The sequence below is a fragment of the Vombatus ursinus genome, unplaced genomic scaffold, assembly GCF_900497805.2.
Source record: "Vombatus ursinus unplaced genomic scaffold, bare-nosed wombat genome assembly UNPS02014959.1, whole genome shotgun sequence".
Classification (NCBI taxonomy): domain Eukaryota; kingdom Metazoa; phylum Chordata; class Mammalia; order Diprotodontia; family Vombatidae; genus Vombatus; species Vombatus ursinus.
The window spans coordinates 8,497,963-8,570,051 of NW_020954737.1; the positions used below are offsets into that span (position 1 = coordinate 8,497,963).

The 72,089-nt window shown below is 38.4% G+C and overlaps 2 protein-coding genes across 2 annotated transcripts in view; both read right to left on the bottom strand.

The window, feature by feature from the left end:
* Positions 1–30,695: 30,695 nt before the first annotated feature.
* On the bottom strand, positions 30,696–58,261 carry RNF168 (ring finger protein 168). Its single transcript, XM_027845315.1, has 7 exons — positions 58,177–58,261; positions 57,141–57,477; positions 48,862–48,938; positions 40,782–40,958; positions 37,343–37,464; positions 34,921–35,008; positions 30,696–34,204 (listed from the first exon to the last, which is right to left on the bottom strand). Exons 2-7 carry the CDS (start codon positions 57,439–57,441, stop codon positions 33,266–33,268), a joined length of 1,704 nt encoding a protein of 567 aa, XP_027701116.1. The 5' UTR covers positions 57,442–57,477; positions 58,177–58,261; the 3' UTR covers positions 30,696–33,265.
* A 6,059-nt stretch (positions 58,262–64,320) lies between these two features.
* The window catches only part of SMCO1 (single-pass membrane protein with coiled-coil domains 1), an 8,784-nt gene continuing 1,015 nt past the window's right edge, over positions 64,321–72,089 (bottom strand). The window contains exons 2-3 of the mRNA XM_027845147.1: positions 65,047–65,196; positions 64,321–64,714 (exon numbers count right to left, since the gene is read on the bottom strand). Of these exons, the coding sequence (XP_027700948.1) occupies positions 64,321–64,714; positions 65,047–65,196 (544 nt within the window). The remainder of the gene's footprint in view (positions 64,715–65,046; positions 65,197–72,089) is intronic.

Sequence of the window (72,089 nt, forward strand, 5' to 3'; positions counted from 1 at the left end):
ATAGTTTGCATTTCTTCTTTTGAAAACTGTTTGATCATCTGCTTTGACCACTCATCTACTGGGAAATATTTCTTGTTCTATGTAAGTATGTAAATTCCCCATATATCTTGGATATCAGACTGTATTCAAAGATATTTGATACAATGATTTTTTTCCTAATCAAATTTCTCTTCTTATTGTTTACATTGCTTTTGTTTATTCAATGTTTTAAAATTTTTATATATTCAGTGTCTGTTGGGTTCTCCTCTATCCCTCATCTGGTTACAAATTTTCCGTAGAATCATAGATCTAAAAAATTTAGGTTTTCTTAATAATGTGACTTTATTTTTGAAGGTCATTTACCTGTTTGAAACTTATTTTGGAACATGATGTAAGATGTTTATCTAAACTTAATTTCTGCTAAACTGCTTTTCAGCATTCTCAGCATTTCTTGTCAACTAGAGAGCCATTGCCCAGGTTTGTTTGTATTCTTGGGTGTATGAAACACTGGGCTACTAATGTCTCTATCTTCTAGGTCTTATTTGGCTAGTTTGTTCCCAATGCTCTTTCTTCTATATCATACTGATAGGATTTAAAATAGAATAGAAAGGAAGGTTGCACATATTTTTCTCTCTTGGAGAGATAACAGAGGTTTCAACTAAGATAATGACAATATAAATAGAAAGAAAGGGGTGAAAGAATCATTGTCTCAGAATAAAGATGGTGACATCAACAAAAATATGGAAGCTAGGAGAAAGGGTAATTTTTGAGAGGAGGTGAGGACTTTAATTCTGATGAAATTGAGTTTTTAGTTCTACAAGGCATCTAGGTAGAAATGTCCAAAAGGCAGTTGAAAATTTAGGATTTGGAGCTGAAGAGAGAGGGTCAGGGTTTGGAATAGAGAATTGGGAGCCATCCGTACAGAAGTGCTCATTAAAGCCAAAATAGCAGATGAATACGCAGTAATAATACATTTGCATGGTGCTTTAAGGTAGACAAAACACTTTCCTTACTACAGCCCAATGAACTAGGTGTGCAAATACTATTTTCTCCTTTTTACAGTTGAAGAAATCGATCCTCTGAGAGGTTGACTCAAACAATTAATAAGTGACAGAGAACCAAGGTCTCGACTCTAGGTCCAACAGGCTTTCCACTACAACATATATAAATGCTTCTCATAGAAAATTAAAAATATGAATGTGTGGTCATTTTTACTTTTTGTATTCTGGCAGCAAACCTGGAGCAGCTAAGTGCCAGGTCCACATTAGGAGCAGAAATCCACAGCTCTACAAAGAATCTGCGAAATTAGGTTCCCAAAGTAGGTGATATTGTGCCCTGGGGGGTACTGGAATGATTCAGGAGTGGGGGGGTAGTAGCCTTGGGTGCAATTGTTGGGCATTAAATAAAAATAAAGGGGGGTAAAAGCATGAGGAAAGGAGAAGAGAATTTCGAAAAATTGTTCATACCTGTTTCATCTGTTGTGTAACAGTTAAAGTTGTAGTGATTACATTATTTTCCAAATAAACACACAAAATGTAAGTTATAACCGATCAGTGGTCAAGTCTGCCAAAAAGGTCTTAACAAGCAAGTGTTGGCAGGGAAGCATGTCACACATCGTCAGGAAATCCAGCATGCATCAACAAGAATATGTGCATCTGATGACTTGTTTACAATATGATACTATATGGTTACATGACGCAATATCGCATCATCAAAATTTCAGTGTAGGAAAAACCTACAAATTTATAATAAATTATTAAATTTAAGATGTATTATTTAAAACTATTTGTAATATTTTTTTGAAATGATACAAATTTCTAAAAAAAAAAAATTAAAGGGTTAAAAAAAGTAGATTTCCAAAGGGGCTGAGTAATTTTTTTTTGAAAAGGGGGTGGTAGACTAAATCAATTTAGGAATCTCTGAGCTATACTATAATAACAACTAGCATTTACATAGTTTTAAAGTTTACAAAACACTTTATGAATGGTAAACCATTTAATCCACAATTTCTTGAGCACCCCACAATGAGGATAAAAAGACTTCTAGCAACCAAGAGCTCTGTTACCCTTTGTCACAAATGCTCTCCAAGCTTGAGCCCACTTTCCCCTGGATTCAGTATGTATAAGGAGAATTTGCTACAGACTTTTTGGGGGAAATGTTTTGTACCAATTTTTTTACTGTACCACCTGAATAAACATTCCTTTCAAAAGGCTACTTAATTATGGCTAATAAGTAATTCTCAACTGAAATACATGGCAGAAATGGGAACTTGAGCTAATATGACTGGAAATTACATTTCTAAACCCCTTGGGGTTACCATAGAACTCTGAGGGAACCTAAGAAATGACTCTGAGGACTTAACTCATCAGCCACAGAAATAAATGTCTCAGAGCATATGTTATATCTATAAAAACCTTTCTTGAACTTTGCTCTTTGGGGAGAGACAGTCCGAATTCCAGTCTTGGATCTCTTTCATTTGCAATATTTCACTAAATAATTTTCTTGATACAAATTAAATATTATGGAATTATATCCTTAGCAGTTTTTGAATGGAAATTTATCTTTACCCATTTAAAAAATTCTTTAGGTGGTTATAACTGCTCTGAGTTATTGGAAAAAATATGTAAATAGCTCCATTTATGTCAGTGATAATAATTTACATTTATATAATTCTTTACAATCTATAAAATACTTTCTCATGCATTATTTCACTTGATTCTCATGACAATCTTGTGAAGCAGATAGATTAGATATGATTATACTCATTTTACAACTGATGAAACTGAGCTTAAGTGACTTGTCCAAATTAAATTCAATTTAACAAATGTTAAGCATCTACCATGTGGAAACCAGTGCGTGCTAGGTGCTAGGAATCCAGACAAATATAACCTCTAGGAGCTTGCAAAGTAACCCATCTGGTAACTGGTGGAACTAAAACTCAAACCCAATGATATGTATTTCTTTTTTGTCAACAAGTGTTATTTTGGCTTCCAAGTAAAACAAAAACCCCTCAGTTCAGTGTAGGAAAGTAGTCTATACAGAGTGTCCCAAAAGTCTTGGTGCAGCCTGAAATTTTAATACCTTCCAAGACTATTGGGATGTTCTCTGTAGCGATCAGAAAGAACTTCCATTTCTATTATACATTTTAATTGATTCTTTTTGTTTTCATATTGTATTTATGGCAAATATAACCCTTTCTACCACCCAGTGAGCTTTCCCTTGTAAGAAGATTTTTTGATAGTTAATTATTTTTTCCAATTACATGTAAAGACAAATGTTAACATTCACTTTAAAACGATTTTGAGTTCCAATTTTCTCCCTCTTCCCTCAACCCTCCCTCTCCCTAAGACAGTAAGCAATTTGGTATTGATTATATATGTGCAATCATGTAAAACATATTTGCATATTAGTTATGTTGTGAAAGAAGAAACAGACCAAAAGGAAAAAAACACAGAGTAATAAAGAAAGTGAAAATAGTATGCTACAATCTGCATTTGGATTCCATCAGTTCTTTCTCTGGAGGCAAATAGCATTTTTCCTCATGGATTCTTTGACATTGTCTTGGATCATTGTATTGCTGAGAAGAACTAAGTCATTCATAATTGACCATTGCACAGTGTTGCTGTTACTGTGTACGATGTTCTCCTGGTTCTGCTCACTTCACTTTGCATCACTTCATATAAGTCTTTCCAGGTTTTTCTGAAATTAGCCCGCTCATCATTTCTTATAGCACAATAGTATCCCATTACATTCATAAACCACAATTTGTTCATCCATTTCCCCCATTGATGGGCATCCCCTCAATTTATACTACCACAAAAGGACCTGCTATGTAACAAGATTTTTAAAAGAGAAAAAAATAAACAGTTCAACAACATATCAACCACTTCTCACCATATGTTAAATATTCCATACCATAATCAACCACCCTATAGTGAACCAAAGGAGGTTTTTCTCACTCTGCTTTGGATGTTTGCTTGGCCAGCACAATCTCAGAGTTTTCAGTTTCATTTTATTGTTCTTTCAGTTTACAGCATTATAGACATGCATATTATTTTCCTAGCTCTACTTACTTCATTTGACCATAAGTAATATTTCTTCCTATGTTACTATAAATTCTTCATCTTTATCTATTCTTGTGGCATGGAAATATTCCATTACATTGATGTACCATAATTGTTTAGCTTTTCCCAATCAACAATGGGCACCTATTTTGTTTCTTTATCATTGCTATCACAAAAAGTACTGCAATTAATTATTTTTTTTATTTTTATTTTTATCTTCCATTCCAAATTCTCACCCTCTCTCCAACCCCTCCCACATTCATTGAGAAGGCAAGCAATATAATACTTATGTTACATATGAAGTTATGCAAAAAAAGTTTCCACACTGGACATGTTAAAGCTTGTAGCCACATTAAAAAGAAAAAGAAAGTGAAAAAAAAATTCCTTCATTATGCACTCAGAATTCATCTATTCTCTCTCTGGAGGTGGATAGCATTTTTCACCATAAATCCTTTAGAATTTTTGTGGATCATTGAAATCATCAGAGTAGTTAAGTCTTCCACAGTTGATTGTCATTATAATACTGCTGTTACTATGTACAATGTTCTCTTAATTCAGCTCACTTCACTTTGCACCAGTTCATATAGGTCCCAGGTTTTTCTAAAAGCACTTTCTTTGTCATTTCTTATAGCATAATTGTATTCCATCACAATCATATACCCCAACTTGTTCAGCCATTCCCCAATTGATGAGCATCCCCTCAATTTCCAATTCTTTGCCATCACAAAAAGAGCTGCTATAAATATTTTTGTACAAATAGGTCCTTTTTCCCTTTTCTTTGATCTCTTTAGACCTACTAGTGGTATTCCTGAGTCAAAGGGTAAGCACAGTTTTATAGTATTTTGGGCATAGTTCCAAACTGTTCTCCAGAAAGGTTGGAACAGTTCATAGCTTTACTAACAGTGCATTAGTGTACTTATTTTTTTCACATCCCTTCTAACATTTATCATTTTCATTTTCTATTATTCTAACCAATCTGATAGGTGTGAGGTAGTACCTCAAAGCTGTTTTAATTTGCATTTCTCTAATTCTTAATGACTTAGAGCATTTTTTGTATGACTATTGATAACTTTGATTTCTTCTTCTGAAACTGCCTGTTCATATCCTCTGACTATATATCAATTGGGAAATGGGTCTTATTTTTATAAATTTGGTTCAGTTCCCTATATGTTTGAGAAATGAGACCTTTATCAGAGAAACTTGCTATAAAATTTCCCCCAGTTTCCTGCTTTCCTTCTAATTTTGGCTGCTTGGTTTTGTTTGTGTAAAAACTTTTAAATTTAATGTAATTAACATTATCCATTTTATCTCCTGTCATCTTCTCTATCTCTTGTTTGATCATGAATTCTTCCCTTAGCCATAGATTTGACAGGCAATTTGTTTCATGCTCCCCTAATTTGCTCATGATAATAACCTTTTATGTCTAAATCATGTACCCATTAAAAGTATTACAATTAATAGTTTTGTATATATGAGATTTGCATTAATCTCCTTACGATACATACCTTGGAGTAGAATCTCTGTATAAAAGGCTATCAATATTTTGGTAATTTTTTGGAAGCACAATTTCAAATTGATGTCCAAAATATTTGGATCAAATCACAGCTCTACCAATGGTGTATTACTATGCCAGTCAACTCACAACCCTTCTAACACAGAGTATTTCCATCTCTAGTGGGGGTAGCCTGCAGTATAATGATGGGTCTGGGTCTTTCTTGTGGGAGCTTGTGCTCTAGTCCCTTGCAAAACAACATGCATGATACAAAAACTCCTAATCTCCCTGGGTCCTTCCTAACAGGCATTACGTCAAAGATGACTAGCCACAGAGTCAGAGGGAAACTCCCCCCTCAGAAGATTATTAGGAAAGCCTACAGAAAGGAACTACCCTTGAGTGAGCATGTCATTTGGGGACTCTTTCAACTCTCCTTCAAATTTCCAGAAAGGGGAGAAAAGGATTTCCTTCGCTTCCCCATCCTCTCAGCAATGGCAGTCTGAGGCTCAATCTCTCAGCTGTTAGTATTTTCCTAAGTAAGGCTGAAGCTATGTTCTTTTGCTCTTGTGTTTCTTCTCAGAAGAAACTTCTGAGCTAGGAACCAGTGATTCTGAGATAGGGATATTTTCAGTCTTGGTAACCATCCCATGATTTCAAGAGTTCCTGAGTCAGTATAGCTGATACATCAGAGTGCTTCCTACAACTACAGGAGTTCTTGCAGAAGAAAATGACCACTTACAAGATAATCCTGACCTTAAAAGGATGAAAGAACAAGTTCTAACCATACAGAAGAGCTAGACCTTGGGAGTTGCCTAGATAGTGCCTAGACAGTGTTCTGAGGTGAAAGTGGAATATCTGTTCAATAGTTCTACAAATTTCAATTACCTCCCAGGAAAGTATAATTGGTGTGATGGGTTATTGGTCTTTTTAAAGAAAAATTTGTTCATGTTTACTTATGAGTCATTTGTGTTTTAAGCATTTCTTTGGTAGTGGAGAAAATAAATAGCTATCCTATAACTGATAATTATTTTGTACATTATGTACTTTTTCCATGAAGGGATCTTGTTAATCTCTTTTGGAAAGACCCTAGGATATAAAGAGAGACTGGTGAATTTGCATAGCCCACCCTTACTTAAATCCAATTCACTTGCAATTAATTCATGGGCATCAGCTTTCTGAGGTCATGGTCCTCTTCAAGAACAAAGGATAACAAGAGAGCTTTGATTAAGAGCTTTCCCCTGGAACCATGTTCTAGGGTAGAGATATAATGAGCCATAGAGAGCAAAAAAGGCATGATCCCTTCTAGGGTCAAGCTGCCCCCAGGATAAATCTAGATCAGATGAGAGAGAGATAGATAGAGAGAGAGAGAGAGAGAGAGAGTGCATTTATTAAGTGCTTACTGTTTGTCAGGCCATTGTACTAAGTGTTGGGGATACAAATGAAAGCCAAAAAAAACCCAAAAAACAATAAAGAAACAGAGAGTCAATACCTCAAGGAGCTTACACTCTAATGGGGGAAGACACAAAAGGAAGCTAGTGGAAAGCTGTAGGTGGAGTGGAGGGAAGACTGCAGGGGAGGAGGTAAAAAGAGAAGAATGAAGAGCAGAGTTGGGAATGTATCAAGCATGACCTGGACATCTCATGAAACGGTGGTCCAGGCAGGGACTCACCAGTTAGAAGGCTCTTTGTGAGTCCAGAGCAGTAGCCCCTTGTGGGAAGGGGTTCCTCAGCCACAAATAACATATCTTTTATTATCTTTGTCAATTTGCTGGGTGTGAAGGAAAACTTGAGTTGTTTTGTTTTACATTTGTCTTGTTATTTCTTTAAGCTTAGGACAACTTTGCTGAGCTTCTGTTCTTTGCCTTTCACTGAATCAAGACTAGAACCTATGGAATCTAGTTCTGATGTTCTGTTGACATATTTTACTAGCCTAGAGTACTCTATTTTCTCATGGCTTATCGTGACGGGAAGGCACCGGTTTACTATACGGAAGGGGAGTACAAATGGTTGTTGGTCCCTTTCTTCATTCTAGGTCCCCAGAGTCTTATGCCTTTAAGGGTTAACAAATATCTGATGCAAAAGGCCATTTGTTCTCTCATATTGCCCAGCTTTTCTATCTTCTATATTTTTGTCATGTTTTGTCTCCTCCACTGTCAGGGACTGCTGCTTGCTACCCATCCCCCCAACTACTTGTTTCCTTTAATCATTGGCACCACTTCTGCTCACTTGCTTCCCCTTTTTTTTTAACTTTTTCTCCTTTTTTGTTTTTGCTATCCTATCTTGCAGGGCAATTAGGTGGTGAAGTGGATAGAGTGCCAGTCCTGGAGGTTGCTGGGAGAAATATCAACAACTTCAGATATGCAGACTATACCACTCTGATGGCTGAAAATGAGAAAGAATTAAGCTTCTTAATGATGGTGAAAGAGGAAAGTGTAAAAGCTGGCTTGAAGCTTAACGTCAAAGAAATAAGATCTTGGCAACTGATCCCATCACTTCCTGGAAAGTAGAGGGAGAAGAAATAGAAGCAGTGTCAGATTTTATATTCTTGGGCTCAAAGATTTTTGCAGATGGTGACTACAGCCATGAAATCAAAAGATGCTTGCTCCTTGGAAGGAAAGCTATGGCAAATCTGGATAGCATACTAAAAAGCAGAGACATCACCTTGCCAACAAGGTCTGTATAGTCAAAACTATGGTTTTTCCAGTAGCAGTGTATGGTTGTGAGAGTTGGGCTATAAGGAGAGCTGAATGCCACAGAATCTAGGCTTTCAAATTGTGGTGCTGGAGAAGACTTTTGAGAGTCCCTTGGACAGCAAAGAAATCAAATCAGCCAATACCTAAAGAAATTAATTCAGATTATTCACTGTAAGGTCAAATACTAAAGCTGAAACTTAAATACCTTGGCCATATATCGAGAAGGCAGGACTCGGAAAAGACCCTGATTTGGGGAAAGATAGAAGGCAAAAGGAAAAAGGGATGGCAGAGGATGAGATGGATAGATGGTATCATAGAAACAATGAATATGAACTTGGACAAACTTCAAGGGAGAGTGGGTCCTGGAGTGCTGGTGCAAGAGTAATGAAGAGTTGGACACAACTGAACAACAGAACCACAACAAACAACAAAAGCTTCTCCCGTATATTCACACAAAATGGCAGACCTTGAATTATAGATGTTACCACACAGCTAGAGTATTACTTTCCTGTCATACAATAACCCAATCAATGATGTATATTGAGTGTGTCATTGGCTCTTTTACATTATTTGTTGTTGGGTATTTAGGGGCTGCATCTCTGGAGACAGGGCAGTGTCTTTTTGTTTCTGACTACTTCTAGGGCCAGAGATTTCCAGAACTCCCAGACTCCCAGAAGACTGAGGGTTCTGGAAGCCTAGTTTCTAGATATCTAAGGTTTTAATGTATCATTATTCATCTTTTAAAATTTTGTCTTGAGGTCCAACTAGACCATAACATCTTCAAGGGCAGAATACTTATACCTTTGTATGGCAAGCAGTTGTCAGTTTATTGATTATGTCTACAAAAATAAATGAGCAGCTAGATAGTACAGTGGATAGAGCACTAGGCCTGGAGTCAGGAAGACCTGAGTTCAAATGTGACCTCAGACACTTATTAGCTATGCACTCCTGGGCAAGTCACTTAATCCTATTTGCTTCAGTTTCCTCATCCATAAAATGAGCTGGAAAAGGAAATGGCAAACCACTCCAGCATCTTTGCCAAGAAAACCCCAAATGGGGTCACGAAGAGTTGGACACTACTGAAGTGACTTAATAACAATAACAACAAAATGTCTAGCACTCCCTTGGGTGCTCACTCCTCCAATTTGCACATGCCCACTTTTAGGTTAGGATCTCCAGAGAGTTGCTGAGTATTATACTCTCTTGAGGTTTTAGAGCTACCCTGAGGGGCTGGATTCTTTTTATAACTATCATTCACAAGCCCCTCCTGCTGTGTTCCACATTAAGAGTTAGTCAGCTAGAAGTCATTATGTTTTAGAAAAGGGATTTAATGAGAAGGTATATAGTAAGAACAGATGGTATAAAACATTTCCTCAAATCTGGGCCATGCTCTCACCTTATATGCACAGGATCCCTGGAGAGTTTAAACTACCTTTAAACTTAAGTTTAAGCTTAAAGTAGAATGATAGTGAGGCACATGTGCTAAGAATGCAAATGTGGCAAAGGATTACAGGTCTTTTGCTTCCTCCATGGAATCCTCATGAGCTTTCCCTTAGGTGTAGTCTCTGTTGACCTCCAAGGCCTCATAGTTGGCTTTCTTCATTGGTGAAAAGAATCATCCTTCTGGAAGCTGTCTCTACCCTTAAGATGCCTTTTTCCATCAAGCTGCAGATATTTCCACCACCTTCAGCCTCCATTATTCCAGTGGTCACTGCTATTGCATTCAACTCCAACCACTAATGTGACCTTTAATCAGACCTCTGGATCTCCCAAAGTCATAAGGTCTCCTAACATTTCTTTCTTGGAATATTCATTTACCTGAGATCAGCAATGAATAAACAGAGACAGGGCTGCATCCTCTCCTTCACTAGACCCTCAGTACTAGCTCAAAGTGGTGCTGCATCATTCAAAGACACAAAGGAAACAATAAAGGGGCAGATCATCTCTTTTTGTATACCCACTCAGTTCCAGATCAGCAATCTCTGGCCCATCTGTTCTTCCGGTTCCACAGCAAATTAGAAGACTCTTTTTCATTGCACAATGTCAGCCCCCTCATCCGTACATAGCTAGAAACAGACTACAAGTTTCCGTTTGGTTGTTTAAACTCTAACTAGGAAGGAAATATCTGCCCATGCTCTAATGATTGCTCCCTCCCCTAGGCCAGCCTATGTCATTACATAAGTTATCTTAATTATTTCTAGGATGTTTTTATTTTTTCTTTGACCCTGACAAATGATTGCTCTTTAGGAGTTGTGGTCATGCTTTGTTAGAATTTGTCTCAAGGTAATGTTGTTGTTGTCCAGTCATTTCAGTTGTGTCTGACTCTTTGTGACCCCATTTTGGATTTTCTTTTTTTTTTTTTTTAAACATGTGTTTTTAAAACTTTGGGTTCCAAATTTTCTCCCTTCCTCCCTCCCCACCCACCCTCATTGAAAAGGCAAGCAACTCAACATAGGTTATACATGTGCAGTTGTGCAAAACACATAGTAGGCATGCTGTGAAAAACTAACTCTATTTCCCTTAATCCTATCCTGCCCTCCCCTATTTATTCTATTCTTTCTTTTGACCCTGTCCCTCCTCAGAAGTATTTGCTTCTGATTAGCCCCTTTCCCAATCTGCCCTCCTCTCTATCATCTCCTTACTCTTGTCCCCTTCCCCCCCTATTTTCCTGTAGGGTAAGACAGATTTCCACACCCAACTGAGTGTGTATGTTATTCCCTCCTTAAGGCAAATCCTATGAGAATAAGATTCACTCATTCCCTCTCACCTTCCCCCATTTCTCCTCCACTGTAAGAGCCTTTTCTTTTCTGTTTTTTTGTGAGATAATTTACTCTGTTCTACCTTTCCCTTTCTCCTTCTTCTAGTATAATCCTCTCTCATCCCTTAATTTTATTCTCCAGATATGACCCCTTCATCTTCAACTCACCCTGTGCCCTCTATCTTTCTATCTATCTATCTATCTATATCTATATATATGTACATATAATTTTTTCCCTCCAACTACCCTAATACTGACAAAGGTCTCATGAGTTACAAATATCATCTTTCCATGCAGGAATGTAAACAGTTCAACCTTAATAAGTCTCTTATGATTTTCTCTTTCCTGTTTACTTCTTCATGTTCCACTCGAGTCTTGTATTTGAAAATCAAATTTTCTATTCAACTCTGGTCTTTTCATCAAGAATGCTTGAAAGTCCTCTATTTCACTGAATGACCATTTTTTCCCCTGAAGGATTATACTCAGTTTTGCTGGGTAGGTGATTCTTGGTTTCAATCCTACCTCCTTTGCCCTCTAGAATATTATATTCCATGCCCTGCGGTCCCTTAATGTAGAAGCAGCTAAATCTTGTGTTATCCTGATTGTGTTTCCACAATATTTGAATTGTTTCTTTCTAGCTGCTTGCAATATTTTCTCCTTGACCTGGGAACTCTGGAATTTGGCTACATTATTCCTAGGAGTTTTCCTTTGGGCATCTCTTTCAGGAGTAAATTGGTGGATTCTTTCCATTTCTATTTTGCCCTCTGGTTCTAAAATATCAGGGCAGTTTTTCTTGATAATTTCTTGAAAGATGATGTCTGGGCTTTTTTTTGATCATGGCTTTCAGACAGTCCAATAATTTTTAAATTCTCTCTCCTGGATCTATTTTCCAGGTCAGTTGTTTTTCCAATGAGATATTTCACATTGTTTTCTAATTTTTCATTCTTTTGGATTTGTTGTACAGTGTCTTGATTTCTCATAAAGTCACTAGCTTCCAATTGCTCTATTCTAATTTTTAAGGAAGTATTTTCTTCAGTAATCTTTTGGACTTCCTTTTCCATTTGGCCAATTTTACTTTTTAGGGCATTCTTCTCCTCATTGGCTTTTTGGACCTCTTTAGCCATTTGGGTTAGGCTATTTTTAAAGGTGTTATTGTCTTCAGTATTTTTTTGGGTCTCCTTTAGCAAGCTGTTGACTTGTTTTTCATGATTTTCTTGCATCACTATCATTTCTTTTCCCAGTTTTTCCTCTACTTCTCTTACTTGCTTCTCAAAATCCCTTTTGAGTTCTTCCAAGGCCTGGGACTGATTTGTATTTTTCTTGGAGGCTTTGGATGTAGGAGCTTTAACTTTGTTGTCTTCTTCTGGTTGTATGTTTTGATTTTCTTTATCACAAAAGTAAGATAATATAGTCTGACTCTTTTTGCACTGCTTACTCATGATCCTGACCAATTACTTGGGTTTTAAACTCTTTGTTGAGGTAAGAGTCTGCTTCCAATGTGGAGAATGTACTGTCCCAAGCTTCAGGGGTTTGTACAGCTATTTTCAGAGATAGTTCTAGGGACTTGTAAATTTTCAGTTCTTCCAAGGTGGTATGATAAGGTGTGAGGTGTTTCCTCTCCACCACCACAATAAGCTCCACCACACCAGCACTCCTTCTCACCCCAGGACCGCCTCTCAGAACTGTGATCCAGATCCAAGCACGGGCAGAGCAAGAGATTCCTGCCTCAGCACTGACAAAAAGATCCCTGCAATCCCCCTGTGATCAGCCACTCAATTCCCCCTCAATCTGTGGGCCAGTAGCTCAGGAGGCAGCTGCTGCCCCAGAGGCCTAGCTAGGGACTTGTGGCTGAGACCTAACTCCTTCTCTCACCGCAGTCACAGACTTTTCCCACTGACCTTCTAAGTTGTTTTGGCATTCATTGGTTGAGAAGTCTGCAAGCCGCCACAGCTGCCTGAAATTCAGTCCTCTGAGGCCTGCTCCAGGGTCACTGCAGCTTGCACACCCACACCACACTGCGTTCCTCTCCCCGCCCGGCACGATATACCTTTCTGATCAACCATCCAGGTTGTCTTGGGTTGGAAATTTGTTTCACTCTGTCTTTTTGGGGGTTCTGCTGCTTTAGAATTTGTTTAGAGACATTTTTTTACAGGTATTTGGAGGGGTTTGGGGAAGAGCTCAAGCAAGTCACTGCTTTCACTCCACCATCTTGGCTCTGCCCCCCATTTTGGAGTTTTCTTAGCAAAGAAAGCGGTTTGCCATTTACTTCTCCAGCTCAGTTTATAGATGAAGATGAGGAAACTGAGGCAAATAGGGTAAAGAGAGCCCAAGGTCATAAAGCTAGCGAGTGTCTGAGGCCAGATTTGTCTGAGGCCAGATTTGAACTCATGAATTTCTGATTCCAAGCCTAGCACTCTATCCACCTGGCCACCTAGCTGTCCCCTTAGTGTAATATCTAGGTACAAAAAACAGAACACTTGTATCCCTTCATAATATTGGTATATTAATTTCATGTTATTTATGTAGACCTACAGACTCTCTTCTCTATTTTCAGACAAGTTAGAATTTTATTAGTGTTATTCTTAAACTTCCCTTTTCCCTGCCTTGCTCTTCTTTACTCCCTGTCATCCATGAATTCCTCCTGATGTTAACTCTAGAATTGTACCATAGTAATGAGCTCCCTAACGGGTCTATATTTCTATGAGTCTGTGTTAAGGGAGACACAGGTGTAAGGAAAGGATAATCATAAATCACTCCAGCAGGACTGTGTTAGGGGAGAACAAGTGCAAGGAAAGGATAAGGACAATCATAAATCACCATAGCAAGAGCTAGTTTGGGTAAAGTTGACATTGGTTTTTCTCTGAATAGCAAAGGGAGTGTCTAGGCAATAGTTTCAATGGAGGACTAAATTGTTGAGTACTCCTTGGCTAGTCCATATTTACCTGCTTTTCACTTTAAACAAATATGCATCTGAAAAGGAATGTGCATCAAATTTTTGCTATTCCAATAATTTCCCCACAGAATTCAGAAATGTATCATTTTTGATTGATAGGCAATTAGCAGTGTCTCCTAATATTTTCTCAAGGCTCTTCATCTGTAACTTAATGTTAGTGTAGTTCAGTATTCTTCATAAAATAATCTTTTGATAATGATACAATCATACCTAAGTTAAATTCATTTTTATACATTTAGTTGTTTCTCCATTAAGTTCTTCCCCTCCCCCATTAATAGTATTTTTTTTCAATTACATGTAAAGATAGTTTTCAATATTCATTTTTGTAAAATTTTGAGTTCCAAATTTCTCTCTTCCCTTCTTCCCCTTTCCTTTTCCCAAGACAGCAAGTAATCTGATACAGGCTATATATGTACAATCAGGTTGAACATATTTTCACATTAGTCATATTGCGAAAGAAGAATCAGAACAAAAGGGAAAAACCATGAGAATGAAAAAACAAAGAACAAAAAAGGTGAAAATAGTATGCTTTGATATGCATTCAGACTCCATAATTCTTTCTTTGGATGTGGATAGCATTTTCTGTCATGAGTCTTTTGCAATTGACTTTGATGTATTGCTGAGAAGAGCTAAGTCTGTGAAAGTTGATCATAGCACAATATTGCTGTTACTGTATACAATGTTCTCCTAACTTCACTCAGCATCAGTTCATGTAAGTCTTTCCAGGTTTTTCTGAAATCCACCTGATCATCATTTCTTACAGCACAATGGTATTCCATTATATTCATATACCATAACTTGTTCAGCCATTTCCCAATTGATGAGTGTCCCCTCCGTTTCCAATTCTTTGCCACCACAAAAAGAACTGCCATAAATATTTTTGTCCATGTGGGTCCTTTTTTCCTTTTTTATGATGTCTTTGGGATACATAGCAGTGTATTGCTAGGTCAAAGGGTATGCATGGTTTTATAGTTCCAAATTGTTTTCCAGATTGGTTGGATCAGTTCACAACTCCACCAACAGTGCATTAGTGTCCCAATTTTCCCATATCTTCTCCAACATTTATCATTTTCCTTTTCTGTCATATTAGCCAGTCTGATAGGTATGAGGTGGTATCTCAGAGTTGTTTTAATTTGCATTTCTCTAATGATTTAGAACATTTTTTTATATGACTATAGATAGCATTGATTTCTTCATCTGAAAACTGCCTGTTCATACCCTTTGACCATTTATCAATTGGGAATCCTTTAAGTTCTTAAAGTGAGTTGCTTTCATGTATCTAGCTATTGGGGCAGTGCATCATAGAAACAGCGGTGTCTTTTTCTAGCTTCAGAGAATCTAGGTTAAAATCCCATCTCTTATCTGTACTACCTGTGTGACCTTGGCAAGTCACTGGGTCTCAGTTTCCTCATATGTAAAATCAGAGGTTAGACTAAATGGCATCTGAGGTCCCTAGAGCTAAAGCTCTTGGTCTATGATCCTAATTGTAAATAAATTATCTTCCTCCCCTTCTACTCTACACCAAAATATATCATTTTAATACCTTTGTATCCTGTCCCATGGGAAGCTTCACATTTGCTAATAAATTATCTACTAATGAGGAAAGTTGAAAGAATTGCTGGTATTTGGTAGTATGATTTCCCTTAATTATCATGAAGGTACTAATTCATGTAAATCCAATACTGTGCTAGTTCCATGGAAAGGTAAAGTTCAATCATTCTAATTATCTAATTTAGACAGATATTCAGAAACTGTACCACAGGGATGGGAAACTCCATCCAGGCCACAGGGCAAAAACCATAAATCCAACTTTACCATTTTGATGCTTCTTGCCCTTCTCTCTATCTAATTTTAGTCTGTGTGTGTGTGTGTGTGTGTGTGTGTGTGTGTGTGTGTGTGTATGTGGGTGTACATGTCTTCTAGCTTTATCTGGCTTGTCTGTCTCTTTCATCTTTCTTTCCATCTTTTAAGTGGATAAAATATTTTTTGAATAAGGATGGATATATGGATTTGAGAGTCATCTGCATAGAGATAATGATTAAATTCATTGGAACAGATCAGATTACAAAGGGAGAGAAGGAAGAGAGTGAGAAGAGAAAATGACTTCACCCATCCTTAGGAGCTGAGATATGGATGATGTTCTAACAAAGAAAACTGAGAACAAGTGGAAAGACAGTTAGGTGAAGAAGCCAGAGAAAGCAACATTGTAGAAAACAAGAGAGGTGAATTTATCAAAGAAGAGAGCATGACCAGCTGTGTCAAAACTTGCGAAAGGGTCAAAGGAAGTAAGGACTGAGAAGAGATCTTTGGGAAAAAAAACAAAGCTTAAAACAAATTGTGGTAAATTAATATGATGGCATGTTATTATACTGTAAGAAATGACAAATATAAAGAATTCAAAAACACTTGGAAAGAATTGTAGGAAGTGATGCAGAATGAAATAAGCAGAATCAGTTTAATAATAGCAATACTTTATATAGTACTTACTATGCTTTATGATTATTATCTAGTTTGATCCTCACAACAGCCCTGGGAAGAAGGTAGTATTATCCTCATTTTACAAATGAGGAAACTGAGGCATGCAGGAGTTAAGTGACTTGCCCAGGCTCACACAGTTAGTAAGTGTCTAAGGCCAAATTTGAACTCAGGTCTTTCTGACTCTGGGCCTAGTGTTCTATCCATTGCACCACCCATAGTCCCTAGGCCTGATGATTCTAATAATGTAAATGTAAGGAATGGAGTTCCATCCCCACCTTAATTAAAAAGGTGTTTTATGCCCTTTATCAGAAGAGAATGGCTTTGATTGAGCTAAGGGAATCAATGGATATATGTAAACAAGATTGTCTACATTATGAGATGAGAACCTCTGATTGAATCAAGAAGGGGAAAATCATGATTACTAAGCAAATAAGCTAACTATTCCTCTGGGAGCTTTAGATAGCAGAGGAAATTTCAGAAGTTGCCAAAGTCCAGAAGGGTCTAAATCTTCTCAATAAAAGGATTTGTTCTGTAACACTTAGACTCAGTCAAAAGGCCTCACCCAAGGACCTAGAAGGCCTTCAGGGTGGCAGGTTCCCCACCCCTGGTCTAACCTAACAATGGAAGATTTCAGTTCAGAAGCTGAGGATTCTGGTTTGGGCCAAACCTCAAAAAAATCTTTTTTCTTGAGAAAGAAGATAGTTTTTCTTCCCTTGCCCGCAACTGACCACATTATTAAAGAAATTGTAGAGTGCTATACGGCATCCAACTGGAAGCAGATAATGATGCTCAGAGGATAAAGACAGTTACAGAAAGATGCAGGATATACACCTGAAGGAGGAAGCAGCTTCTTTTGATTTTATTTATTTATTTTTAACATTTTTTTCTCCCAATTTTGAGTTCCAGGAGAAGCAGCTTCAGGGAGTGTAGCCCCTCATGGTAGAGAGAATGCCAGCTATGGACTCTAGAAAGGCACTGATCCTTAGAGCCCAACAGAGTTACACCAAGGGGGAACTTCATGAAGACTTCACAAGGAAGAAAAGGACTTCTGGTGCTCTCATGCCTTCCTTTATAGAGGACAAAAATTGGATTTTGGCTCATTCCATTCTGCATCTGGTGCTCTGCCTAGTTTTAACTACATGAAACAAGATACCTTGCTGCAGGTACTCCCAAATCCACCCTCCTCCCCTTTCCCACTTCTTTTTGTATGTCTCCCCCATTAGATTGTAAGCCCCTTAAAGGCAGGGACTGTATTTTTATTATATCCCCAGCACTTGGCATAGTGCCTGGCACATCGTAGGTGCTTAATAAATGTTGATTGGATTGGATTGGATAATGCCAGGATTTGTGAGGTACCCATTTGCCGTACGTGTTTATTGTATGTTTGCCTTACTATCTTTGAACTTGAAATTTGATCTCATCCTGCCTAGGAATCTTGTACGTGCGGGGTGAAAATGTGTCTCTAGTTTGGAGGGAATGTTTTATGCCAACTGTTCTTACTATTCCATCTTAATAAATACTTTTGCTAAAGGTTAATTGAGGCTACTGGCTGATAACCAATGGGAAGCACACCTGTGGGGGTTTATTAATCACAGTACTGAAAATATGAGCCCTTCAGGCTTACCTCTAAAATCCTAAAAGTCATCAACTGAACTTCTAGAGGACCCAACTATTGAGCAGGATTGAGAGTGGAGAAAGAAGTCTCAGAGGGAAAAACAATGTCGCAAGACTTCAGAATACTGATCAATATAGTAACCAATTGAGACTTCAGAGGGAACTAACAGTGAAACATGCTTCTTGCCTCTTTGGCAGAGAGGTAATAAATGCTAGATATGGAATGAGGCATACATTTTCGGATATAATCAGTATGTTAATTTGTTTTGTTTGACCATACTTATTTGTTATGGGGGAGGAGATTTCTATGGGGAAGGTGAAAATCATTGGGAAGCAAGAGTGATTTGAAAAAAAATACATTAATAAAACTTTAAAAAATAGGGGAAAGAAAACAAAGTTGAACACCACCTAATTATAATTACCAATCTTGGTCCCTGAAAAAGTATGAGGAAAGGCACCTTCCTCCTTTCAATGGAGTCAGTGGTGACTTTGGGTGTGGAACTCTGCACACACTAGCTTTTTGGTCCTCTTCTTATAAGGAAAGAGTCACTGAGAGGAAGGGGGTGATATAAAAACAAAAAGCCTCAAAAACTTAAAAGAAGTCTTTGAAATAGCTGAACAAGTTATGATATGTGAATGTTAAGGAGATGGTTTCAGAGAAACCTGAGAACACTTGTATGAACTAATAATGTAGAGTGAAGTGAGCAAAATCAGGAGAAAAAAATATACTATAACAACATTGTAAAAAAAATTTTTTTCAAAGACTTAAGAATTTTTTTTTTTTTGGCAAAGCAATTGGGGTTAAGTGACTTGCCCAGGGTCACACAGCTAGTAAGTGTCAAGTGTCCAGTATGAGACCGGTATTTTAACTCAGGTCTTCCTGACTCCAGGGCCGGTGCTCCTTCCACTGTGCCATCTAATTGCCCCAAGAAGTCTTACAAATGCAATGATCAACCATGATTCCAGAAAAGCAATGATGAAGAATGCTACCCACCTCTCTGACAGAGAAGTGATGGCCTAATATGCAGAATTAGAAACCTATCTTTGAACATAGCCAGTATGGGAATTTGTTTTAACTATGGATATTTGTTATAGGGTTTTGTTTTTTCTTTTTCTAGTGAGGGGACAGAGAAGGTGGGAAGGAAGGAAAAATGAATGCTTGATAAGTGAGGAAAATAAAGTTTTATTTAAAAGTTATTGATAAAGCAGATTCAGCAAAATTAAGAGACTGAGAAGTGAAGGATGATAAGAAAATAGGGGCAGTGAATATGGATGAATCTTTCTAGGAGTTTGGCATTAAAAAACAGAAGTGATTAAGACATCTCCAAAAGTCTCACGATGGAAAATGCTATCCACATCCAGAGAAAGAACTATGGAGTTTGAATGCAGATTGAAGCATACTGTTTGCCCTTTTTTTTCTTTTGTTTTGTTTCTTCTTTCTTATGCGTCCTCTTATTGGTTCTAATTCTTCTTTACAAGATGACTAATGTGAAAATATGTTAAATAGGAATGTATATGTAGAACTATATCAGATTGCACACCATCTTGGGGAGGAAGGGGTAGAAAATTTAAAACTCAAAAGTTTATGGAAGTGATTGTTGAAAGCTAAAAATTAATTAATTAATATTAATAATAAAAGGAAAACAGAAGAGATATAGAGTGAAACCTGAAGGGATGCTTGAGAGGAAATAGAGGTTTTTAATAATGAAGTCCAGGATGTTTGTAGATATAGCAAAAGTAGCTGGTAGACAGGGAGAATTCAAAGATTTGAGAAGCACTGGGATAGGAGGAATAGTGTTAACCTATAAGACAATCTCAAGAAGGAGACAAAATCAAAGGGTCAATTAGAGAAATTAAGTTTGGTCAGGAACCTCTTCCTCTGTAAACCATTATAAAAAAGAGAAAAGATAAACGTAGGGAGGTTTTGAAGTTCAGCATAGAAGAAGTAATAGACCTCACCACAGATGGCCTTGATGTTCTCAGTAAAGTAGGAGACAAGCTTGTCTGCTCAGAGAATGCGTTGGGACCTTGAGGAGAGAAGTTTGGAACAGTCACTTGGGGGAAATAACGAGTCAATAAGGAAAAAGTAAACTAATCACTATATAGCAGCAATTTAGATCAGATAACATGAATTTGTGTGGACCCCATTAGCATAATTGTTTAATTTCCATCTGTATCAAGCAACTTGGGAGCAAAAGCAAAGAAGATACATAGTGGTAATGATCCAAGGCTAACCGTGCACAGGGGGCGAACAGTGTTAGGACAAGGGGTAAGGGACTTGAGAGTGAAGGACGATGTGTAGTTGAACTGGTTAGCTCCAAGATAAAGATGGCAAGTGAGGAAAGTGAGGGTATATGGAGATTAGAATTGTCTAACCTACAATAAAAGGCACTGAGGTAGAGTTCTGAGACAGTGGCACTTTATTAAAAGGTCCAGGTTCCCCTGTAATGAAGCGGACCTCAGATCTTCCTCATGATCTGAGATGCCCCCTCTTTCCAGGGCTCTATTTTTATAGGGCTAGATATCTAGACATTCAAGAATGGCTATATCAAACACAGAATAATTCCATTGGTTGACACATGATGCATAGGCTAAAATAAGTAATACAATATATCAGCAGGGTAATGGGTTGGGCAAAACATGGGGCATCTCCACTGAATAAATGGTCATAAGGTGGTCACCTGCTTATGTTGGACAAGAGAGAATGATCTGGAGGTACAAAAATAAATTGGAAGACTTTCCATATAATTGAGTCACCTCCACCACACTGGGCTTGGTCACCATGACAAGGAAAAACAAGGGTAGAGGGCCTCTGGTGAACTTCCTATGATTACGTAAGTGATCTTACAATCTGCAGCTCACAGCTCTGGGACCAGTCACATAGAACTTATAATCACTACCCCTATGAAATCATATAAAATTGATTGTTACTGATTGAAATAGAGTAGGGGTCCTCAATGGATCAACTTTCTCAGGTAGAATAGGGGTGTTGGAATCAGTACACAAAAGGGTTATAGAATTTCAATTTTGGGGGGGGGAGGGGAAGCAATTAGGGTTAAGCGACTTACCCAGAGTCAGACAGCTAGTAAGTATCTAAGGCTGGATTTGAACTCAAGTCCTCTCTACCAGGGCCAGTGCTCTATCAACTTCACCTCCTAGCTACCCTGGGCTATATAGTTTCTTCTTGAAGGCCTCCAAGGAGGGGCAAGCCACCTCCTCTTAAGGCAGCACATTCTACTTTTGGACACCTCTAATGGTTAGGGAGTTTTCCTGACATCAAGGCTAAATCTGCCTCTGTAACTTCCACACAGCAGCATCATTATTCCTGGTCCTGTCTTCTGTGGCCAAGCAGAACAAGGATCAGTCTTTCCTCCAAATAACAGCCCCTTCAAATGCTTTAACATACATCTCTCACATCCTCCCCACTGAGTCTTCTCTCCTCTAGGATCAATATCCCCGGTTTCTTTAACCCATCTTCATATGACATGATCTCAAAGCCCTTTACTGCCCTGGTTGTCCTCCTCTGTAAACACTCTGGTAAGGAGTGTGAGGGAGTGGGGAGTGGTGTTCCATTTGTAGGAATGGCATGGATGGCAAGGGAGCTTGTTGTCATGTGGTTTAAAGGGAGGCTGAATAGACATTTCTTGCTTCTTCTTCTTGCACCATTCTCTAAGGGAGATTTTCATTTCTTCCAGGAATGGAAATAAGAGGTTGAGGCCAGAGGCCACCACTTTGCTCTCCTCAGAGAGAAGTACCAATCTAGCAGTATATCCATCCACTCCCTTAAATATTATTAGTCTAGGGGATATGATTGGTAATTTCTGATCACTTTGTCATTTTGGGAGGAAGTAGACTCCAAATTCTATATTCAATGCGTGACACCTTTCCCACCAAATACCAGTTCCACAATGAATACACATAGCAAGTAGCAAAGAAACCCAATTTTTATCCAAATGTATATTTTTTTTATCCAAAAATAGCAAAACAAATCAGAGAAAATATATATAGGAGAATATATACCAGTCAATACAGAGTGAAGGAGCTCTCCCATTGGGAGCAAGGTAACTCAGCTGAGAGAGAGAGAGAGAGAGAGAGAGAGAGAGAGCAAGAGAGAATGTGTCCTGGATTTCACCCAAGGAGAAACTCCCCAAAGTCTCTAGTGTAGCAAGCTGGGAATAGAGACATGATGGAGATTGCCAACTCTTCTCATGTCTTCCCAGGGTCTTTTTCTCCACCAATTAGAAGTGAGGCTGGCCTCTTCAATCTTCTCTCTTGAAGCTGGAAGCCAAGAGCACCTGAAGTAATTAGACACAGGAACAGTCTTGAAAGTGACTGGCACTCCAAGAGTCCCAAAGAGGACCAGCCCTCAGGAGACCTGAAGGGGGACTCCCACTTGAAGAGCCCCCAAAGGAGGACTCAAAGGAAACTTGTTCTTGGAGCAATCTAAAAAGGGATTGATGAAATCTGGGACTTTCTCTCTTCTTGCCAAATCTGCCCCATCCTTCATGCAGAGCAAGGCCTTCATCTCCACCAATGAGGAGTGAGTCCCACACCAATGAGCTTGGGGACAGGGGTTACACTCCAATGTATCGATGTTGTTCATAGGCTGTGGACTCAAAACTGAACAAAAGACTCCAGAAAAAAAATCTGACAAGGACAGAGTACAGTGGCATTATCCCCTCTCTCTTCCTCAATGCAGTGCAACTCCTAATGATTAGGGAGTTTTCCTGAAATCAAGGATAAATTTGCCTCTTTGTAACTTCCCACCCATTTTCATTCCTGGTCCTGCTCTCTGGCCCTGCAGCTCAAACTCACACTAGCTTTTTTGGAGGTCACATCATATTAGTGTAGACTCACTAACATTGCAGTTCATAAAAATCTCCACATCTTTTTCAGGACAACTGCTGTATGCTTCCCTCATACTTTCCCTATCTTACATATGTAGTTGATTTTTTTTTTGTACCCAAGAGCAAGACTTTATCTTCACTCTTATTGAATTTCATCTTACTTGACTCAGCTCAATAGTGTCTAGTCCATCAAGGTGTCTTTGGATCCTGACTCTATCCCTCTCAGCTTTGTATCATCTTCAAATTTGATAAGCATATCATTTATGCCTTTATTCAAGTCACTGAAAAAAGAGTTAAATAGCAACGGATAAAGCACAGATCCCTGGGGACCTCCTTTCTCATTGGTATTGAGGGAGCCAAGATGCCAGAAGGGTGGGAAGAAATACAAAAACCTCTGGACCTCACTCCCCACTTATCTAAATAGATCTATAAAAACCAGACAGAATTCTGATAGGGAAATCCAAGAAAAAAAATCACAGTGAGTCTTTTTCCAGCCTAGGTCAACATAGGAATCTGCCAGACAGTGGGGACTGGATACGGCCAAGAGCACACCACATGAAGCATTCCAGTACAGGGAGAGTCTGTGTGACAGGGTAAGAAGAGGTACAAAATCCAGCATAGAGGGGACTAAACTTGTGTAGGATAAGGAAAATGTGCCAACTGACAGCTCTGTTATTCACTACTCAGTTTTGGGTCATAGATCCAGGCTGGACTGAGGAAGGGACCTAAGCCTCTAGAGCAGGGGTGGGGAAACTGATTTGTTCTGTGAAGTTTGGATTCAGTCCACAGGCCACACTTGAGGACCTAGAGTGCTAAATGTGGCCTCGAAGCTGTAGGTTCCCCACCCTTGCTCTAGCGTCATGGCTGGTCATTGAATCAAGAAGTTCTTTCAAAGCTGTTTTTCTGTACATGATTGTAGTCCACATAAGTTTTTTCATCCCTTTTTATCATTTCTTCTAAGCACAATAATATTCCACTGTACTCATATCTCATAATTTGTTCAGCCATTCCTCAAATTATGGGCACACATTTATTTTCATCTCTGTTATAATATAAAGTGCTGCCATAAATATTCTTGTACATAAAGATCCTTCTCCTTTTTGATCTTTTTGGGGTATGACTAGTAGTGGTATTGCTAGATCAAAGGATATGCAGAGTTTGGTGATAATGTGGGTATCAGTTCAAATTGTTTTCCAGAGTAATTAGATCATTTCAAAGCTTAATCAATAGCATATTAGTGTCCCTGATAGCCATAGCTACAACCATTCCAGAAATTGTTGTTTTTCTTTTTTGTCATCTTTGCTAATCTGATGGGTGTGAGGTTGAACCTCAGAATTGTTTTAATTCACATTTCTCTTGTTATTAGTGATTTGGAGCCCTCTTTCATATGATTGTTGCTATTTTCCATTTCTTCTTTGAAAACTGCCTGTTCATACCCTTTGAAACCCCTCTTTCCCACACCTCACTTTGCCCCCAAGTTGTTTTCTTCAGCAACTCACTTATGACACACTTACATTTCTCTTTCTGAGACTGAGTTTAAACTCTTTTTGTTTTGTTAGTTTTGGTATTTTGTATTGTTGCAGATATTCAACGTCCTTTGTTGTTGTTTTTAAAAATGTTTTTATTTGCTTTGTTAGATATTTCCCAATTACATTAACTTTTTTTAAAACATTCATTAAAAAAAATTTTGAGTTTCAAATTCTCTCCCTCTCTCCTGCTCCTCCTCCATCCCTTGAGAAGGTAAGCAATATATTGATTGTACATGTGAAGTCATATCCCATATTAGCCATGTGGCAAAAGAAAACACACACAAAAAATCCCAAGAAAAGCAAAATGAAAAATGTATGCTTCAATCTGCACTCAGAGTTCATCAGTTCTCTCTGTGGCGGTGGATAGCACTTTTCATCACGGGTCCTTTGGAATTATCTTGGATTGTTGTCTTGATCAGAATAGCTAAATCCAATATCCTTTGAATTTTTGGTTTTGCTGGCATATAACTTCTGACAATTATTTTTTGGCTAGTTTTGTTAGTAAGATAACATTTCCTGTTTTAAAGTGAGACCCTTTCTTTCATTTTTGAATCATGTTGCTATGTTTGTATATCACCTTCATTTCCCAAACCATACCTCTTCTTCTTGCAGAAAGCCTTCCCTTATAATAATTAAAAAAGCACAAGAAAAAAATTAACAGTTCATTCAAACTAATCAGCACATTAGTAAAGTCTGATATAATATGCAATGTTCCACATTAATAAATCAGCCCAGATAATCTTTGCGAAAAGGAGAAAAATGCATTTTTCATTCTTCTCTGCGTTTTAAGCTGGATAATTTTATTTACACAACATTCAACTTTTGACATGTGTATGTTTCCTTCTGCTTACTTTACTCTGTATCAGTCTGCACAAGAATATCCATGCTTTTCTGAATCCTTCATATTTAGTTTTTCTTATGACATAGTAACAGTGGAAAAAGTATGAAGTCTAGAGGTAGGAGAACTACTGGTTTGAACCTGTGTTGAAATCCCAGCTCTTCCATTTACTACCTTGTGATCTTCCTTAGGAAAGTCACAACACCTTTGGCCTCAGCTCCTCATTTGTAAAATGAAAGGTTTGGACTAGGTGACTTTAAAGGTGCTTTCCAACTCTAAATCCATGATTTTATGTACCACTTTTTATTTAGCTGTTCTCCAGTTAATGGGAATCTATTTTGTTTCAGTTCTTTGCTATCACAAAAAAAAATTCCTATTGACATGTAGGACTGTTCAACTTTTGACTTCCTTTGGGTATATTCCTAGCAGTGGGATCTCTGAATCAAAGGATATGGACATTTTAGTCACTTTTTAGCATGATTCCAAATCGTTTTCCAAGTATTTTGGAATACTTTCTGAGGCTCTTTGGATAATTCCTGCTACCTGTTCTCTGTTGAGAATTACCCTTTATCATTTTTTTTACTTTGTTACCTTGAACTTACTCTTTTTCTTAATCTGGTTGGATAATGGTTTATAGACTTTGCTAGTGTTTTTTTTTTTTTTTAACAGATCTTAATTTTATCAACTCTATAATCTTTTAATCTTCAAGTTTCTTTATTTCTCTAGTTTAAGATTTTTCTTTTCAGGGAGGACCCAAGATGACCGAGTAAAAGCAGTGACTTGCTTGAGCTTTCCCCCAAACCCATCCAAATACTTGTAAAAATGACTCTAAACAAATTCTAGAGCAGCAGAACCCACAAAAAGACAGAGTGAAACAAACTTCCAGTCCAAGACAACCTGGATTGTCCATGGGAAAGGTCTGTTGTGCCAAGCTGAGAGAGGAGCACAGTTCAGCACGGGCAGGGCAGGCAAAGACCAGGCCTCAATGATCCTGGAGCAGGCCTTAGGGGACTGAATCTGGGGCAGCTGTGATGGTCTCCAGACTTTTCAACCCACACAAGATCGAGCAGCTTGTACATTAAGGGACCAGAAGGCTTGAAATATGATTTTCCGAAGGGCAAAGGAGATAGGATTACAACCAAGAATTACTTACCCAGCAGAACACTATAATCCTTCAGGGGAAAAAAATAGATATTCAGTGAAATAGAGGACTTTCAAGCACTCTTTCATTATTTTTGCAGGTATCCTTGATATACATAGTGTTAGGGTCTGATCCCTGTTGTGGCTGCCCATACCGACTTTCAGAGCCTCTAGTCTGCAAACCATAGTCATAGCTCCTTGGACTGTGTTTCCAACTCATCTCCAGTCTTTCCAAAGGCTTGGTGAAAAAATGAAGTCAGACCTTCAGAGATGGCGCGTTTCTTTACTCTTTAGCCCTGAGCAGTAACTCCTCCCTTCTCTTACCTTTTAATTTATCCTCTCCCCATCACAGAAGCAAATCTCTACATTATCCAGTCAACACTGACTGATTCATTAATGGGGGAAGAGGAGAGAAGACAATGCCTCTCCCCAGTTATTCGTTACTTTCCAAGTATACTTAAATTCTTTACCATGTTGGTACTCTGCCTTCTTGCTGCCAATATGTGTTTGTAAAGAAAACAAAACAAAATACTCCCCACATCTTGAATTCATGTCCTTATCTAGCCTTGACCATATCTGAAAGTACTTCACTTTCTGCTTCCGGTTTGTAAACTGATCACTTTGCTCACATTCTGGCTGATTTTGAATGAATGATTCAAATTTTTTCTCTTTACTCAACATCCAGTTATTTTCTTTGAGATTTAAGTTTTTCAGTTTTTCAGGATGTTAATTTTTAGGTACCAGCTAACCTCCTTATCTTTGTAATACCATATTCCAATTTTTACATTTGACTTCTTGTAACTGCAGAATCGTACCATTCTGAGGCACCTTGAAATTGGAAAGTTTTTTTCTTTACTACTTCTAAGACTTGTTCTGAAATTTGATTTCTCAGTGATTTAAACCTAGAGTTTCTTCCTGTTGGTGGTTTATAGGTTCTTTCAATATAGACTTCAAGAAAAAAAAAAGTAAAAAAAAATCTAGACTTCAACATCCACTTTCAATATTTCTGGTGTGAAACTGAAAATTAACTCCATTTTGTTCAGTTCTTTTTACACTGTGGTTATCTTCCATTTTGTGAGCTAGGCCTCGCTTTGCTATATATCAAATGATCATGGGGAAAAATTAAGATGTTGAGACAATTCTGAGAAATCAGGGTGATAGGGGGCTGTTCACAAAATTTTCCATGCATCTTGACAAACATCCTGGAAATTCTGTGGTTATTACGAGAATGTTCTGGATAATTTGTAATGACTGCAAAATATACCAGGATATTCTGGAAATAACCACAAAATTTGCAAAACTGGCCAAACAGAAGAGAGAATGCCTAAGATTGTGTAAATCGATTGGTTCCTCATTACTGCCCGTAAGAATGGTGTTAATTCCCAAATAGTATCCATGTACTTACTGAGGTTTTTAGATCCAATTTGTTATGCAACTGCTAGTCTTGCTAATAAATCGATGTTTGGATTTTATTGCCTCAGTCCTAACCAATTTCATTTACAACAATGGTCATTTTTTTTTTCTTTTTTGGTGAGGGGTGGGGGAAAGTAAGGTATTCCAGTTTTCCATACCTATAATCATTACGTTTTCTTTTCAAATCTAAATCTCAATTACAGTATGCTTATTTTGTAGTGGTATAGGAATACCCAGAACAATGTCTTAATGAGTTGGTCTACATTTATTTTAATTAGCTTGTGCTATGTTATTTTACTTTTCTTCCGGCCATAGGTTAACTTTTCTAAATTTCAGGGATTTTAGTTTGTATTATTTGACACGTCAAAGGAAGTCACTCATAAGAAACCTGTGACTCCACCATCTTCCCCAAGGTGGTACAGATTTAAGAAAGTGTTAAGGTGTGACCACCCCTGTGGATACTTGGGGTAGTAGAGAGAGAGGTTATTAGAGATGAAGATTGATGTATGGGGACCTAGGCTAGAGTACGAGGGAATATCAGTGTGAATGCCATAGCTGCCTGTTGGAAATCAGCATGCAAACAAGGATCTGGACAGAGAGACAATGATAGTACAGAGTGAATCTCAAAGGAGACTGATGGCAACAGAGGGAGATTTTCTAGGCTGCAGGAAGAAACAAAGAGTATGCCTATTCCACCTAGGCCACCATATTAGGGAGGTTTAAATTTTTTTTTTCCTAATTTTTTTTCAGTGAACAAATTTTTATTCTCTCTACCCTTGAGGGCAGGGATTATCTTTCACCTCTTTTTATAGCACAGTGCCTGAAACATAGGCGGGGTCTTAATAAGTGTTTATTGAATGTCCCTCAAATATAAGTGAATCCCTCCCCTAACATAATGAATACGCAGTCAAGTAAAACAAATTCTCACATTGGCCAGCTTCAAAAAAAGTCTCATTTTCCATCTTGAGTACATGACTTGTCAGGTGGGCAACCTGCTTCTCAATGGTCATCTAGAACTGTGGTTTAATCATGGCATCAATCAGAGTTCTTATCTTTCCAATGCTGTTATTGTATAAATTGTGATTCTGTTCACTTGACTCTGCATCAGTTCGTTAACTATCTCCCCTGGTTTCTCTGCAACTATCCCTTTCATTATTTCTTGCAGTGCAATAGTATTCTATTTATATGCCATAATATATTCAGCCATTCTCCAATTGATAGACACCCCCTCAGTTTCCAGTTCTTTGCCACTACAAAAAGCTGCTGTTTTTGTACCTATACATCCTCCTCCTTTCTTTGATTTCTTTAGATAGTATCACTGGGTCAAAGGGTATGCATTTTAATTACTTTTTGGGTAGAGTTCCAAAATGCTTTACAGACTAGTGGGACCAATTCACAGCTCCACCAAAAGTACATTAATATAATTATCTTTCTAGTGTACTCCCATTTGTCATTTCCCTTTTCTGTAATCTTTACCGTTCTGATGCGAGATGGAACTTCAGAGATGCTTTAATTTGCATTTTCATACTAGTGACTCAGAGCATTTTTTCAAATGGTGAAGCAGCTAGGCAGCCAGCTGATGGAGTAAGGAAGATTCATCTTTGCGAGTTCAAATCTGGCCTTAGATACTTACTAGCTATGTGATCCTGGGCCAGTCACTTAACTTTATTTGCCTCAGTTTCCTCACCTGTAAAATGAGTTGGAGAAGGAAATAGCAAACCACCGTAGTCTCTTTGCCAAGAAAATCCCAAATGAGGTCACTAAGAGTAGGACTAGAGTAACACGACTGAACAAATGATTGATTGGACTTCTTCCTTTGAAAGCTGCCTATTCCTATATTAGGAAGGTTTAAAAGAAGTCATCTGTTTCGGAGAGAGTAGAAACAGATAAGGTATCCTCCAAAGAAAACAAGGTTTCTGAAAGCACCAAAAGATGGCAAGCACACACAAAAGTATCTAAATAAAAGGAGCTAGTTAACAGTGTGTCATGGAAGCAGAAAGCAGAATACAGGGATATGGTAGTTTAGTTGAGAACCATTTCAACAGCTAACAGTGTTGATTTATTTTGCTTAATTTTGTTGTTTACAGTTTGGGAGTAGCTGAAGAGGGGGCATATCATGACATTAAAAAAAAAAGTTTTGAGTAGTATCTCTAAGGTCCTATCTAGTCATAAGACTCCACTATACCCCCCTCCCCACCTCTAGATTGATGGTACTCACTAGACATTTTCCCATTTTGTTTTATTTGACACAATAATGGAATGTACTTCTATCAGTCTCCATAGCAATAATCAGTCAACTGAGGTCTCAGGATGTTTGCAAATTCTTTACATTTTTGTAACGTTTAGAAATTCTTCATTATTGAATGCCCTTGCAGGCTAGAGAATTTTCTCATGTAGCAATGCAGAGGACCAAAGAAGAAGGTGTGAAAGTACCCCAGTGAATGTATATTGTTGGTATCTAGCTCACTATTGTACTGTCTAAATTCTGACAATATCTCAAAATGTTTTTGCTCCTAACTCTGGTTGCTAATAAACAACTAGAGGAGATTTAAGTAAGTCACCCACTTTCAACAAATAGGAAGATGATCAAAAGTCTGGCTCTGCCCACTTTAGTATCTTGCCTTTAGGCAAATTATAGCCTTGCCTGGCCTGTTTCCCTCTCCTCCCATTATTTTTAAAAAAGGGGGATGGTACGGATTTGAATATATGACCTTTAAGGTCACTTCTAAACTCATAGTGTCATCAAATGAGAAAATTTATACAAAAGTGCTTTACAAATAGTAATGTGCTATATAAATATAAACTGCAGACACTGGTTGAAGAGTCAATCACAACTGAATGACTAAACAATACTTTGAACCTGACATTGTGTATAAGAAATTGAAATCAATCTAGACATTTAAGTATAAAGTTGATCTTTAATGACTTATCCATTCCAAACAGACTGTTCATTTGGCAGTAGGAGTAGGGAACTTATGAGATGAATTTGGTTATTTCTGAAATTTCACATAACATTACCAAAAAGCATGGAATAACACAGATACTCCTTGACTTAAACACATACACTGCTCTCTACTCCTGAGACCCCTTTCTGGCACAACGAAAAATCTCCACACTTTCTAGAAAAACACCAGATTAAGAAACTGAAGGGAAGATCCTTGGGAAAGCAGTATTAAATAAATTATTTTGGGAGCAGAATCCAAAGCAAGGTGGCCTACTTAAATGGCGATACCAATGTTCCTAGTCAAATAAGTTTCAGTGACTCTTCCAAATAAATTAGACACATTTCGAATACAAGATTCCATATAACAATAAAAACATTTTGGGGAAGGTTGACTCAATTAGCCACCTGTACACTGTATTCACAATATTTAGAATTTTCCTTATGACATATAGTTAATAGGACACCTTCATTGGTCTAACAAGGTGTTTCAACTGGAGATAAAGGAATTGTATTTACTTTGGAGAAGAGAGCTAGGTTTTGTTGGCATCCTACTGTACAGACAGAGTAATGGAAGAGGGTTACTAGAAATTAAGAGAAGAAGGTAGAAATAAGGGGAAAGTATCAAACAAACAGTATTTCAAGATTTTACCTGGGTCAGTCTTCTGCTAAGAAAAGGAGATCAAAACTTTCTTGCTATACCCCACCTCTCTCCTGCATCCTATGTCCCACTATACCAGGAGTTAAAAAATAAATACACTTTTTGTGGGATAGCCGGAGAACCTAATCACAATTCATAATATTGTTTTCATAGGCAAATGTTTCAAGTTTTAAATAATCAATTTCCAAAATTAATTCCAATGCTATATAATCAAAACGTAAACTACTTCCTAAACATGTTCGAAATATGCAAAAGGAGTAGTAGTCCTGTACTGTAGACTGATTTGATCATTACTTAATGCTGGTGACTAAACCACATTAACTACCTTAAGGCAAATAAAATAAATTTGTATCAGGGTTAATAGGCTTTAATTTGGCTTGCCTTAAAAAAATTTAATAGTTTGACCTAGTTTTCCAATCAACATAAATTCCATCAAGTACAAACACCAACTGGACAAAAATTTCAATTATGAAATTTGTCAAGTTCCCCCAACAACAAAAAAAAAATCAACTTTAGGACATTCAACTGTCATTTTAAACTTCTGTTGTGTTAACAATAATAACTAGTATCAGAGAAACTAAGTGAAGCCACTTAAAATATGGTCTTAACAGGTAGAAAATAAGTATCATACTTTTCCCAACTTTTTAATCTTTCACGTAAAAATCCACAACATTCAATTAGCTCAGTAACAAGTAGGAAATGGACTACCTGGTTTTTCTTGGTCAAAGCTGTCCTAACACTCAAGTCCCTGATTTTAACACAACAGATTCTAGGACATTGTTGCCTAATCAGTAAAAAAAAATAAAAATGCAAAAAACAAAAACAAAAAACAAACAAAAAACCAAATGCACTGACTCCAAAAAAACCCCAACCCACCTTTTCAGAATAGCAATTTAAACAGAAATGGGAGCTTCCAAAACCAAACTACCTGGTTTAAAAAAAAATGTAAAAAAAGTCACTTAATTTCAAAACTATCAGAAACCCAGGTGTTGAAATGACTCACAGGGAAAAACAATGACCAATGCAAAGCAAAGGATATCTTGTTGACCTGTCAATTGCCAGTATGTCCGGATTCCATTTGCTCAGCCTCACATTTCCCTCCCTGTCAAACTTTATCTTGCCTCACTTTCACTTCTGGACTTTTTTGCTTCAAAGTTGCAGCTACTTCCTTGTCAGAATCCCATTTTCAGTTTTCCAAAAATTAGTTTTTCTTTCCCTGGATAACATTGATTCTGATCAATTCTACAAAAAACAAAATTTACTATAGTATTTAAAACCTAATTAGGAGGATGAGTTGTAATTTATATTATTTAGTGATAAGAAACCATGACTTATTAAGTGCTTTTTTAAACATATTTAGGGAGGTAGCAAGGAGATAGGGAAGATCAATACCTTCATCCTCCTTTCAATATCAAAGTCTATCTTCATTCTTTAAATGCCTGAGAACAGAAAAGTTTTTGCTTTATTTTTGTTGAGATAGAATTGAATAAACAGGGGAGTATCAACCACAATGGGTAGGGTTTTTTTTTTTTTAAAGTTTCAGCATTTATGATGTTTGAAGATTTCATGAAGATGGTCTAAAACATCTTCCAGACAGTCGCAACCCCCATCTCAAAGTACTTTGGTTACTGCCAACACAGAAAATCAATTTCTTTGTTGATTGCTGGAAGTTTGTCTGAACAGAAGTTTTACAGCAGCACCTTCTCTTAACTTTTCTTGTAATCAGATTTCTGAGAGAGAAACTACATAACAGGTACATCAGCAAAACAAAACTGCACTAAAAAGCATTTACCCATAGGAGTACTGTTGAACATGCAAACATTACAATTGTTTCTTACTCCTTTACTCCTCACTCTTCCCCATTCATTATTTTGCAGCTTGCTGAAACATCTGAAAAATACTTTTCTGAGTATTACTAGGCCGTAGAGAACGTGCGTTTTTGGAAGAGATGGGTGTCTTTCCTCCCTTATTAGCTGACGTTTTCTTTTGGATCATAGGAGAAGGCTGCCAGTTTTCATCTTTTGAGCTTCTTCGAGATTTTGAAAGCTCTGTTTCAGGTTGTTTTTTGCAGTTCTTTTCCTTGGAATAACTTTTCCATTCATTTGGAGATTCGTCTGCATGCAAGGAGACTTTAGTGCGCAAGAGATAAGCATCTGGGGACCCCTTCTGCCGATTCAGTTTCATCTGCTCTTTATCCACCTCTCTCTGAAGCTCTAAGGCCAACAGCCTGTCTTGCTCTTCTTGCTTGTGCCTCTCAAAGAGCAGGTGTTCCAAGTCTATCAGTTTCTGTGCAATGTTACTGTCTGTCTCTTCTTGTTCTGAAGAAGTATCCATACAGAGTTTCCTTCTCTTTGCAGAACTACTTGAATCACTAACTATTCCAGAAGGAAATTCCTGATCTTTTCTTTTGGGTATTTCTTTATCAATCAGCATACTCTTTTCTTTATTTTCTGTACCAATAATGCTGTTTTTGGTTATTTCTACTGGATTAGTGTATTCATTCTCTGGCTTGCCAGGAGACGTGGCTACAGCCTCAGCAGAACAGAGAAATCTGGTTTGTACTTCATGATTTGTACAAAAATGTCCCTCTGTAGCTTTATTTGGATTACTCATCTGTGATTTAGTTTCTTTCTCAAGACATTCTTCTTCCACACTAAAGGCACTTAAATGAGGCATAGGTGCATCTGTAATTGAACCCTTTGCAACTCTGCTCTGACTCTCAAGGAATACTTGTGGAGATAATGTTGGCATATCCTCATCATCTTCTTCTTGCCATACAGGGCTCCCTACATTACTGCTAACACCCTGCAGGTAAAAAAAAAAAAGATAAAGTAACATTCAGCAACAGCAGCAAAAAGTCGGCTATTGCCAAATGCTAAGTGGAAAGTTATACTTGTCCCTGAGAAAGAAAAGTGATTTTTAGTATTTCCATCTGAGTGGGACATCACTACTTCACTTGTGTTGCTACTAAAACTAACGTTGAAGATTCAGTTTTCAATCACCAAATTATTACTTACATTCAACATACTTCATAGTGTCAGGACTTTACCTTGTGTTTTTTTTTTTTTGTCCATATACTTGTCTATCTCTCCCTGTCCATTTCTGGAGCCTACAGGTTGAAGCAAACAGAGCTAAAACACTGAGAGACCACAACTTACTTTAGTAAGAAACTTTTGGCTTCTAGCAGAACTTACTTCACAATCAATACCTAGGTGCTGCCACCCTGATTTTATTCTTTCTGCCTTTTTTGAGACCCTGTGGGTTTCCTGGTTTGGTCTAACCTATTGCATTTATATATTCCCTGACTCCAGGGTGCTCACCTAGACCCTAAGAAGACACCTTCTAATTTTATGCCTCCCAGGTCTATTGCAGATGTCCTCAATGATTGACAAACTGGGGAAAAAATGTTAACAGTTTTAAGAAAAACATTTATATATTTTTATTCATATACTGCTCAAAATCTTCTAAAGAAGCTAGACAATTAATAAACTGTTATAAGAATTTCTTTGTCCCCAAAATACCTTAGATATAGAACGCGTGTTATCTTCTGCTGCAAATTCAGGTTGAGATGTTTGTACTGAGGCAAACTGGGACTTTGGTGACAAATACCTTTAAAAAGAAAATATATATTAAAGTTAAACTGTTTTGAGAAAAAGACCCCACCCACTTCCTCCAAAGAGATCTAGAAAACATACTAGGCCAAGTCTTGATAGGAAAATCCAAGAAAATTCACAGTGAGTAATATTTTTGTCCAAGGAAACAGACAAAGAGGGCTGGCAGACAATAAGGACATGATTTAGGAGTTATTATTCTGAAGGTACAGAGTTTGGAATATTATATTCCAGAATGCAAAGAATATAGTTTTACAACCAAGATTAACTTAACCAGCAAAACTGAGTATAATCAAACAAGGGGATAAAGAATGAACCTTAAATGAAACGAAGGACTTCCAAGCACTCCTGATGAAAAGAATAATTCGAGTTGCATAGAAATTTCAAAGTTCAAATACAAGAGTAAAGAGAAACATAGAAGTTAAATACAAATGAATAGTCTTACGGGACCAAACATGGATAAAATGCTTACACTCCATTATGGGAACATGACACATGTCCCTTGGAGCCCTATCATCAGGGGTCTTTTATAAAGGGAGTCTAGACAGAAGGCCTGGGAATGATTCTATTTGGTTTAGATAATATTAGAAGAAGAATGGAGAGAAAGAAGAGGAATAGAGTGTGGGGTGTGATGAGGGGGAAAGCAAAGTTAGGTCTATACAAACAAGAGGTAGGGAATGAGCAGCTGAAATGTGAACCACATTCTTATCTGAATCAGTTAAAGATAAGAACATTAAACCACAGAGTTAGAGAAATGTATTTCACTCAAAAGAGAAAAGAAGGGGAATTAGAGGGAGGACAGATTAAAGAAGCAATTAGGCCTAACCAAAATAAACTCTTAACTAAGAGTATACAAAAATATTAGTTCTTTTTAAGATAATGAAGAATGGGAATCTGAGGGGTGCCCATCAAATAGGGAATGGCCAAACAGGTGGTGGTACATGAATATGATGGACCATTATTGTGCTGTAAGAAATGATGAAAAGGATGGATTCAAAGAGACTGGAAAGATTTATATGAACTGATGGAGAGTGAAGTGTATAAAACCAGGAGAACAATTTATACACTTCCAACAATAAAAACAAACTTGGAAGATGTAGAGACCCTGATCAGTGTAATTACCAACGATGATTTCAGAGGACTAATGGTAAAGCATCCTACCCACCTTCTGACAGAGGTGTAGATAAATATATGTATGTGTATGTATAGATCTGTATCTACCTTATACCTATATCTAACTAGATATCCATAGCTCTATATTTTTAAAAAATATCTTTATTTTCCTTTCAATATGGTCAATTTAGAAATTTGTTTTGCTTGACTATACATATTTGTAATAGAGGTTTGTTTTTCTTTCAATTCTCAATAGGTGTGGGGTGGGGGTGGAGAAGAGGAATTTTTGCGAATTATACTAAGCAAAAAAAAAAAAGATAACCAGTTCACCATTAGAAGCCTCAAACTAGATAGTATTAACTTCCACAATCTTGTCATCATGACTGATACCTTTACTGGTTACTTCCTTTTTACTTTAGCCATGGGATCTAAGGCCTGGATTCTATTTCCACTTTGACTTGCCCAGTGTCACATAGTTAGTAAGCATCTGAGGTTGGGTTTGAAAACAGGAAGGTGAATCTTCCTGATTCCAGGCTTGGCACTCTAGCCTCTGTACCACTAGCTGTTCATGTGCATGTGGGCTGCATACTGACAAATTAGCATTATATATCTTGTATTATAGGAGTTTTGCAGGCCACAAGTCTGATATTTAATTCAGAACACTAACCTTAACATAGGCTCCTGGCTAATAAAATCATCAGTCAAAAAGTGCCAATAGAAGATATAGGATATCATAAAACAATAACAATAAACACATATATATATGAACACCATTTATAAAAATAAGGTGAAAAAATATATATATGAAAGAAGTTAAATATTTTAAACACTGGAATCTGTTCTTTTCATTATAAATCAATCCCGAACACCCGGAGAATTATAATAGAGTCCTTGCATCAAATTTTGTCTAGCACTGATACTGACCAGGAGTTCTTAGTCTTTTTTCTATCATGGACTCTTCTGAAATCTGCTGACGCCTATGGACCTCATAGGTTGGTCCCTATGGACTCAGAATGTTTTTAAACATATTAAGTAAAATACATGGGATTACAAAGAAAAACAATTATACTGAAACACAGTAAACAAAAGATTTTAAAAAGGCCATAGACCCCAGCTGAGGAAATTTTGGTAGAAGTTAAAAAAAAAAAACACATTATACAACAATAGGAATATAGCAGTTCCTTAAATACTTATTAATGTAACAGCCATAGTGACTTACTTTTGAATACTTCCAATGACACTTAACTTGTTCTTAATCTTCTTTTGTGACTTGCTGGTAGGTGGCGAAGACTGCTTAGCATTGGAAGGAGAGCCAAAGACACTTCTCTCATTTAGTTTGTTCTTGAACAAAAGAAAACATTCAGAAAACATCAGAGACTTTTATATATAAAACTCTATTTTTACAATTAAGAATTTATGAGAAAATTATAATAGGAGCTGGGCTTCAGTTTACTCTCCATAGTAGATGGAGACCAGTCTTTGGACTAAGAAAGAGTTGAGGTCAAGTCCTGCCTCTCAGTGGCCCAGGCACCTCAGTATGACTTAAGTTCCAAAGAAGGTATCAATCTGCATTGCCAGTCAGTTCCCAGAAGGCCCAGACATTAAATCACAGGTCTAATAAAAAACAATATAAATACTATTTCAGAGAGACTACTTAAATTATGAAGATACACTTTTAAACACCAGAAGTACCCATTTACTTTAAAATGACATACAAGTGACAATTTATAAATCATTAATTAAAATATCTTCCCTGTCTCAGGACTCTTCAGTGGGGCAACTGACCTTCAGGAAATGCTCAGATAGGTATTCAATAGCATGGGTTTAATTATTGTAGGAACTTGAAATTACGTTTTTCCAAGTGCAATCCAAGAGATAACAGATCCAAAAGACGATTTACACATACAATCATGTAAATAAAACACATTACCCTGTATAGAGAACAATGCTTCTTTCTTTTACCAAAAAGTAAGTGGATGACTGCATAAAGTCAGTCACAAGACCTATTTTGTGGAACTTTAATAGGTTTTTTTGAAAGTATACTCTGAGCTCAAATTCTTAAAATCTAGCCACAGCTCAGATTTCCTTAAGAGTCTGCCCAATATGATGGATGTTCTAATAAACTTTGTCTTTGGCTGAAAGAAGGCTTGGGTCAAATTCTTTTAGGAAGGACCCGCATGTTGTGATTTTGGGGTCCCAGCACTCCTAAACCTCAACATTTTGGTGGCCTGTATGGGGAAAACTGCCTAACCCCAAGTTCTTCTCTAGCCAAGACTGGAAGGTATGTAAGCCTCCCCCGACTTCTTTCTTGCCCTGCAGTGGGGGTCGCTCTCCAAACACATAGGAAGGCTTAGAGGTGCTTTTCGAGCAGACAGTCACAAGGCTGTCTCACACTAGGCCTGATGTTCTCCAGTTCTCAGGTTCTTGGTCCACTGGTTTGGTTCAAGTCCATGGACCTGGGTACACCTTCCGCAGCACAGAGGACAAGGACGGACACCCTATCTGGAAGCATATGCCCAATTCTGTCAATTCTCTTGGTGTTAGAGAATTGTCAAAACTGTAGGTGCTTTTTGGTTCCCTGAGGCTTACTTACTCCCTTCCCTCTAAATCCCTGGATCCTCCTTCATGGAGGTTACAGGGAAAAGTTAGAAAATCAAAAAACATTTTAGCAGATTCTGGAGGTTTTGTGATCAAATATGAAGGAATTTTGAAATGCCTTCTTTCTTTTTTTTTAGGCAATTGGGGTTAAGTGACTTGCCCAGGGTCACACAGCTAGTAAGGGTCAAGTGTTTGGTCTGAGGCCGTATTTGAACTCAGGTCCTCCTGACTTCAGGGCTGGTGCTCTATCCACTGTGCCACCTAGCTGCCCCCTTGAAATGCCTTCTTACAGCACTAGTTAGTCCCTTCTCCCATTCCCTTCCCTTGAGTCTGGAAGGTATCTGTTAATCCCTCCCATAGGAGAATAGAGTTTCACCACCACCCTCCCCCACCTCTGAATCCACCCCCTACAGCGTGGCCCCACTGGTAATGGCCAAACTTGGACTACCTGCCATTCACCTACAGTTGGTAGCAAACAACAGGTACCAGCCAATGTCCCCCCATCATTCCCTGGAAGAAGCCCAGTCAACCTCCTCTTTGGGATCCCCTCCAGGCAGGGACAGCTCTATGTCCCTTGTCAGCAGGAAGCAGTTTCAGAAGCTAAGACCTTATCTTACCCCAAAAGAATCTGGGTCTCATTTGTTTGAATGGGGAATGACGGGATTGGGATCTGGACCCCGGAAAGGAAAAACCCTAGACTTTCCCACATGGCCAAACCTCTGGCTTTTGCCTGAGGCTACAACCCCATCAACTGGCCTTTCATTGTGGCTAAGCCCAATCTCCCAATTCTGCTAGCCTTGCCCTCCACGGTCTTATCTCTCTATGCCCCCCTCCCCCCTCCCCTACTTCCCACCCTTAATGGAGGCTCCATTCACCCCTGATCAGGTGGTCGAGGTCCCTGGTGTTCTATTACCTCAGTCAACCACAAACTACTTGGCCACTCCCAGAGCCCTCCCATAGTCTTTCTATATATAAGGTCCATCTTGTCCCTATTAAGGTGCTCAGATTCTTAAAATCTAGCCAAATGGGCAGATCCCTTAAGAGTCTGCCCAATATGATGAATGTTCTAATAAACTTTGTCTTTGGCTGGGGGAAAAAAAAGTATACTTTGAGGTTGGGTCTTTATTAGCCATGTTAAGACAAAATTTATAAAAAAAAAAAAAAGTAATCTGTAAATTCCAACTTTTTTTTTTTTTTTTTTTTAAATGTGAGGCAATCAGGATTAAGTGACTTGCCCAGAGTCACACAGCTACTGGGTGTTATACATCCGAGGCCGGATTTGAACTCAGGTCCTCCTGACTTCAGGGCCAGTGCTCTATCTACTGCACCACCTAGGTGCCCCTAAATTCCAACTTTTCATGCATTCAATGCAAAATTGATCTTTAAAGGTCAACTTAACTAAGTGCATTTCAATCCCCTACAAGTTCTTCAGAACAAAGTGAGAAAAACCCATCCACTAGCAACTCCGTTTCTGTAATGGAGAACTGTCTTCCCAAATAAAATATCAATATGGCAAGTACTTTAACCTAAGTGAAAAGACAATAAAGGTCAGAGTAATGGTATCTGAAGAGACAGGAAAATATGATAAAACATGTCCCAAACGGACTTTTCTTCACTTCTTCTAGACTGTGCTTGGCAACTACACTAAAAATATACTAAAACATGATTTCAGCTTACCAATCAAAGTTCTAAGGACACAGTGTAGTGAAAACAGTAGTGATTTAGAATTCAGAAGATCTGGAATCTCTAATCCTAATTCCAACTATAATACATTGTGTAACCTTGGGCAAAGTACTTAACCTCAATATTCTCAGCTGTAAAAATTGAAGGGGTTTGACTGGATATACATCTCACCTTCTTCGATGCTTCACTGAAGTCTAGCTATCTTCAAAGTGTCTAGTTCATTTTACAAATTTTAATTTACATTACATGGAATAAAAGATAAACCTATTTTAACCATGAGGCAAATAAAATCTGAATTCTGGAGTTGTTACAAATTTAAACTGCTTCCCTTCATCAAGCAGTATCAGGATAGAGCAGGTGTGACTTAGTGGCCTTACAAGATTGATGCTGATTTCTCTGGCCAGGTCTTCATCTCTCCTCAGCTGTTCCTCCATTTCTCGCTGCCTCTCTTCTGCTCGCCTTTGTTCTTCTTCCTCCTCTGCCAATAATTTCTGAATGTATTCTTCACTTGCTTTGCTTTCTTCTTCCTCATAGGCCCTTCTTTCTGCCTCCACCTAAAAATTATTAAAAAAAAAAAAATCAAGTTTGGAAACCAACACATTAAGACCCAACTTTAATGTATTACCCTGTGGTATTCTCCATAAGTAAATAAAGATCCAAAAGCACATTTTCTGGATATACATACAGAATTGAAAACGAATAAATACTGTGGGAGAATCAGTAGTAAAGAAATGAGAAAGGAGGAGAAAAAGAATTAAGTAGAAAAAAATTTAAATTATCTATTACTTCATATTTACCCTCACCATTTACACAGATAAACACTCAAGACTAGGGGTTTTAAATACATAGCTGGGTGCTCATATATTGGTTGAATTTTTTAAAATTTAGGGGCAGCTAGGTGGGGCAGTGGTTAGAGCACTGGCCTTGGAGTCAGGAGGACCTGAGTTCAAATCCAGTCTCAGACACATAATACTCACTAGCTGTGTGACTCTGGGCAAGTCACTTAACCCCAACTGCCTTGTCAAAAATAAATAAATAAAAATAAAAATTTACAAAATTGCACTTTTCACAGGTAACCAGCAGCTTTCATGGTTTCAACAGTCAACTCATCTTTTAGGACATCTTATAACTGTTGATATTTCGCTCTATACAAACCCTTTACCTGACTGAATTTTCAAATGTTACGTGCTGGTAAAAGAAAGTAAAATCTTAAAACATCCTAAAATGGGTTTATTGCTTTAAAAGCAGTGGTGTTTACTCGAAATAGATTCCTGCAGGCTTAGGACTTAAGAAACCATAAATTAATATCTATGCTGTATTGTATTTTTATTTGTTTTGTTAAACATTTCTCAATTACATTTTAACCTGGTTTTGTCTCACTGAGTTTTTCAGGCTGCTGACAACTCTGCTTTAAAGCCTAAGCCTTCGAAGAAATACTTTTATAAATCAATTTCTCATATGTGAGGTTATATTACAACTGAAATACAAATCTGGCATGCCAAACCAAAACAATTAAAATATTTCCATCTTGGTTCAATTCCACTAATAAGATATAATGACATTTTGTCACACATCTGAAGTATGATCTGGAGACACAGATTGCTTCTGCTATTCAAGAACCATCTAGCTAAAAACTATGGAGAAGCTCATTATCTAAAGGTAGAGACATACCTGCTTCTCCTGCTAGCTGTATGACCTCTCAGTTTCCTTTGCTAGCAACACACACTGAGTGTTCTGTTCCCTAAGGCTCTGTTCTCTCCCTTCTCTTCCACTTGGCAATCTCATCAGCTTCCCTACACGGAGGATTCCCAGACCTACAGATCCCAGTCCTAACCTCTTGTAAGCTTTAGTCTCATTACTAACTGCCTTTTGGACACAAACTGGATATCCAGCAGACATCACAAACTCTACTTATTCAAAAGAGAATTCACTATCTTTCCCCTAAAACCCACTCTTCTTCCAAACTTCTCTACTGCTGTTGAGGGCACCATCATTTTCCCAGTAACGGAGGCTCAGAACTTTGATGTCATCCCCGGCTCCTCACTCACCCCTCACATCAAATCTGTTGCCAAGTCCTGCTTTTACCATTACAACTTCTGTACTATACATCCCCTTCTCTGCTCATAGTCACCACCTCCAACCTGGACCATTCCAATAATCTCCTGGTTGATACCCTCGCCTCAACCTAAGTGGTCCAACAGAGAGTGAGAGCTGGGCGTGAGTTAAGAAAATATGAGTTCAAATCTGGTCTCAGACCAAACACTTGACACTTACTAGCTGCGTGACCCTGGGCAACTCACTTAGCCCCAACTGCCTAAAAACAAAATCAAAAACAAAAACAAAAACAAACAACAACAACAACAACAAAAAAGAGAGTAAAGGGTTGAACACAAATCCAAGGAAGCAAATCTGGGTGACTGGTAGAATGGCGAAGTCCTTGACAACAGCAAAGTTTGGAAAAGGGGTAATTTTGGGGGGGGAAGTGATTTTGAGGTGTCAGTGGATCATTTAGTTGAGCATGTGCAACAGGCATTTGATGAGGAAGATCAAGAGATCAGGACTAAGTAGGGCTGATTATAAAGATCTGGGCAACATCTGCACAGAGATGAAAATTAAACTCGTGGGAACTGTTGAGGCCATAAAAACTTTAAGTGTAATATATAAATATATATTAAGTATAACTTTATTTATTCAATGCCATCCCAATTAAATTACCCCCCAAATTTTTTTTTACTGAATTAGAAAAAATAATGAAATTCATTTGAAAGAATAAAAAGTCAATGCCATCCCAATTGGAAGAACAGAAAGTCAAGAATATCAAAGGAAATAATGAAAAAAATGTAGAGGAAGGAGGTTTAGCAGTACCATATCTTAAACTATATTATAAGGCAATAATTATCAACAATATCTGGTACTGCCTAAGAAAAAGAAAAGTAGATCAACAGAACAAAGTAGATATATAATTTACAGCAGCAGATAAATATAATAACCTTATACATAACAACTGTAGACTTTTGGGATAAGAATTCATCATTTGGTAAAAAAAAAAAAAAATGTTAGGAAAAGCAGAAAGCAGTATGACAGAAACTGGGCATAGACTAATATCTTCTACCATTTGCCAAGATGAGATCAAAATGGATAAATGACCTAGATATAAAGAGAGATATTGCAAGAAAATCTGAAGAACACGAGCCATATTACTTATCAGACTTGTGGAAAGGTGAACAATGAGCAAAGTTAGGCATAAAATGGATAACTTCTATTACATTAAATTAAAAGGCTTTGTACAAATAAATGTAGCCAAGATCACAAGGAAAGCAGAAAAAAACAGGGAAAAATTTTATAGATAGCTTCTCAGAGAAAGCTGTCATATCTCAAATATACAAAGAACTTTGTATAATCTTTAAGAATATGTCATTTCTGGGGCAGCTAGATGGCGCAGTGGATAGAGCACCAGCCCTGGATTCAGAAGACCTGAGTTCAAATGTGGCCTCAGACACTTGACACTTACTAGCTGTGTGACCCTGGGCAAGTCACTTCACCCCATTGCCTCTCAAAAAAGAATATGTCATTTCCCAATTGATAAATGGTCAAAGGATATGAACAGGCAGTTTTCCAATGAAGAAATCCAATTTATAGTCATGTGAAAAAAATACTCTAAATCATTACTGATTAGAGAAATACAAATGAAAACCATGAGATATAACTTTTATATCTATGAGATTGGCTAAAATGATTGAAAGGGAAAGTGACAAACGTGGGAGGTGATGTGGAAAAATTGGGACACTAATTCATTGTTGGTGGAATTGTGAACTGATCCAACCATTCTGGAGAGCAATCTGGAATTATGCCCAAAGAGTTATTAAAGTGCCTATACTCTGACCCAGAAACACCACTACTAGGTTTATTTTCAAAGATGATTAGGTAAAAAGGAAAAAACCTATACGTTCTAAAATATTTACAGCTGCTCTCTTTGTGGTGGCAAAGAACTGGAAACTGTAGGGATGCTCATCAATTGGGGAATGGCTGAACAAGTTGTGGTATGTGATTATGATGGAGTACTATTGTGCTCTAAGAAATGATGAGCTCAATGATCTCAGAAAAACATGGAAAGACTTGAATGAAATAATGAAGACTGAAATGAGCAGAAGAGAACACTGTACACAGCAATAGCAATAGTGTTTTAAGAATGACTTTGAGTGAACAAGTCATTTGGACTATTATAAATACCTAAATTAACTATAAAGGATATATGAATAATTTTGCATATATATTTCCTATTTGTGTCTAATGGTAGCCATCTCTGGAGCAGTGGGGGGGGAGAAGAAATTTACAGGATAACTTTGTTGCATATTTAAAAGGAACAGCTAGTTGTATATAATTGATTTGCAGTTTCGTGTACAATCATCTTTTTCTTGTACTGTTATGGAAATGTTTCATTCCATAAATTAAAAAAACTTTAAGTACTATGATGTTTCCCATAATGTCCTGTTTCTATAGTTCCACATCCCCTAGTGTGTGTAAAAGGATAGGGTTTTACTCCTTAGAATACTGAAACTGCAAGGATTATTCCTTAATCCCACTGAGAAATACTAAGAAATTAATAATGACATGTTAAATTTACATCATTTTTGTACTGAGGATGGCAGTGATGTCCAGGTCCACTGGCTGGGGTAGGTCTTGGCCTTCCCTAAAGAAGAACTGTGCTAACTGTACTGTCCAGAATTCGTGTGACATTTAGGAAACCAATGGGAACTGTGTCACATGGCCAAGGCATTAGGGAAGGCAATTGAAAAGACAATGCTTGATCCTCTCTAGGAGCCTGGAAAACTTTCTGGAATTGGGCATATGGACAAATGTGATTGGCTGCAGATGGGGAGGTGGGAAGCATCAGATTAAGAGCAAAGTTTCCATTCACTCTTGTAAACTCTCCTTCTCTAAGACTTCCAGGGAGAGGTAGGTGAGGGTCCTTGCCTATGTGCCCAGAGCAGGACCCTGGCTCAGCAGAGAGAGACAGGGCTCAGGTCCACAGCAGTGGCAGCCCTGCAGCAACACTCAACCCAGCTCTGTTTAAGCAGCACTCAAGTAAGACCGGGGGTGGGAATAGATAGTGGGAGCAATCCATGATTGAGGTTTGGCAAAATATGAGTAACATAAGGTCAACGAGGCAAGGAATTTGAGAGTACGGTGTGTAATGTTGAACCAGTTATTTACACGGTCAAAGACAGGAAATGAGGAAAGTAAAGTCAGGGGAAAATATGAAAGGGTGGGGGGAAATGGTGAGGACAGGATGAGGAAGAAGAGGAAGCCTTATACAGTCCAGCCTCAGAAGGCTGCTCACCAGCAATGAGGGGCCAGAAAGCAAGTGACAGGGGAAATCAGAAAAAGGCTAAAACACCAAAGTTATTCAAAGAAAAAGCCTCAAAGAATTGGAAATTGAGGGAATGCCCATCAACTGGGGAATGGCTGAACAAGTTGTGGTATATGAATGTAATGGAATACTATGATGCGCTAAGAAATGATGAACAGGCTGACTTCAGAAAAACTTGGAAAGACTTGTATGGTCTGATGCTGAGTGAAGTGAGCAGAACCAGGAGAACGATGTACACAGTAACAGCCACTTTGTAAGATGACTGACTTTAACAGACTTAACTCTTCTCAGCACTGCAAGGATCTAAGACGTCTCCAAAGGTCTCATGATGGAAAATGCTATCCCCATCCAAAGAACTATGGAGTTGGAATGAAGATCAAAGTACACTATTTGCTATTTTTTTCCCCTTCTGCTTTGTTTTGTTTCCTCTTTCTTGTGGTTCCTCCTATTGGTTCTAATTCTTCCTTACAATATCACTAATGTGAAAATATGTTTAATAGGAATGTATATGTATAGCCTATATCAGATAGCACGTCGTCTTGGGAAAGAAGGTAGGGAGGGAGAGGGAGAAAAATTTAAAACTCAAAAGCCTATGAACATGATTGTTGATAAATCAAAATAAATTAATAATAATAATAAAAACCTCAATAAAAGCCAGACAAATCAATATAAAGGATCCCCAAAATGAGTAAAACCTCATAGGGAACACAAAGCTCTCTTAACAAATATTATAATATTAAATAATGTGAATTAGTCCCTGAGAAGACAGAATCCTGTAAAGTCGCCACAAAGCGTGCAATAATTAAAAACTGGTATTAAAAGTATCAGACTGGTATTAAAAGAGGGGGAAATAAATTAGCATGTATATAGTGTTTGCTATTTGTTGGGTGCTGTGCTAAGTACTTTTTACTTTCATTTGATCCTCATAACAATTCTGGGCAATTATGAAGGACTCATGATGAAAAATATTTTCCATCTCCAGAGAGAACTGATGAACTGAGTACAAACTGAAGTATACTCCCCCATTTTATTATAATTTTTTGGGGGATTGCAACATGGCTAATATGGAAATGTTTTATATGATTTCACACGTATAACTGATATCATATTGCTTGTCTTATGAATGGGTGGGGGGGAAAGAGAATTGGGAACTCAACATTTAAAAAAAATGCTAAAAGTAAGTGACAGATAAAAAAGTTAAAAGATAACAGAAAAATAAAGGTGGGAGCTATTATTAACCTCATTTTACAGTTGAGAAAACCGAAGCAAATGGAGTTTAAATTATTTGTCCAAGGTAGATATTAAGTGTCTGACTAGATTTGTACCCAGGTTTTTCTGAATCTAGGCCCAATGCTCTGTCCACTATGCCACTAGCTGTCTCTAAATGAAAATTAAAGAGAAATAAATTCCATAAATGAATAATTAGGTCAGTAATGGGACCTTTCAACAAAATTTTTAAAGTGAGAAAAAAACTGATTTCATAATGGAGAATTTCTCTAAAGATAAAAACCAATATGGTACACAAAGAAAAATTAAATGGAAGAAAATTTGGCAAAAGAGAAGCAAAAGCCCCAAAATATTAAAAGAATACTTGAATCTTATTCAAGTCAGACAGATTAACCTTGAAGACAGGCTATGCAGAGATAATTTAACAATCATAGCTATCCTGTAAGAACATAATAGATTAAAAATCCTGAATACTAAAATGCAAAAAATACCCCCCAAAAGTATCCAGAACTTCTGAATACAGACCAAAACAAACAAAAAAACAACAAACAAACAAACAAACAAACAAAAAAACCCCAAAAAGCCAAACTGGGGCAGCTAGATGGCTCCGTAAAGCACCGGCCCTGGAGTCAGGAGGACCCAAGCTCTAATCCGCCCTCAGACACTAGACACTAGCTGTGTGACCCGGGGCAAGTCACTTAACCCCAGTGCCTAGCCTAAAAAAATAAATAAAGCCAAACTAGTAAGTAAAAACTTTAAAACTTTATTCAATATAACATGGAAAACAGATTGAAATTTTAACACAGATGTCTTCAATTGTCTCTAATCTTTCCAGAAAAGATCCCCATCAAGACTTCAGTAGCATATATATAGGAACAGCTTGGTGGCACAATGGATAGAGGGCTGGGCCTGAAGTCAGGAAGACTCATCTTCCTGAGTTCAAATCTGGCCTCAGACACTTCCTAGCTGTGTGATCCATGGCAAGTCACTTACTAATGTTTTCATCAGTTTCCTCATATGTAAAATGAGCTGGAGAAGGAACAAGTATTATTCTTTAAAGAATCACATCTTGATGGGCCTGGAAAGATCTTATATCTCCTGCTTAAACACACTAGGCAAGATAAAGCTCTCTTCTTTTCCCTACTCCATGGTTCTCTTAAGATAAAGGGAAACTGAAAAATAACTCTTCCCTCAAAAAAAGGTCAAGGACGTCTTCCCATCATTGTAAAAGGCCACTTATTATGCACATCGAAACCAATTATCTTGGATACATTTTTAAAACAAAGAAATTGCTTGCTTGCTTTCTTCTTTTTTTTTTTAATAGGCAATTGGGGTTAAGTGATTTGCCCAGGGTCACACAGCTAGTACGTGTCAAGTGTTTGGTCTGAGGCCGGATTTGAATCAGTCCTCCTGACTTCAGGGCCGGTGCTCTATCCACTGCGCCACCTAGTTGCCCCGAAATTGCTTTATTTCGATAGCCAATATTTGTATGTCAGCATTACGGGGTATATTGTTGTTCAGCTGTTTCAATCATGTCTGACTCTTCATGACCCTTTTTGGTGTTTTCTTGGCAAAGATACTGGAGTGGTTTGCCATTTCCTTCTCCAGCACATTGTACAGATGAGGTAACTGAGACAAACAAGGTTGAGGGACTTGCCTAAGGTCACACAATTAGAAAGTGTCTGAGGCCACATTTGAGCTCAGGAGTATGAACTCAGATGAGTCTTCCTGACTCCAAGCCCCACACTCTTATCTACGGCGCCACCTAGCTGCCCCACAGAGAATATACAGAATGTTAAAAAGCATAAGCATACAACAGACATTATTTAGATAGTAAAGGAATTAATATTTGCACCTACTTTGCTAATTTCTTCTTCGTATTCACGCCTCAATTCCCCAGGTTGGCTTAGCAGATGATGTGGCTTATATACATCAACTGTTTCAGATTAAAAGACAAAATATATTTACTACAGCGAACACAAATTTTGGCTAATTAGTCTATTAGTCAAAACAAAAAAAGATAATGAAATATACAACTGATTTCACACTTCAACATGATTTTACATGAAGGCCAATGACAATGTATGTTTTCAGACCTGTCTCTCTCATAGGCAATGGTAACAAATCCTTTGCAAGAGTTAAATATAAAGATTAAGTTGTAAACTAGTCTGATTTCATGTTTTATAATCTTACTACTTCAACAGTATCTTCACTCAGGTGAGACAGGCAATTAAAAGAAACTTGCTTAAATTTTCTCCTCTAAGCATCCTTTCTCAAATATTTCTTCTGTCCTTTTGAAAAAATGAACAAGCTTAGAAGTAGTAAAATTTGGGTCTCTGTCTCACCTGACCATCTATCTTCTCTTCTTGTCCTCAAACTGATTAACTGCTCCCCCCACCCCCAACCCCACTTTTAAAAAATTCTCCATAGCTGGAAGAAAATTTCACAGCAGACACTGAGCTACGCTGGCATTTGTTCCTGGCCCTGGAAGTATTTTTTCTTGCATACATTATCAATTTATGGCACACACCGCCTACTTAGCAGTTTTCATAGTTTTAGAAGAATTAACTGAAATTGAACTTTCCAAGGGCACCAATCTATTAAATCAACTGCATGGCTTTTTTCTCAAGCCTTCACTTTCTTGACCTCTTTGCATCATTCAACATAGGTGACCCAGATATTCTTTCTTCTGAGTTTTCATGTTACTGCTCCCTCCTGGTTCCTCCCCTTACTCTTTTGCTGAATTAATCAATAAGCATTTATTAATCGATTACTTAAAAGTCTACTTCATGCCAGACACAGCGGGCATAAATACAAAGAATGAAATAATTCCTGCTCTTGCAGAGCTTACATGCTACAAGGGGAGACAATTGCAGATATAAGCATGTACGGAATACAGAAAATAAATAACAAATAGTTAAAAAAATAAGGTAGTCAGAGGAAAAGAGGGCACCAACAGTTGAGGGGGCATCAAAGAGAAGAAGGTGGTACTTCAGGCATGATGCAAGGGGGAAGCACACACACTCTAGACACGGAGAAGGACTACTGCAAAGGCACAGAGAGAGCAGACGTGCTGGCGAGTGTAAGGAAGAGAGAAAAGGACAGCTTGACTGCACAGTGGAGCACAGGCGAGGGAGTCTGGGAAAATAGGCTGAGGCCAGGATGTAAATGGCTTTAAAAGCTAAACCAAGTTTACATTTGATCCCAGAGGCAACGGGGAGCCACCGGAGTTGAGTAAGTGGAGGACTGACGTGGTCAGATCTGCATACCTTGGTAGTTGTGTGGAAGACGGGACTGGAGCAGGTAAAGACTTAGGTATCAAGTCCAATCAGTTGACCCTACACTAATCTAGGTAACAGGTGATGAGAACCTGAACAACAGTGGTGGTTATGTGAGTATACTCACATGAGAAGGATGAGAAGGAGTCTGAGAGGAGAAATACTGCAGAAGGAAAAAAAACAAAGCAAGGTTTGGCAATGGGTTGGCCATATAGGATAAAGGAAAATGAATAGGCAAGGATAATTTTAAGGTTATAAACCTAAAATATTGGAAAAATAGAGGTACCCTTAACAGAAAAAGGAAGTTTAGAAGAAAGAAGATAATGAGTTCCAATTTGGACATGTTGAATTTGAGCAGTCCATAGGACAATTCAGTTTCAAATGTTCAATGGGTAACTGGTATTGCAGGACTGATACTCAAAAGGAGAGAAAAAGCTAGAAATGTTGATGGGAGTTATACACATAGAGATGACAATAAAACTCAGGAACTGATGAGGTCACAAACTGTAGAGAAAAAAATAGGGCCCAGGACATAACCCTGGAGAACACACACAATTAGGGTGTGTGTGATGGCTACTGAGAGAGCAAAAGAGATGGAGGAGGAACAGCCGGACAGGTTGGAGAACCAGAGGAGAACATTGTTTGGGAAACCCCAAGAGGAACGAGTATCCAGGAAACGGGCCGGGAGGTAGGGGTGGAGGGGGGGTGAGGGGAGGGGGTGTCAATTGGGTCAAAAGCAGCAGAGAGGAGGTCTAGAAGGATGAGAGCTAAGAAAAAGACTTTCAGTTATGCCAATTAAGAGACAGTGATTTCAAATGTTTCAAAGTGATGTCATCAGAGGGCAGAATTTCTTTTTTTTTTCTTTAGTGAGGCAATTAAGTGACTTACCCAGACTCACACAGCTAGAAAGACAAGCAGAATTGATGAGGTGAGATTGCAACAGGCTGAGGAGTAGTTGGGAGGTAAGAAGTGGAGGCAATGAGCATAAATAATGTTTCCTGGATATTCAGCTGAGAAAAGGAGAAGAGACATAAGACAACTGTTTGAGAAGATGGTTCAATCTTGTTGTGAACCAGTACAAAGAAGCATGCTAGATATTAGAGAGAGAGATGGGGTGACTGAAGTGTTGTGGGGCTGTGTGTGTGTGTGTGTGTGTGTGGATTCAAAGGGACATATAAAGGGACTATCTTTGGCAAAGAGAAGGGTCACCTAATTATCAGAAACTGAGGGAGAGAACAGGTGATGTCAAGGGGTTTTTAGACAAAAAGGAAGGAGAAGGAGCTCATGACAAAGTGCCACTATCCGTATATTGCCCCCTATCTGGGGCACCCCAGAGACTCTTCCTCCTCCACATCACCTCTTTTGGAGATCTTACCAGCTCCCACTTCCAACTATCAGCTCTACTAGAGATCAGACAAGAGAGCAGAATAGCAGGAAGAAGTGCAGCAGAGTTCTCCCCCAAAAGATCTAGAAAAGGCACCAAACCAACTCCTGACTAGGAACCCGAGAAAAAAAAAATCACAGCGAGTCATTTTTCCAACCCAGGTGAACAAAGAGAGGCAGAATGATCTGCTGCTAACGGGGATAATCATAGCTAGATGGTCTTTTAATGTTGGGACTGAACCAAGATCTGTCCATGGCTGTACACCAAGGCAAAAAGAGGTCCCACACTCAAGAGTCCTGACTTTGTGCAGGAAGCAGGAAAGGTATCACCTGGCAGCTTTGTTTCTCACTACCCAGCTCTGCGACACAGATCCAGGGTAGACTGAGCAAGAGACCTTCATCCAGGCCACAGGCTATGTACTGAGCAAGCAGCAGCTTTGAGGCTCTGAACCTGGAACTGAGAATCTCAGTTTTGGCCCCTAGGCCAGTCTGATGACAGAAGCAGAATAACTACAGCAGGAATCCCAGACCAAAGGAAAACTTACAGATCTGTAAGTTTGAGCCTACAGAGCTTTCCAGCCGGCTGAGTTCAACTCAAACCAATGGGAAGCCCACAGATGTGCTGCTCAGATCCAAACACAGGTCAGGAACTTGGAGGGGTCAGACAGACCAGGGCTAAAGTAATCAGACTTTGCCCTGGATCAGAAGACTTTGGGAACAATGAGAGCTTGCAGGTCCCCAGCCCTGAGAAAGCAGTAGCATGACTCAAAAGAACAAAAGTGCAGCCTAGAGGTTGCATCCAGAAGTGTTTAGAGTCTGGTCCTAACATAAAGTCAGAAGTTAGAAAGTAGGGTGAAAGAATGAGCAAACAAAAAAGGAATTCATCATAAAAAACTATTATGGTGACAGGGACACCCAAGACAGACCTAGAAGAAAATGATTCCAAAAGACCTGCAAGCAAAGCCTCAAAGAAAAACACAGCTGGACCTAAGTTCAACTAGAATTCCTGAGGAAAAAAATTATGAAGCAAGAGTTAAAAAGAAATCAGTTATGGGAAGAAAAGAATTGGAAAGAGAATCAACAGCTTGGCTCAAAAGGTACAAAATCTGACCTGAGTGGCAGATTCCCTGAAAATTAGAATGGACCAATATGACATGAGACAACAAAAAATAAAACAAGGTCAAAAAACTTTAAGAAGGAAAAAAAAGTGAGATATCTTAAACTGACCTGGAAAACATATTGAGGAAAGGTGGACTACCTGAAAGCCATAACTACAAAAAGAGCCTAGCCATCATATTTCAGGAAGCCACAAAAGAAAACTGCCCAAAGAACACAAAACAATTCTATATGAAACCATCAAGTTCCAATTCACACTTCTTGCTCTTTTAAAGTGCAAAAAAAAAAAAAAAAAAAATCACAATTTACTGTCCTGCTTGTCTATCCTTCCTCCTAAACTTTCTTTTATTCTCCTCTATGCACTTAAAAAAAATTGGCCCTCCTCTTTGTCACATTATTACTAAATCCCTCTTTTCCCTCCTATCCCCTCAAGTTAAAAAACAAGAGAAAGAAATCTAAAAACATTATTTCTCTTCCTGTACCTTGTCTTTATCTTTCTGGCAAGAGATGGGTAACATGCTGATTAGAGGTGCTCTGGATATATGGCTAGGTGATTTGGTTGATTGATTAAAGTTCTTGGTAGCCAAGCTCAAAAGTTATTAATCTATACAGGGCTTTTTAACCTGGGGTCTATGAACTTGTTTTTTAAAAATAATTTTATAACTGTATTTCAAAATTATTAGTTTCTTTGTAATCCTATTTATTTCAATTTATGCACTTAAAAATATTATTCAGAGAAAGGATCCATAAGCTTTAATTACAACATTACCAAAGTGGTCTATATGATTTAAAAAATTAAAAAATATATATATATACATAAAAAAAGGAACCCCTGCATTAGTAGGTTAGATGAAAATAACCAGGGATCTGAACAGTATATGCAGACCATGTGATAAGACCCAGTGGTCCTCCATCACACCAGAAGGTAAAGAGTCAATGACTCTCATCTCATCCCAGCAGTGGGAACAGTCAAGTGGCCAGGGACCATCTTTGCTTGTGCATTTGTATCTACAAATACAAGGTCACTGAATGCATTCCAGGTCATGGCCAGTCATCCTGACTCTTCTTGTCTTGCCACTAACCTTTGATAACTCTGGAAGAGAAAGTGAGGCTGATGACTTCATGCAGCTTTTCCTTACTTAAATCCAACTCATGGGCAAGTCAAGACTACTGTGTGATGTCATTGGGCCTCTTTAAAAAATGGAGGACACCAACGACAGAAATAAACGCCCTTCCTTTCATTTGTACACTGATAAGGTCACAAACTTTATTCCTTCCCTTCTTAGATTATTATGCCCTGGAAAATGCCAGGGATCCAACTACTAGGGTAATGATTTACTATCTGACAATAAATGCTGGGAAAACTGGAAAGCAGTCTGGAACAAACTTGGTTTAGATTATCTCCTATCACAAACTTCAGAGGACAACTAAACCAGATATAAAAGTTAAGAAAGCATGAGAGGAATTACCTTTCACAAACATGAATAGAGGAAGAGTCTGAGACAAACCAAGGAATAGGATAGAGGGGATCACAGAAGATAAAATGAACAATTTTGATCATGTAAAATTTTAAAATTTTGGCACAAACAGAATCAATGCAGTTAAAATCAGAAGAGAAATAGTTAAGGGGAAAAAAATCTTTGCAGCAGTTTTCAAACAAATTTCTCTAATAAAGATATATAACAAGTTTACTGAAATACAGAAGCTGAACTATTCTCCAATAGGTGAATGGTCAAATGATATAGAGTTAAGTCTCAAAGGAAAAAAATCTAATCTATCAATCCAACTCAATATTAAAGAAATGTAAATCAAAACAATTCTGAGATTCTACCTCATGCCTATCAGATGAATACTAATGTACTATTGGTGGAACTATAAAATGGTGTGACCATGCCAGAAAGCAATTGGAACTATATCCAACAAGCCACTAAAACTGTGCAACACTATTGATCCAGCAATACTATTATGCTTATATCAAAAAGAAATTAAAGGAGGAAAAAGATCCATATATACAAAAATATTTATAGCAGCTATTTTTGTCATAGGAAAGAAATGAGAACTCTGATCAATGTAATGACCAGCCACAACTTGAGAATATACAATGGTAAAGCAAGTTACTCATCTCCCGGATAGACAGGTGACAGATTCAGTTCGAGAGACATTTTGGACTTGGCCAGTTTATGAATTAGTTTTTCCCTGACTGCTTACTTGCTTCAAGGGTTTTGAGTCTCTTTTAAAATTTTTTTGGGGGTTAGGGATAATGTTGCCCACTTAAAAAAAAAAAGGTCACTAAAACACTTTAATAGATTTGAAAGAGTGCACTTACATATCTTAAAAAAGCAAGATATAGCTAGTAGGGATTCATACTCATACAATCACCTTTTTTCAGTTCCGTTTGTGTATATGGACATACTAATTTTCCTCCTCTTTGGTGTTAACTGAAGAATTTAAAAAAAAAAATTTTTTTAAATGCTAAGGATTTTCCCACTGATATTCTTTCCAAGTCATATCTATTATTTTCTGTTGTACTGCACTTTTTAATCTATGAATAGTTCAACCTCCCCTTCTACTTTTTATTGTAAACCTCAAATCTTGCATACAGTAGGCACTTAAAGTTTGCTGAATTGAATTAGAGGCTGAATGATTAGAGTTGCAAATCTTCAGAACAAGTCTTTTTTTTTTAAACTGGTTCTAACTCACAAGATAAACCCTCCTTAATTTTATTAGTTATAATTTTCTCCTTTCCCAACTTTATAGTGTTTACATATTGTTACCCCACAGCAAAATGTAATTTCTTTGAAAAAATTTTTCATATATTGTCTTTATCTTCCTCTAGCACAACCTCATACCTAGTAGCTACTTAATGCTTGTTGGGTTGGTGAGTTATGAGAAGTTGCTATGAAAAGTATAAAGTGCTATCCACATAAAAAGTGCTACTATTGTTATATGTATAAATACTGGATAAGACAAAACATAATCAAATACAGAATTGTGTGGCATAGACCAGGGGTCCTCTCCAGCATGCCTGCTAGCTAATGGTTTTTACATTTTAAAAACTTTATTTTAAATCTATTCTTAGTTGGGAGCTGTTTATCAATGTGATATACTTTGTTTTTATATCATAGTCTCCCCCCCCCCTTTTTTGGTGAGGCAATTGGGATAAAGTGACTTGCCCACGGTCACACAGCTAGTAAATGTCAAGTATTTGGTCTGAGGCTGGATTTGAACTCAGTTCCTCCTGACTCCAAGGCCAGAGCGCTATCCACTGTGCCAACTAGCTGCCCTTTGGGAGCTGTTTAAAAACAAGTGCTTTAGTTTACTGACACTGGCATAAACATTACATGCAATAAAACAGCAATGTGGGCTGTAATCACAATGGAAGGATTCATGCAAAAGACTATCTCCTGAGGTAGTAGTATTGTGCTAAGCACTTTACTACCCAAGCCTGGCTCTTGTTGGACTGAAATGAAATGCAAGGGAAAGAAACTAAGGAGTTTCATGTTGGGAAGGACAGAAAGAAAATGCTGGGTATGTCAGAACCAACTGTTAAGGGCTTGGAATTCATTATTCCACACTTCTTGAGCACTGCCCACTTTCATTTTTTTTGGAAGAGCTTGGGCTTTATCTGGGGCAACTAGATGGAGTAGTGGATAGAGTATTGGGTCTTAAGTCAGGAAGTTTCATATTCCAGAAGGACAAATATGACCTAGACACTTATGTGACCTTGGGCAAGTCACTTAACCCTGTTGCCCAAGGTTCCTCATCTGTAAAAATGAGCTGGAGAAGAAAATGACAAACCAGTACCTTTGCCAAGAAAATTCCAAAGGAGATCACAGAAGAGTCAGATACAACTTAACAACAGAAAGAAAGAAGGTAATCTAGAAGTACTAAAATGACTAAACAGAAAAAGGTTTATCTGACAGAGCTGGAAATAGGGCACCACTGTCGGCTTAGTGATAGTTAAAGAATGAACGGAGACAAAAATACAGCCAATGCAGAAAATGAGAGGGTAAAGGTAAGCCCAACACTGAGTTCCTACTATTTCTATAGCGATGCTATAAGTATATCTGTAAATATTTGAATGGAAGACTAAGGAGGGTACTTGTAGTATTTTATCATCTCCATTTTTCACTCCACAAAAATTAATGGAAGGTCTACTATGGCAATGGAGAACATAAAGATGAATAAGAACTAGGCCCTGACTTCATCTGACCTTCCTTGGTAAAAAATTAACTTCAAAAACAAAACAAAACAAAACCAAAACAAAACTTAGATCAACACCAGCTTTGGTGGGGGAAAAAAAAAGGCTGACTTTAAAAGCTAATTGTTTTCCAAAGAAAGAACTCATTCTCTTTACTCACCGTCATCATCCAAACTCTGTTCAGCAGTTCTAGGCTTGCACTTCTCTGGATAATGTTTTTGGATTTTGTTCCATAGTTCCATGTTGATAAGAGTATTTTCCCGGGCATGTTGCCTGGCCCACGAAGAGACCCTCCGACGACAGAAAGGACAGCACAGATTAGCCTTTTCCACAGTCAACTGGAAACACGAATTACAAAGCGTGTGGCTACAAGGCAGGGTCACCGGTTCTATTAGTATATCCGTGCATATCTGGCACAAGCAATCGGATAAAGAAAGCACAGCATCGGGAGTCGAAGCCATTTTACTGAATGAATGTCGTTAATCTGGCATCAAAATCTAAAAGAGAGAATATTTAAACACCTTAAACCAGAGACGTGGTGCTTAAGAAAATGCCTTTTGTTTTCCTTTCTCCAAGTGCAGAATGTAAGAGAAAACAAATGCTTAATTAAAAAAAAAATTCAATTCCAAACTCTCTACCTCTTTAAAGCTCCTCCCCCGCCCACTGAGAAGGCAATCAATAAATAAATGCAATTTAATTGAAAAAAATTTAAATGTGAAATAATGCGTTTAGTAATGAGAATTCTAGTTTTTGAGCAGCACACAGAGATTCTGATTCCTGTTCCCTTTTCATAACATTCCCTTAGGCTGGTTTGGCCCTTGGATGCACCCTACAAAGGTGCATTATCTTATTTTATCCTCCCAACCCCAGCAGCGGCTCTTCATCCTCTGTTTGGAGGATGCTGGTATAGATTGGGGAAAACTGGGTCATTAAATCCATTTTGCCATTGCTTTGGCCTTAGATTGAATGCCACAGACATAATCCGGCAATGAATGAAAAGCCCGTCGGGGGCGGCAGCCACAAGCACGGACTTGTGAGCCAGAGGGGGGGAGGGGACTGCGTCCGGATCAGCACCGATCCGGTTCTGGGAGACAGCACCAGCGAAGGATGCAGAACGCTCCCGTCAAGCCCCAGGCTTCCGCGACCCCCGCCCCCGGCCCCGGGTTTGGATTCGGAGGCTGAGCCTGAAGACTCACACAGCGGGAGGCCCCCGCGGCGGCCCGGGCAGGGCAGCTCCTGTTCCCTCCTGGGTCGCGACGCCCGGAGCCGCGACTTCTGCCGTCTCTCCTCCGCGGATGCTGCGGCGGTAGCAGCTGCAGCTCCCGCACATCTGAGGCAGCGCTCGCGGGTACGCCTCGCTCCACGGCGGGCCTCCCGCCACCGCCACCGCCACCACGGCTGCTGCAGACGCCACCACCGCCGCCGCCGAGGCCGTCCCGCGTGCCCCTCCCACCTCCCCCGACGCGCCTCTTCTCCTCCTCCCCACCCCGGAATACGCCTCCGCAGTCTCAAGGGGTGTGACGTCACATCCGGCGGACGGAGCCTTCTCCAACCTTCTGGCTGAAAGCGGCTTAGCGGGGTGGGGCTAAACCTCCGACTCCGAGGATTCCGCAGTCTTCGCGCTCCTGCACCCCCTTCTCCTCCCGCCAGCCAATCAGCACGCGCCTTGGAAGAATGCCTGGGGCCGGCTCCTGAGATATTCCCGCCCTTACGTCATTGTCCCGCGTCCCGCCCCCCTCCCCCCACCCGCCTTTGTCCTCCTGCCTCTGTCCTCCGCCCCAGTCAATTTTATGATTATTTCTACTTCCGCGATAAACTAGGACAGGTTCTTCCTAGAAGGTTTTAGTGAATGTTAAATGAAACTATGGAATCCTTCAAGTTCAGCCCCCACCTCCTACGAGATACCTCTCGGGATCTCCTCAAGCTGCTTATTAAATATTTACAAACTAAATATTTACTAAGTGTTGTTACTAAGTTGGCGGCTAGGTGGTGCAGTGGATAGAGCACCATGCCTGGAGTCTGGAAGACCTGAGTTCATAAGCTACCTCAGGTACGAACATTGTGTGACCCTGGGCAATTCACTTAACCCTGTTTGCCTCGGTTACCCCATCTGTAAAATGAGCTGTAGAGGGAAATGGCAAACCACTCCCAGTATCTTTGCCAAGAAAACCCCAAATAAGATCATGAAGAGTCAAACACGATTGAACAACAGAAAGTTGCAAAGTATTTTATGACAGTGTGCTGGAGCCAGTTCTTACCGAGTATATTAAATTTTCACTTAGGAAATTGATAAAAGCTGCAAATTATGACCCGATTTATTGTTTTGTTGATGGTCTCCCAGGGTGAAGAACCCGCCCAGTCAAAGGGCTGCACTTGAGGACCTAGAAGGCCACATGTGGCCTCCAGACCCAAAGGTTCTGCACCCCTACTTAAGCTTGCTTGGTATGTTTGTTTTTGCTTATTGTTTCCCCACTTTAGATTGTAAGCTCCTTGAGGGTGGGACTGTGTTTGGCCTCTTTTTGTGTCCCCAGTGCTTAACAGGTACTTGGCACAAAGTACACAAAGCAAGTGCTTAGTACAAGTTTATTGAATTGAATGAACTTTGTCTCCCTGTTTAAATAGTAAGCTCCTTGAGGGTATTGACTGTCTTTTGCCTGCACTTAACACTATACCTGGAGACAGAGTATAGGCCCTTGGAAATCCCCCTCCCCAAACTTCCCCAGACTTTTCTCCTTTTCCCACATGGTCAAGTCTCTGGTGTTCACCTGCGGCTCATTATCCCAGTTATTCTCTCAATTGGCCTTTCGATGTGGCTCCACCCAATCTCCCAATTCAGTTACCTCCCATTATCTGTTACCTTCCCATGCCCTGGCCACTTCCCACCCATGATAGACTCCATTCTGCCTCCCAGTCACCCCAGCCTACTGGCCACTCCCATCAAGATCCTCCCTAGGACCCCTTCTCCCAGTCACCTCAGACTGCTTGGCCACTCCTAGATCCCTCACATAGCCCTTCCGTATACACAATCCATCTTGGTCACCATTAAGGTCCTCAGATTCCTTAAGAGTCTGGCCAATGCTTAGATTCCTTAAGAACCTGGCCAATATGGCAGATTTTTAGAATCACGCCCACCCTCTAGGGGTGTTTTAATAAGCTTTGTCTTTGACTGAAAGAAGAAGGCTTGGGTCAAATTCACTGGGGCAGACCCTCCTGTTGCTATTTTGGGGTCCCAGCACCCCTAAACCTCAACATCTAGCACATAGTAAGTGCTTAATAAATGTTTATTGAAGGAATGATGGAGAAAAGGTTAATAATGCATATTAAAGGGACATCTAGATGGCGCAGTGGATAGAGCACCTGCCCTGAAGTCAGGAGGACCTGAGTTCAAATACGGCCTCAGACCAAACACTTGACACTTACTAGTTGTGTGACCCTGGGCAAGTTACTTAACCCCAATTGCCTAAAAAAAAAATACATATTAAACTGAAAAGTATATAATGTCTGCATTTTGGGAGAGAGCCAGCACATCCCTATTTATATGTATGTAGGCTGTAAGGTCGTTTAGGGACTAGGGACTTTTAAAAAATTTTTTGATCTATCTACCAATCTTAGCATAGTACCTTTCCTTTGATGAGTGCTTAACCATTTTTTATGTCACCACTTTTTTTTTTGGAGGCAATTGGAGGCAATTTTAGAGGCAGGTTAAGTGACTTGCCCAGTGCTACACAGCTGTTAACCATTTTTTAAAAAATTGAGTAATCGGTCATTTAGACTTTGACAGTGGCAACATTTAAAGATTAGGACAATATGAGGAAGCACTGGTGAAGATAAAATTTAAGTTTCCAGTAAAAGCTGCCATGGGAACTGGGGAAACTAGTTAGCATCGTACTTAGGCATAATAGGCTGCCCTGGGCTTGGAGTCTGGAAGAGCTGAGTTCAAATCCTGCCTGAAATGCTTAACTGTGTTGCTTTGGGCAACGCTTTTAACCTTTTTAGGTGTAAGTTTCCCCCAAATAAAATAACATAAGTAAAGCTTTTGGCAGCTCTCAAAGCACTGTGTAAATGCTTATTACTGTTATTAAATTGCAAGTAGAAAAGGCTTGGGTCTGAGAGATTTTCAGAAGGGTCACGAATTCCTTCTATAACACCACCCTCAAGTCAAGTCAACAAGCATTTATTAAGGAAGTATTAGGTAACTGACAGGCCTCAAACCTTTTGGTGACTTAGGGGGATGTCTACCCCAAGACTGTGTGAAGACTTTTCCCAGTAGAGCACTGAGAGCAGGGTCAGATATGGAAGATGCAAAGGTCATCCACCGAATCCTGGGCTGGTCATCTTTTATTTTTTTTTTAACACTTGATTTTTTTTTTCTGTATGTAATATAATGTTTAGGCATGCTGCTTGTGAGGCTATTTCTAAAAAATTGTTGGCCATCATTCAGAGTGTCCTTTTGGTTTTAAATACTGGTCAGGAAAAAACAAATGACGTAAAAATAGGTGAAGAACTTTCTATTACAGAAATGAAAAATTGATTTGCATCTAAAAGTGCAAGAGGTAATGTAGAAGTGACTCCTTGACCAGACAGACATCGCTTCTGCTGTTGGAGAAGGCAGGTCGATTTTTATACTGACATAGAAAATTATAAATTACAATGAATTAGTATCCATAATCACTATTTATACACAAACTAGGTCTAAAAAATACACTGGTTTAGGATTTAAGAGTGAAAACTTCACACGGCACAGGAAAACATGCTCAGGAGCCCAATTTTGATTGATACTTTCAAAATGCTATGCCCCCCCCCAAAAAAAACTAATTCTACTGATTCTATTAGCAGTAAGTGCACAGGCTCCTGTGGCTTGCCTAATATGAGTAGAGTATTATAAATATGCATATTGTTCTGAAATGTTCATTTGTAATGCTTGGTTAACAAGGTACAATTCGGTGAATGAATGGGTTAAGAGGCAGGTGAATTACCAAATGGCCTCGTCATCTTGACTTTTGTCTTGCTACTGGACTTTGGTGGGCAACCTGCCCTTGCTCTGCCCAAAGGAATGTAAATTTTGATCACTGAAACCTTGAAAATTATCTTAGAGTTTACAGGATATAGTTCTTTCTGAAGGACCAAGCCTTAAACCCAAATCACTCAGGTTCTCCTCCATTGGCCAACAATAGGTCCTAGGCTAAGCCCCACTATGTCATTGTTTGGGCTCAGAGTAAATGTAAATATCACTTGATTCTGTTTTGGCCTGAAACCCTAAGGGTCTTCCCCTCCCTGATTGATTTTTTTTTATTTTTGAAGCGGTAAAAGAGGCCATTCTCTGACTTATTTCTTACCTAGTCTGAATCACTGATTGGGTGTTGCCTCAGTCAAACTGAGACCTGTTAAGAATTTAGCTGAAAAAGGCCAGTGTCTCTCACTGCATCCAGAGCCATTTCCAGTTGTCCTGATCTATATCTTCCCACTAGTCCCAGATGACTCCAGGGGAGAAAGTGAGGCTGGTGACTGTACATTTCTCCCTCACTTAAATCCAATTCACTTGCATGTCATGGCATTACTTCCCTGATGTCATGGTTCTCTTTGAGAACAAAAGACAAACAGCAACAGGATATGACCTATGTGATATATTGTTGTAATCTCCTTACTAATACTTTATTTAAAATTTTTGCATCAATATTCAATAGGGAAATTCATGTATAATTTTCTTTATTTCTACTGCCTCAGGGTTTGATATCAAGACCATATTTTGTCATAGAAAGAATTTGTTAGGAGTCCTTTACCTGTTTTTTTTTTTCAAGTAGTTTATGTAGTATTGGAATTCATATTTCTTTAAATGTTTGATAGAATTAGTTTTTAATTTCATCTTGTCCTCTTATTTTTTTTTCACTTTAGGAATCTACTCATGGTTTGTTCAATTTCTTTCTCTAAGATTAGGTTATTTAAGTATTTTATTTCCTGTTCTATTAATCTGGGCAATTTATATTTTGTGGTAAAAATTCATGCATTTCATTTAGATTGTCATATAACTGGGCAAAATATCTCCTGATAATTGTTTTAATTTCTTCTTCATTAGCTATGAATTCTTTTACATTTTTTATAATGATAATTTTGTTTTCTTTGTTAAAAATCAAATTAGAAAATAGCTTGTCTATTTTATTTTACTTTTCTAGAAAGCCAGCTTCTAGTTTTATTTATTAGTTCAATGGTTGTTTTGACTTCCAGCTTTGTTAATCTATCCAAGATGTCTATTTTGGTGTTTAATTGGATTTTTTAATTTGTTGGCTTTCTAGTTGTTATGTTATTATGGTCATAGGGTTAAATTGGAGAGCAAGGTAGGACTGGGTAAGAAATAGCTGAAGTCTAAGGATATAGAGTCTGATAATATACTTGGTAGTTTATTGGACACTGGGAGGGCTGTTCCCTTATTCTCTCTCCAACCCTGGTTTGGTAATAGTATCAATATTCTAAAGATTGATAACTGGTTATTTGGGGACTAGGGTGGAATAAGAGAAAGAAAGGAGGAAAAGATGATAAAGAATTATAGTTACTGGTGATAAAGGAAAGTTGGAATGGAAGGAGGTGGAGACTATGAAAAAAGTGGGCATTAGAGTAAATGAAGGGTATGTGAGCAAGGATATTTGGAAGGGGGCCAGAGGGGATGGATGGCATGGTGTTTGTGTTCATCACAGGGAACTAGGGCATAAGAGATGACCTGTAGACTGAACTAAGTCACATGGGATAGTAAAATTTCATGGAAGGGGCAGCTAGGTGGCTCGGTGGATAGAGCACCAGCCCTGAAGTCAGGAGGACCTGAGTTCAAATCTGGCCTCAAACAAAACGCTTGACACTTACTAGCTGTGTGACCCTGGGCAAGTCACTTAACCCCATTTGCTCCCCTCCTCCAAAATTCATGGAAACATTTTTGGAAATCTTCATTTCTGTGTTACCCTGTGACCCTAACTCTCTACAAAAGGTGATAGAAGCAGGCTTTAACTGAAATATAGTTGCAAGACCCAACAGTTATTTAACTTGATTATTTAACTCTTTATGTATTCATATCTGTATCCCTAACTAAACTATAAGCTTTGAAGGCAAAGACTATGCGTTCTTTTTACTTCTTTATATTTCCCATAGCACCTCCCATGATGCTATTGATATTTTAGACACTCAATGAATACTAAATGATGACTGAATGAAGAGCTTCTTTTGCAGTGAGAATAAATTCAGAGATTTAGAGAATTGCACATATGAACATAAATAATTACAACTTTTCATCACAAACGTGAATTAGTTTTAGATGGGGAATGCCACCATTTTCAAGATTTCCTTTTGTTCTTTTTTTATGCTCTAATAGTTTTCTTATTCTCTGTTATCTGAACTGCATGCAGCAAACTCTTCTGCAAAATCTGGTTCTTCACCATATTGGTTATTATGGGGGTGGCATCAGGGATGTACATCCGCCTCAGGTTAGCTGAATAGTATTCTGCTTTGCTGCTATGTGCAATAAAGAAAGTACAGAAGGCTTTGACATCTTCTTCCTGAAGTCCTAACGCCCCTAAAACTGTGTCCCATGCAACTGTAATACGTTTGTTATTGTTTTTTCGCTTAAGAACAGTTGCTAAAGTGGGAAGCCCCCTTTCCAGGTCTGGAAGTTTCTCCAGTACCTGAGAGTGTAGGTAATGAAGCGTTTCAATGATGTAGCTGTAGAAGATATTTAATTCCAAAGAAGTGAACCTGTGAAAAAGTTGGAAAAAGTCTTTGAGAAACAGCACTGTTTTCTCTAGATATGTGAGATTAATTTCCATTAAGACAGGTCAATTTAAAATGACAAACCTGACAAGCTAATCACGTTTTGTTTTTTTTTTTCTGGAAAATGTACTTAAGAATCACCTATATTTTAATGAGTTGTTACTTAGCCCTCATTGCATCTAGGAAAATATGATTCTTTCATGGTCCATCAATGCAAAAGCATTGGGAAATTCAGAATTGATGACCATTAAAATTTTTAAAAAATCCACCTCCTAAGCCACAAAGGTACACTTTTTTCCTCTTTTGCTTGATCTTACTTGATCTCCAGAACGGCTGTCCACATCTCATCTTGGACTGCCTGGCTTTCCAGAGTCTTTCTGTGAAATTCAAACTTTTGAGTCAGATTTTCCATGGCAGAGTCCAATTCTTCAAACTGTGTCTCCAAAGTCTGAAGTTTTTTCTCTACCCTAAAAAATGAAAAAAGCAAGTTTTTGTCAAGTGGGGTAGTGCACACCTATCTTCCCAACTACCAGGGAGGGTTAAGCTGGGTGATCTCTTGAGCTCCTAAATTCCAAGCTGCAGTGGGTAATGCCTACCTGGTTCGACATAAATATGGTAAGGAATGGGGGAAATAGTACAGGTTGCCTCCTTAAGGAGGAAAGAACCAGGCCAGGTAAGAAATGGAGCAGGTCAAACAAAAGCCCTGTGACAGTCAGTACTGGGATCAGTCATGAATAGCCCCTGCACTTCCAGCCTGGGCTAGGTAGGGAAACCCAGTAGAAAGAAAGAAAGAAAAGAAGGAAAGAAAATTAAGTTTTACTTTAGATCAGTGGGCAAAGTTGCTTGCACTCCTACATTGAAATAGCGCTTAATTGCTCTGACAGTGGCTAATTTGAAATTCCATCAGCAATTATTAGAAATCTTCAAAAACAGCTCTTCCAGGTAGTGGAATAAGCAGAAGCAGGACAACCCAGCTCTCTCACAACTATTCCAGCAAGAATGAAAAAAGAACACCAGACCAGAGTAATGATCATGAAATCCAAATCGAAACTACAATAAGTACATTTTTGCCAGTCCATGTCTGCACAAGGAGATAGTCAAAAGCTTTTTAACAATGGGGAAAGGGCCCAGCCAGAAGAAGCCTAGCACAAGAGTTTAGCTTACAGGAACACCAACTTGGAAACTAGGGACAAAATAGGAGAGCCTGCAGCTTTGTACAAGGGCAAAGAGACAAAGAGTCCACATCAGGGTCTAGCCAAGGACTAGTTGTGTCACTCTGATCCCAGACTAAGGCCCAGGATCTTGCAGGACTTGGCCTATTATCGGGTATGTCTGGGATCAAACCATCCTGGCACAGATTGTACTGCAAAGACCACCTTGGCATAGCATCCTGGCCAGAGCTGCTCCTGAGGTCTTTAAAGAATATGGTGCCCATTACCCAGACTCTAGACAGATCAGGAGCCCATTATTCCTCCCAGGAATGCAAAGAGCCTGGCTCTGACAAATAGTCCCAATTGTCAAAGAAGAAAGTGTTAATAATATGCATGTTAGGCACAAGTCTGCCAGACACATTTTTTTTTTTTACTAATTTAGTATTATTCTCAATCTGAGCATTTCTAGCTTAGAAAGAGATGTACCCAACCTGACAAAGTTGTCCCATACTCAGACATCTCTCCTAGGATAATTTTAAATAATTATTGGAATCTTAAATAAGGAAAAGGTTACAATATGTTAAAATAGAGTTTGGAATTAAATATGCTTCCACACAATTCAGGGAATAAGTCTGGAAAGCAAGTAAAGAGAAGAAAACAATGATGAAGATTATATTTTAACCAGAAGTCAGGTGTGCCCAAGACACAAATCCAGAAGAAGACAATAATTTCATATCATTGATAAGCAAAGCTTCAAAGAAAATCACAGATTTGTCACAAGTTCTACTGAAATTCCTTGAAGAAATGAAGTAAGAGTTTAAAAATAATCATGTAAATGAAATAAGAGTTCTATAGGAAAGAATTAGAAGGATAAACAGATTAGTTTATTAAGGTGCAAAACTTTACTCAAGTAAACAGATTTCTTGAAAATTCATTTGGATCAAATAGAGATCAGTGCTCCTGTGAGACAGCAATAAATATTAGAGCAAAACTGAAAGCCTGAAAAAATAGAAGAAAATGTCAGGTACCTCCTATCAAAAACAAATGACCTGGAGAATAAGTCAAGGAAAGATAATTTTAAAATCATCAGATTCCCTGAATGCCATGACCATGAAAAGCATAGATAATAATTTTTTTTTAAATCAGGAATTAAAATGCCAAGACTTATTAAAACTAGAAGGTTAAGTGAAAGTAGACAGAAGCCACTGGACACCTCCTGAAAGAAACCCCAAAATGAAAATGCCAAGGAATGTCATAGCCTAAATTCAGAGCTTCCAGGTCAAAGAAAAAAATATTCAAGCAGTCAGAATGAAAGAGTTCAATACCAAGGGCCCACAGAGAGGGTCACACAAGACCTGCCAGCTACAACTTTAAAAGAAAAGAGAGCTTGGAATACAGTATTTCAAAAGGCAAAAAAAAGAGGCTTACAACCAAGAATAACTTACCCAGAAATCTTCAAATACAAGTAGGTCTTTCCTATCTTGAAAAAACCTTCACTTAATTCTGATGGTTCATCTATTTATACCCCTATTTTATCTAATTCCTTTTAATGCCAAATTTCTCTCTCCAATAAGAATTCTACTTCTTTTCATATCTTTACCAATTATTGCACTATCCTTAATAATCTGTATTTTTAAAAGTCACTATTGAAAGTCTCTTTTCTATTAGCTTCCATGATGATATGTTCTCCTATCTCTCCTATCTTTTTGTCCCCTCCTTCTCTCTCTCATTTATTGAGTCCTCTTCTTTCCTCCTAAATGTGCATGTTCTCCTAAGTTAGTGTTCAGTCCTTTCTACTTCTTTCTTTATACTACTTCTTTCTCTGAAATTGTGTCCATTTCCATAGCATCAAATACCTCCTCTATGATGATCACTTCAACATTTCCCAGAGTTGCAACTTCTTGAGCTCATATGATTCAGAATCAAAGGATTTGAGAGTTGGAAGGAACCACAGAGGCAATTTATATAAAAGGGATTGCTAATATTACTTACCTTAAGTGGTTGTCCATCCTCTGCTTAATGACGTCATAGGAGGAGAGATCCACTACCTTTCATCACAAGCCATTCCACCTTTGGATAGTTCTAATTATTAGGAAAGATATTCTTATATCTAGCCTAAATTTGCCACTTTGCAACTTCCATTCACTGCTCCTGGTTCTGTCCTTTGGGGCTACCACAGAACAAGACCAATTCCTTTGTCACATGACAAACCTTCAAATACCTGAAGACAACTAAGATGTCTCCCCTGAGTATTTTTTTTCTCTCCTAGTTAAACATGCCCAGTCTTTTCAGTTGATTTTCATCTCATGAATTCAAGATTCTTTACTATGCTGGTTGCCTTCCTTTGTATGTTCTCCAGTGTATTGAGGTTGTTCTTAATTTGTGGTGCCCAGAACTGAACATAAGTCTGCAAAGTCTGGCAACGGCAGAGTATAATGAGATTATCCCCTCCCTATATATATATATATATTTTTTAGGCAGTTGGGGTGAAGTGACTTGCCTACGGTCACACAGCTAGTAAGTGTCAAGTGTTTGGTCTGAGGCCGAATTTGAACTCAGGTCCTCCTGACTTTAGGGCCAGTGCCCTATCCACTGCATCACCTAACTGCCCCTATCCCCTCCCTATTACTGGAAGCTTTGACCCTCCTAATGCAGACCAACATTATGTTAGCTTTTTTGGCTGCTGCATCACACTGCTGACTTATTGAGCTTGCAGTTCACCAAAATCTCCAAATTCTTTTCAGAACAACTGTTATCTAGCCATGTTTCCCCTGTCACATTTATGGAGTTGATTTTTTTGTACCCAAATGAAAGACTTTACATTTATCGCTACTCAATTTCCTCTTACTAGATTCTGCTCAATGGTCTAGAAGATCATCAGAATTTTCCTTTTGGAGCCTGTGATCCAGTGTATCAGTTATCCCTCCCAGTTTTGTATCATCTGCAAATTTGATAAGCATGCCAGCTATGATTTAAAGTGCACCTCCCTGGGTTACTCCCTAGACCTCTTATCACATTGACATTGAACCATTAATAACTACTCTTTGAGTCTGGTCATCCAACCAGTTCTGAATTCATCTCATTGTATTCTCGTCTAATCCATTTCTTGCCAACTTTTCTATCAGAATAGCAAGAGATACTTTATGGAAAGCTTTGCTAAGATTTAAGTATAACATATTTACAGCATTTCCCTCATCTACTAATTTAGTAATGCTGTGATGCTCAGAATTGAACACAGACTCCAGGTGAGGTCTCACAAGGGCAGAATACAGTGTCCAAAAAAAAAAAAGAAATCATATTAGTCTGACATAAATTCTGATGAAGGCACTTTGTATTTAATGCCTCCCTTTCTAAATATTTGCCTACTGTTGCTTTAATGATTTTTCCATGAATTTTCCTAGGAATTGAAGTCAAACCTTCTCTCTATTGTCAGTTCTCACTGCCCCTCCCACCCCAAGCAGTGGTTCTATCCCTTTACTGAGTCTCTTCTTTTCCCCAATTCTGCTTTAAAAAAAAACAAAACAAAACAAACAAACAAACAAAAAAAAACCAAAACAAAACCCACCACCATTTTTGTTGTACTTAGCTTTCCTTGCCTGTCTTAGTTCATTCTGAGCTAAGCATGCCTATGTTATTCATACAGGAACATGTCCTGCTTTGTTATCATTTTATTACCTGCTCCCAATTTCCACCTTTTATACATGTATGTCTTTCTAAAATCTAAGTTGGTCTGTAAGTTCCTTGTGCAAATGAACACAATGCTCCATTAAACTTCAGGGGCAGGGACTGTTTCTTTCCTGTCTTTGTATCCTCAGAGCTTATCACAGTGCCTGGAACATAGAAAGTTCTTAATAAATGTTTGTTGACTGACCGACTGACTTCAATCAAATGAATTTCTCTCCTCTTCACTGGCTGTCTGTTTTTGTATTTCTTCATGGCTCCTGCTGCTCCCTTAGCCAAACTTTCCCTGTTGGACTTATTTCCCCTCCTCTAGACAAACTTATCCATTTGTCAAGTTCCAACTCAAATTCTCCTTTCACTGTTGAGCCTTCCCCAAACACTCCATTTGGAAGTGATCTCTTTTCCTCTAAACTGCTGGAACAGGTATTGTCTATACCACTCGTTGGTACTTTTCTTTTACCAATTTGTGTATGAGTCATTTCCCTGCCCAACAAGTTTATGTCTTATGACATATTGAGGTCATCAATCCCTTCCATCACCCTAAGCACCTAGCACAGGGTCAAGCACACAGTAGTTGTTCAATAAATTTGATGGAATGAAATCTGTAATGTATAATTTCCTCTCTAAAATTTTTTCTGATACTTCCAGCTAGAGGTGATCCTTCTTTATCTGTACTCTTATGAAATTCTAATTTTTATTAAATTTATCAGTGTGTATTTCTAGTCATCCCTAGTAGATTTTAAGTTTGTTGAGGGTATTGACCGAGTCTTATTTATATTTGTATCCTCATCTCTTCTCACCTGTTTCCTACCTTTGGCAGGATAGGCAAACAACTGTTCATTAATTAATGAATGAAAGATATGGGCGCTACAATGGATCTAGACCTGGTTGGTATCTTAGAATTTGTATAGTCCAACCCACTCCCTTTTCACCTGAGAAAACTGAGGCCTAAGGCAGTAAAGTGACTTTCCCAGGATCACATAGATAATGTAGCAGAACTGAGATTCCAACCGGATTCTTAGACTACAAATACAGCACTCTTCTGAACACACCATGCACTTCTCTGACATAAATTTAAACCTTAATAATACCATAGTCAAAACATTATTAAGGACAAACAAAAACTACTAGAATTAAAGGAAAGCTAGCTAGCATTTGTATAGGACTTTAAGGTTTACAAAGCACTTTACAAACATTAACTCACTTTAAACTCACAACAACCTTGGGAGGTGCTATTATTATCCCCATTTTAAGATGAGGAAACCGAGGTAGAGTATATAAGTGACTTGCCCAGGGTCACACAGTAACTGTCTGAGGCCGAATTTGAACTCAAGTCTTCCTGATTACAAATCCAGGACTCTATGCACTGTGCTACTGAACTGTCTCTGCCTTAAAGACTCTGTTCTTATTATTGTCTGTGAAATAATGTAGATTTCTGTTATATCGACCTTTCTCCGTCAGCGGAGAGATCAGCTGCACCAGAGTTTCAGTTTTGTTGTTCAGTTGTTTTCTAGTCATGTCTGACTCTTCATTAAACCTATTTGGGGTTTTCTTGGCAAAGATACTAGAGTAGTTTGCCATTTCCTTCTCCAGCTCATTTTACAATTGAGGAAACTGAGGCAAACAGGGTTAAGTGACTTGCACAAGATCACACAGCTAGTGTCTGAGGCTAGATTTGAACTCAGGAAGATGAGTCTTCCTGACCCTATGCCCAGGGCTCTATCCATTGCACCACCTAGTCGCACCAGAGTTAGAGCTGTCATTAAATCTTAAGAAGCAGTTGCAAGGGGTAGCTAGGTGGTGCAGTAGATAGAGCTCCAGGCTTGGAGACAGGAGGACCTGATTTCAAATGTGGCCTTAGGCACTTGACACTTACTAGCTGTGTGACCCTGGGCAAGTCACTTAACCCCGATCACCTCACCAAAAAATCAAAAAAAAAAAAAAAGAAAAGAAAAGAAAAGAAGCAGCTGCAGTAAGTGAAGTGAGCAAATCTAGGAGAACATTGAACACAGTAACGGCAATATTATATGACAATCAACTGTGAAAGAAAACATTTATCTACCCTGATCAAGACATTGACTTAAGACAGTTCCAAAGGACTCATGATGAAAAGTACTATTGGGGCAGTTAGGTGGCACAGTGGATAGAGGACTAGCCCTGGAGTCTGGAGGACCTGAGTTCAAATCTGGTCCCAGACACATGACACTTACTAGCTGTGTGACCCTGGGCAAGTCACTTATCCCCATTGCCTCACCAAAAAAAAAAAAAAAGAAAGAAAAATGCTATCCACTTCCAGAGAAAGAACTAATGAACTCTGAGTGCAGATTGAAGCATACTTTCTTTACTCTATTTTTATTTTGTTTGTGTTTTCTTTTGAAACATGAAAATGTTTTGTATGACTTCATTTGTATAATTGATATCAAATTGTTTCCTTTCTGAGGATGGGGGTAAGGTGAGAGGGAAAGAGAGTTTGGAACTCGGAATTAAAAAAAAAGATTGTTAAAAAAATTTTTACATGCACTTGGGAA

What these genes read in the sequence shown, in the direction of transcription:
- RNF168 (XM_027845315.1), bottom strand. Translation starts at nt 57,441, where the DNA reads ATGGCTTCGACTCCCGATGCTGTGCTTTCTTTATCCGATTGCTTGTGC. An exon ending in ACGAAGAAGAAATTAGCAAA is followed by an intron (nt 40,959 to 48,861) that starts GTAGGTGCAAAT and finishes AATAATTTTTAG; the next exon opens with GTGGAGGCAGAAAGAAGGGC. An exon ending in GAGAAATCAGCATCAATCTT is followed by an intron (nt 37,465 to 40,781) that starts GTAAGGCCACTA and finishes CTTTTGTTCAAG; the next exon opens with AACAAACTAAATGAGAGAAG.